Below are 72,089 nucleotides of genomic sequence, written 5' to 3' on the forward strand. Positions count from 1 at the left end.
AACAGGACAGAAATATATATTTAATTCAGTAGGTAAACAGTATAAATTGGTATGCTCACAAGTCAAAATGTGAAATATTAAAAAAGAGTCTAATTTAAATGCATAGCAAGATATGTACGCTTGCACTCGTGCTAAGTTATTACAACGTATATATACATACATATGGATGGATAGATAGATTTATTAGCATTGTTGAGTGTCTGTTAAGGGGGGCATGTCTAATGAGAGGCAAAGTCTCGAGTGAGTCATGACGACCCTCCCCTATATAGTTAATGTTGTGGCATTTTTCAAGTGTGTTTGTTTTAACATTTGTGTTTCACCAATACCAGGATGTAACGGGTTCACATTTGTGCAGCAATGTAAAAATCACTAGTAAAAAATGTATGCATACTAGAATACTTTTTGGGAGTACCGTACACTTGTAAATCAGGCCGTTTGTGCTTCCAAATCAGACTTAAACATACAAATGTCTTGTGAAAGAGGTCTCCGATAGTTTATATATGTTTGTCCAATATTAACTCGACACTGCCAAGTAAACGACTGACATTCTCCGGTGACCTAATAGTGTCCACTACTGGATTTGTGGCTTTTCATCTTACAAAGCACCCAGTGTCACTCTGAAGAAAGTTAGCTGCCATCCCTTCTCTCCAGACCAGTTCTCCAAGGTAGCATGGCAATCTTCGAAAGAAGTTGGAGTTTGGAAAAAAGTGTTTCAATGAATCTGTGTCCTTTTTGCATTACCAGCGAAGTTGGTGGTACCTGACTCAGTAGGGTTATCATTTACCCAGAAAAATACAAGAATTTGCTTGTTTTTCCATTGGACGTACCAAAACTCTTTTTCTTCTACACAGAATCTATAAAAGAAGCATTGGCTAAGTCAATAGGTATCTGTTCTAAAAGACCTAGTGGCATATTTACTAAGGGCTTGCATTGCCTTTGTATGATGCAAGTCATCGCGAGGCAATGCAGGTCCTTAAATGTTATTTACTTAGCCACACAAAGCCGCCTTGCCTGGCCCTGCTTGGTTTAGTAAATCTAAAGTAACGCAAGCAAGTGCATGTCGCTACTTTACATTAACTCGCAGCAGGGAGGTGTTCCCTGGGTGGGGTGTGTGCGTTCCCACCCTTCCACCCATGTTTTTTACACAATCCCAGATTTAGTAAGTCATTACACCTGGGTTTGTGCCAAAATGCTGTCCCTCTCTGACGAAGCAAAGCAAATATAAATATCTTTATTTCTTCTCCTTACTTCCTCTTGCTATGCATGCTGCTTTCTGCAGTGCACATAGAAAGAGGAAAATGCCTCAAAGAATTGTTGTTGTGCAGGAAGGTTACGCTTCCTGCACAAAAACTATCCTGCTCGGAACGCAGGCAGTGTTGCAGCAAGGGTGCCTGCATTAGCACTAGGCTGCCACAAGCACCCAAGGACTAGAAGACAGAAGAAATGTGCTCTATCCTAGTAGATATGGCTAATTTCAGGTGTCCCCCTTTCACACAATGCAACACAGCAAGTTGTCTGGATCTGTAGCAGTGCGTGAGATATTGGTACTATACCCCCAAGACTTTACCAATTAATATTAAATGTGTGTTTGTTTACAGACTCATGTGCCATGATACATGTGCATGCATGAAGATGCATGGCTGGAAATTTTATGATGGACTTTTTATTAAAGAAAAGCAATTCCATGCATGTGCATGTGTAATAACACATGGTAGTCATTTTTAATGTATACTTCTAATATGGCGGTTGGCCCTTTTAGAACATTATTTAAAAAATAAAAAATTAAAACTAAAGTGTGCACAAGCTCAGAAAAAAAGAAGCAAGTGGTCCGATGGACCATTGCAACTGCTGAGCCCTCGTAAAACGACATAAATAGGTGTATATATAAGTAAGTAAATAATATATGAAGCCTAATGGGGCAAATCAGATAGTCAGAGATGTGAGTAAAAGAGAGCATGTGGAACGGCACGCCAACAGGTACGTGAGAGAGCAAGGAAGCACCTGCTCTCATATGGAGTGCTGAATGCAAAATATAAGAATACTTGTCAACTTCAATAGGTTTGGCTTGCATTTTGAGTTCTCAGCCAAACATACTGGCTTTGCCGATATCTGGTCTAATGTTGCTGATGACAATATTATTTATGCACTTTCTCCTGTAAACGGAGGTCCTCAGCCTGTATTTTCCTGAACTAATTGCAAAACCTTTGTTTTAGAACACTTAGTGGGCTTTTAATATCTGATATTTCCCTTCCACACGTAAGACAACAAGAATAAAATATAGATGCAGCCAATAAGAAGCTTTACCTCTAGTTTACAGGCCAGTGGTCTCATTTCATCTTGCATGATAATAGATTACCTGCCAGGCCCTCCGTAGATGCTCCTCAACACTTGAAGTCGATACGAGCAGCACTTGCAGAGTCCCACTTCAGAATCCTGTGCTCCTTGGCAGTTCCTAGGCACACAATAGACTACTGACTAACTACCTTTCCACGGATCTGAGCTCCTATGACCTATCTGAACAATAGCGCTTGCTAGAGCACACCTCAAGGGGTTGAGCTCCATAGCCCTACCAACATCTGTGATCCCAAGGCACTTTATAAACACACAGTAGATCACTTCAGCAAAGACCAGCTCTGCCACCTAAGCTCTCAGGCTTCTCCTGAACAAAGGTATGTGTCATTAGGTGACCAGAGCTTGTGCAAAAGCCTCCTCTCTACCATGTGTTCCTATGCAGTGCCTCACTACTGGTGAGACAAAAATAATTTTCCGGGATGCCTTCTGGGGTCCGGGCTTATTGTCCTACAACAGATGTTAGACAAACACCTGCAAGATTAACTAAAACCCATAAGGTATTCCTACTATATGAGGCGCCCACAGAGCACTGACTCAGGATCCTGTTCTGCTTGGCTGTACTTTAGCAAATGCAGAGAGCACCTGATGAGCCACATGGAAGAGCCTGAGCTTCTACTCCACCTTTGTTCAGAGAAGCCCTGCTTAGCCCTAAGCTCTGACAATTCCAGGCAATTTCACTAAGCAAGCCTGCATCACGCTCCCAAACACAGTTTACCATCCCCAATAAAGTTCATCTTTATAGGTTTCAGAATCATCATAACAGCAATCCTGCATCCCACTACCACAACAGTTAAAGTCCATTACCTTGAAATATAAAACAAACTTGCATCAGCTGTTCAATATATTTAACCCGTTTCCTTCAATAGAATCAGCTATCCAGCAAGCCTGCACACTCCATAAAAAGTACATCACCTCCCCTCAAATGATGATCACCACATGTGGTGTTAAAGGAATATCCCTCCCCGTCTTTTCCATCGCCCACACCTACAGGTTTGCATTCCTGTCCTTTCCCCAGTGCTGGCACACAATGGGCTGCTTAGCATCAACAGAGACACCCTTGCACCATGGTGCAAGGATATTTCCGTTGCATGCAGGATTGTTTTTGTGTAGGAAGGGGCACCTTCCTGCACAAAAACAATCCCGTGAGGCATATTCCTCTTTCTATGTGTGCTGCAGACTGCAGCGCACATAGAAAGAGGAAGTAACAAGGAGAAGTCAATATATTTCTCCTCGTTACGCCTCCCCTGAGAAGGCGGATCTGTTTGGTGCATTCCCAGGTATACCAGTTCTGGTAAATCTGGGAATACCAATAACCATGGGAGTTTTGTGTGAACGCCCATGCTAAAATGTCTTACAATTCCTTCCCAGACTAGAGTAATGCAATGCAGTGATTTGCACTGAGTTGCATTACTCCTGGTTTATGAAGCCACTCCGAGCCAAGCAAAGTGGCCTTGTGTGGCTTCCTAAATCAAATTTTTGAGTTGCGTCGCCCATTGTTATAAGGGTAACGCAAGTGGGTTCATAAATATGGCCCTATGTGTCAGGTCTCCTCTGTAGCTGAAGGGTGAGAGACACTAAGCCCTCTGTTGTGTGGTTGAGAGTGCTGGTTTTGTGGGAGAGTCAGTGATGAGAGGTCCCTGGGTGAGGTGTGCCAGGAGACTTTTGATTGTCCCACCCTCACAACATCCTCTATGCCGAGAATGTACAGAGAAAGAAGACTGTATTTTAGCATTTAAAGACTGACTCCTTTGTTGCCAGCATGGCAGGTGTGGATTCCACCAAGGGCTACCAGGGGCATACTAGTATTACCAGTGTCCTGTTGTTTTCTGCTCCTACCACCTGAAGAGATGAGCGGAAGTGATGTAATTCTTGGAAAGATTACAAGAGAGACAGGGGCAGTCAAAGAGGCAGACAGGGAAAATAAGGAGGTGAATGAGAGAAGGGGACACTGGGACAGTGGGAGGGGGTAGGGTCATAGAACGATGCTGTAAGAGAAAGGTATTGAATGGGCAAATGGGAAGAGAGGCAATACAAATAATGGTGAGAGATGAGGAGAATGAGAAGTTGTCAGGACAAATAGAGAAAGTTATAAAAAAGGCAAAATGTAAATGAGGGGTAGAGAAAGAAACACAGAGAAATGAAGAATAGTAGAGACAGGGACACCCTAAAAGAAAACTGTGATAGAGGAAAGTAGAGAGGAAGGAACAAAGACAAAAGAAATCATGAAAGAGAAAGTGGAGGAAAAACAAGTGTGAATAGAAGGGAAGAGAGGAACGGGAGAGAATAGAGAGAGAAAAGGAGAGCTGGAAAGAGAGGAGGAGGAAATGTGGGAAAGGATGGAGGGAGCAGACAGAAAGAAGTTTAGATAGTGGAAACAGGAAAAATTCAGAAAGAGGAAGGAGGGAAAAACGGAGCCAAAAGTATGGTGAAGCAGAGGACATATGTGGAAGCAAGAAAACCGATAGTAAACAGGATATTGTGAGATTACATGAGGGTTCCATGTATAACCTCAATGTCAGAGCTTTCAAGTTGACAAGTCAAATCTCTCAGTGGAGAGAGGCATTCGAAGGTAAACTATGTGATTAATCCATACGCTGCTAAAATCTGAGAAGATCATGTCAAAGTGTGTCATTCTTAACGTGCAACTTCAGTGATCTGCATGGCCATTTCAGATCACCCTTTTTCTGTTAACAGAGAAGGTGCCGCTGAGTTGAGGAGTCCCTAGAAATGCGATGGATGCTTCTGAGACTCAGGAGGTAGTCTATGTCGTTACCCAAGAGGTGGGGTGCGGGTCTGGTGTTAAGAAACCACATGGGGTACCAATGGGCAGGAGAGATGGGAGTCGCAAATAATATTTGAAGGAGAGAGGGTGGGAGTGGACAAACAAGGAGTGTTCCTGCTTCTTCTTTTCAGAACGGCGTCCGCATTCCTTGCAGACGATCGCTGCGCCATGAATCCTTTCACCTAGTTTCATCATTGCCAATATCACGGCTTGTCTCTCCCTATCTACCAGAGCCGGCGCAATAGAATCAAACATTTTGGCCCTGTTCTCTCTTCCCCGTTTCTGTCCAGAATTGATGCCTTAGAATTGACTGGCATTCAAATAATCCAACGTGTACATATTCTGTATATGGAGCATGTACATCATAGCTATTTGCCAAGTCAAAGATTATTTATCATCGGCTGGATATCGAGATGATGCTAGAAATCTACAGCACTAATCTAATCTAGCGCATTTGAATCAAACACCCATATCTTTGCTCTCAGATATTTGAGGTTTAGACAATCGCCGTTCTTTCTATAATAATTTGGACCTGAATTAATCTATTACTCGTATTGAAGCCTGTGATGTTTTAAGAAATTACCCAATTTTGGGAGACAGATAAATCTTAATATTCCTTGGACTATGATGTTTATACATAATTGATATCAGAACCAGCCAAATGCAGTCCCGACCAGTTTACAGTGCAATAAGACGGTGACCTGATGAAGGCGATAACGCCGAAACGCGCGTAGTCCTATCTACCGCCTTGTTACATCTACTGCCTTGTCTCCATTAATCTATGTCTATTGTTTTGTTTGTACTGTTTTCTATTCCCTAATTGCTGATATTAATTTTTAACTATGATATACTCTGTGGAATCAGAATAAGAGATTTACAATTTATATAATACTTTCAGAAAAAAGAAAAAAACGATCATTAAATAAAATAATATGAATTTTGATTAACTTTGCCTATATTTGGTTTCTGGGGTTTAATTTATAGCCAACCAGTTGGAGTGGCATATTTTAATCCTTTCAGACCTGTAGTTGTTCATGTCAATGGTATGACTGACTAAGCTATAGACCTTTATCTACCTATACCTACTTCTTCTTAGTACAGACTGGAGACAGCAGAACATGAGAAAAGAATCCCTACATTAAAAAAAAACAGGATTGAGACAGAAGAAGGAAAATGCGTGGGGCTATCATCTGCAAGTCACTGGTTTAGATCAATCTTATCCAAGAAAGAGGCATACAGGATAAGGTAAACGTGATTGCAATGACAATGCACACCTGCATGCCAGGCACCTGTACACCAGGGCAACCGGAAGTGGATGTGGTGACCATTAAAAGCCTCAATGATAGGTATTGCCAATTGGCCAACTGGACGGGGTGGAGTACTTGCACAGGGGCACCAGCAGAATTTAACGATTGATGGTGCAGTTTCACAAGCCACTGAATGGAGACCATGGAGAACAGAGATGGGATTATGGAGACCAAGAAAAACGTCTTATTGCACCTAAGACCCACCATGAATTGAGGCTCTATCAAGACTTCTTAGACAAAAAGAAGGAGTTGGGAATGAGGGACCACTATACCTCAAATAAATCCCAGTCTCCCAAACCCAATACTTCCACAGCAAACACACCAATAACCCATCATCACAAAATCATAGGTAGTCCTTATAGCTGGCAGATATTTAAAGTCCCAATGAGGCCATATTTGGTCACACTGTTGCAGGCAAGGATTGTTATTAGAATTCATGCAAGTTTTTGGGAAATAGAGTACATGTAATTATTAAGGTCTGTGCAAAAAGAACTTGATATGGACAGTCCGTAAAATTAGTAGCAGCTGTGCTATCAGATTGGTCCATAATGTGGTCAGCTTGAATATTTCAATTCCAGAATGGGCAATATGTGCTAGCACAGCACTAAATACTCATACAATATTAAGTGTCTAGCGAAACTCATTGTGCATAATGTAAAGGGGCAGGTGGTCTTGGAGCGCTATGGTATCAAACAGTAATCCAAACTCTAGCAGCTTCAGTAGCAAACTCTCTTACAATGTTGGGAAATGCTGATTCCCTGCTCTGAATGGAGAGAATGTGTTGCATCAATGCCTGTCAGTACAAAGCATTAGCAAGAGAGAGCTGGGTGCACTGATTTCGCTAAGATGGAATCAAAATAGTTCCTCACATTTGAAGTTAGTAGTGAAAGGAAACATCAACAAATAAGAACACAATGCCACTGAAATGGTTCTGGGTGAGGCAAACAGTAGAATAGGGAAAAACCATCAAATAAGGAGCAGGGAAGTGAGATAGAAAACAAGGCCCCTTTATGTATTTGTATTGTATTGGAAATAATGGAAATGTATCAACGCTTTGTGCTTGGTTTGCATCACAAAGGTGACTCGTTGGAAGTTATCCCTGAAGTAATGCAAAGTAGTGCTATGAGCTTCTTTGTTCGAGGAGAGGGTGGTACATGGGTGTTCTCTTGCAACCACTGATATTTTGTTATGCAAATCCATAATTACTAACATTGGAACACAAGGATTTGAGTCAAAAAGTACACCTTCTATAGGCAGGTCTACCGTTGGAGAAAGTTTTCTTTTCACCAAACTCTTCCAACTTTCCTTGTGTGCTGCATTATACAGCACACATACAAAGTGGGAATGTGTTTACTATGTCAAAGCATTTTATTTTGTACTAGAAAGGTTCCCTTCCAGTACAAAATTGATGCTTCACATCAGAAGAAGCGCACTTGAACTATGCTGCAAGGGTGTGGCCGTGAGGTCAAGGCAGCCTAAAGGGCATCAGAGCTGGCGGGTGATAAAGCAGTTCCACGTGTTAGCAGATACTGCACTGATCTCTCCTCTCCATTGGATTGAATGCAGCATACAAGCTTTGTTTGTTGCACTAATTTGCATGAAAATTATGTAAATATACCCCAATAGGTCTGTCCACAGAACACTGGAGCAGTCTGTGGCCGAAACCTAAAATTGACAAATTCAAGATGCATCTGGCTAAATGTTTCAAACTTTAAAAAAGCAGCCTCTGCACGGCTTTTGCCAAGCAATTCATGCTATCTCTGTGACCAAGTAACACCAACAGACCTGTGAACATCTTCTCGTTTTTTGTATATTAAATATCAAATCTAGGGGTGGTGTGGTGGTAGAACCTATGAAAATCTCCCACAAAGTTTGTAGTGTTTGGAAAAGTGCTTAATTTGTACACCAAAGAAAAAATTAATTGGGGGGCTAAATTTTTGTTTGCATTATTTTAAGAGTCTTCTGCCAGTAGTGTTGAATTTTATTGGCAAATACCAAGGCTAGCCAGGCTTCAGTACATAGCATGCATCCTTCATCCGATCTTTACACTTCCTATCTCTAAGTTGCACATGCTGATTGTTTTTCATAATTGCTATCTTCCTTTCTCACTGTTTTACTGTAATTTTCTCCCTCTTTTCTTGTATTCCGTTATCTCTCTTGTTCTGTGTGAAAGTCTGAATACACAAATATGTCCCGGTCTCCAAAAAACAAGTGCTATGCCCACTAGAGGGAACTACTGGTGCAGATTAACCACTGGTTTTTCTGGCTTTACACATGAAGGGGTGACAAAGTAAAAAAATATAGGGCCATATTATCAAGCAAGGGCGATACATTATCGCCTCTTTTATCGGCAGGAAACTGCCGCTAAAGCGGCAATAATGAGTTTGATAATATGCCCTTGTGAATTCCCATAGAAGCCCAGGTTCTGGTGTTAACCTGGGCTTCTATGGGAATTTACAAGGGCATATAAGCTTTGTTTGTTGCACTACTTTGCATGAAAACTATGTAAATATACCCCAATAGACAGTCATTCTACGCACCCAACAGGAGACTCCGCTCCGCCGATCTCTCACTGGCCGCTGTCCCAAGCATTCACAGAACAACCTCCGGAGGCCGGTCCTTCTCCTACCGTGCCGCCAAGACATGGATCTCCCTACCCCTCCTCCTCCGGCAGACAGAAGACCCCCAGACCTTCAGGAGACTACTCAAGACCTGGCTCTTCGACCACTAGCTGCGGCCCCCCCCCCCCCAGCGCCTTGGGACCCTCGCGGGTATGTAGTGCGCTTTATAAATTGATTGATTGATTGATTGAAAGATATTTTCAAGCCCAGTATCGCCGCTTTAGCGGCAGTTTCCTGCCGATAAAAGCAGCGATAATGTATCAACCTTGCTTGATAATATGGCTCATAATTATTGCCAAAAATGTTTTACTTAAAAATTGTACTCATAACATGTTAGTGCATGTGAATTCTCACACAAAATCTGCTTTTCCACAAAACTACTTATGGGGGAGTTGCTTTCTGCAATTTTGTAACTTCACCACTTTTATGAAAGTTGCAAAGCGTGCAAAGTTTTGGGAAAAGTCTTCAAGAAGTGGACAGAGGATAACTTTAAACTTGACATTCTTCTAATCAATCCCTTTAGCTCTTACAAAGAACACCTTCTGTTGGATGTGGTTTGTTCGTACATTTATTTGTGATGCACCATTACATTTCCTCACTTTCTATTTGTTGCTGTTGAGTAAACTCTGACATGTTTGGTGGACCTCACCAAGCTAGGTTTTTCTCTGGGTACGGCCACGAGCCTTCAGAAATGAAGTCCCCGCGGTTACCACTTTGCGGCATTTACCCTGTAATGTGATCGTTCATAGTTCATCACTGCACCTACTTCGTATTCCTTTTCCTGATTTCATTTAATTCATGTCATCAAGATTTGATCATTTCCATGCACTGTCAGAAGCTTATGCATTAGTCATGAGCGCAGTTTGTAAGGCTACAGATATTATCTCAAGCACATATTTGTTCTGAACCTGTGAAATGGAACTATATTCATAACAAAATTGTGAAACTATGGCTGTATTGCCAAAAAATCAAATTATCAGAGTTCCAAAATTGCTCCCTAACTGACATAAAGCTTGTCTGAATTACAAAGTATTTTTCATGATCATATAATATATTCAGTGTTGAAACACGGAATTTTCATAGCCGGCCTCTTTCCTTCAAAGCTGATTTATTTAAATATGCAGAGCAGCCTCCTGCAAGCCATATGTCAGCCTGCTATGTTAGTTCTGACATGATGCAACGTGGCAGCGACCAATTTCACATGATGTTTGCCTCGTTCAGAAATATTCAAAGAACGCTCCTGTGCCCTGTGGAAAAATGTGAATTTCTTGCTACATTTCAGCCGGAGTTACTGTGAAGCATGAAGTCCTGTTAAAATATTGCTGCTTACTTGGGCACTCCTGATTTGTTAAAGATAAGTGAACTTGTCTTAGGTTTCCCGATGCTAACAACAACACGCCTCAAACCATCGCAATCAGCATACAATATTGTAATTCATGATATGTTACCATGCTAAGGGTGTTTGTAAGTTTGGAAGAAGCAGTCAGCCTTTCTCTTTTCCAAGCTGATCAAACACTGATTCTATTACTTTTTGATTTACAACAAATGACAGTTACATTCCACAGAAGATACTATCTATATACGCCTATATTTAAGTATATGGACACTTGAAGTGTTGCTAGCCAAAGAACAGAGGCGCAGTGCTTAATTTGTGAATGAATAGGTGCTGGTGATAACTTTTTTTCAGTGCCACTACCAAATGTCAGTGATGCCGCATAACAGGGCTGCGTGCTCTTGATTCCACTTCATACCGCCTTCATACACCACCATACACTCCTGAACTCTTTATCTCACTCTTCTCGGTTCTTTTTCATCCAGCTTGCTGAACTATTCACTGATTTTCAGTAATTTTGTTCCTCCTTTCGCCTTCTTCTTTCTCGCTTTTCTTCTGCATGAAAGTCTGAGGACCACAAATAAACCCAGCCCCCCAAAACGGGTTATGTGGGCCCCTTTAGCAACTAGTGGGTCGAATGAAGCACTGGGTGCAGGTATAGTTATGATGGTAGGCGCACTTAGTTCATTGTATAAGCGCACTGACTGTATAATTGACAAGGAAATAACAATCCTGAAATAATGTACTTGAATTGATTATTGTCTTAGGGTCTGATTTAGATCTTGACGGTCTGGTTTCTCTGTCGGTGACAAATATCCGGTCTGCTGAAATGTAAATCCCATAGGATTTAATGGGATTTATATTTCAGTGCACTCGGTTCTGAATTAGGTCCTTGGAGAAGCTTCCATAGTGATGCCTTCTTATATTATTATGAGAGTGGTTTATTATATCAAACTAAAACAACTGCCACAAGAACCTACACCTTTTATGTTTAAGCTTTTTGTAATGTTTGGCTTTAATTAATGAAATGTCTTATATTGTATATGATATGTTGTACTAAACCAGAAGCAGCCTGTGGGTTGGGTTCCTGCTTGGATTTAAATTTTCACCCAGAAACTTCCACTGTGTTGAGCAACTGGATTCACGGGGAAACTGTGCACTCCTGCATAGTTAGCCCATTATTCCAAATCCTAATGGTAAACTTAGTGGGCACATCATAATTATTAGTTACTGGTCACCATCTGACATGGCTGATGAAAATGTTCCTAGTCACTGTAGTTTTAATTGTTTAAGATGAGGAATACGTTTTGCTTTAAATACTAAATGTATTAACTAAAATATCTCAGACACTTTATTACATTATGGTTCATATGTTGTGCAACCATATTCATAATGTACACACATTGAATGTGGAATTACTGTAATTAAGCTGGTATATTCATGCTATAAAAATACTTTCTGTGAGAAATTGGGTTGTTGGTGGAGGGGGTGAAACCCCACTTAAGCAATAGCCACAAACATTGTCAGTGGGAACCACAAAAAGTCACTTATTTAACCTATGCTTAACCCTTGCAATGCCTAAAGTATTGATACAGCACAAAAACAGTAATAACGTGAAAGCACAACACAAGAAAAATCCACTCCAATGTAGGAAAATAGAATAACATTACATACGTTTTCTGACATCAAAACAACACAAATCCAATCAGTAGAACTGAAGAAATGCAGGTTCCAGGATTAAGGGAAAGTATACCACAAAAAAGTACAAAGCGCCACACTCGGTTACTTGGTGGTGCGAGACCGGATGAAAGTCTCAAGTTCAGGTGGACCTCAATAGATTACAGACCAGATACAGTGGCCAGGTTAGTCTTGCTGAAAAGTTACCTTTTAAAATCCAGTGCGAAGAGCTCCATTTGTGGTGGAGGAGGCTGGGTGGAGCAGGGAAAGGATTGTGGATAGTGGTTGCTGTACCGTGAAGGGCAGGCCAGGTGTCACAGATTGTCGTTGCTGGAACTAATCATTGGTCCTCAACAAAGCTCTTGATGCTGTAGTGCGCGGTGCAGATCTTGCATTGCCTGTCACTGGCTGTCACTGTAGTGCAAGCAGTCGGCTGTTTTGAGTTGCCAGTCAGCGCAGATGCAAGATCTTTGCATGTACCCGGCCCCTCAGTATTCGCGAAGAGCCCAAAACTTTAGAATTTCCCCTTTTCTTTTAGGAAGAGCTCAACGGTTGCCACACCAAGGGTCCAGGACCTGAGGGACACCTTTTGGGGATCAGGAACTCACTCAAGCAAAGGCCAGCAGGGCTCAGACAGGTTCAGTTGTAGGTCCAGGCTGGTCCAGTACCGTTGGTCAGTTACAGAGAGATCTCTGGTGCTTTTTCTGCCAATGTAGCTCAGTCAGCTGACCCATGGAGTCATGTCAGAATAGATTGAAGGTTTCAGGTCCAGTCTTCCTTTTCAGACTGCAGGGCAGGCTCAAGCAGAAGGATAGTCCTCTGGCAGCTGGACAGTCTTTCTTCTTCAGTATCCACAGGTTCAGGGGTGTACTGAAGAGAGAGTCTAAGGGTCCCCTTTTCATAGCTGGTGCCCACTTTCAATAGTAAGAAGCCTCTGCAGCCTTACCCTATTGAAGTGTCTGGAAATTCCTGACTTTCTGTCCTGGTCCCAGTTTGTCTGCAGGCTCAATAGGCTACTGTGAAGTCCTTTGTATGTGAGCTGAGGCAGAGTCTTTGAAGTAAAACAAGGTGACAGATCAAGTCCCCTCATCAAGCCAGGATGGCCCATCCTGCCAACACGCAGACCCTCAATTGTGTGGCTGTTTGGGAGGAATATACAAAGACCAAATGCCAAATACACCTAGTCATGCGACCCAGGATCAGGCTGTAGGCACCAAATGGCTAGGAAAAGAAAATGGCAACTTCTAAATGTGACATTTTGAGAATTATAGCTTAAAATCTTACTTTACCATTAAAGAGGTTTTAAAATACAATTCCTCAGACACCAAACATTACATTCCCACCTGACCCCAAGCACAAATTATCAGTTATTAAATGCGATAAGGCATCCCAATGTTATCCTTTGGAAGAGGCCGTTCTTGCAGTAATGAAAATAATACAATAAACCCTGCCCTCTGGCTTGTTTAGGGCCTATTCTAAGAGGGACCTATCTCTTAAAAAGGAAAATAGAGGCCTGGCAATGTGGTTATATTACCAGATCAAAATCATATTTTTGAACCACACACAGAGGCTGCAATGGTAGGACTCAGACATGTTTTACAGGGCTACTTAAGTGCGTGCCAAAATAGGTGCTGCAGGCCCGCCATTACTGTTTAATTCACAGGCCCAAAGGACTTACAAGTAAATTAAATGTACCAATTGGGTTTAGGACAATTTTACCATGTTTAAAATAGAGAGCACTTCAGCACTGGTTAGGAGTGTCAAAGTGTGCAGAGTCCTAAAGCCAGCATAAACTGGTTCAAGAAACAGAAAGGCAATTGGCAAAAGGTTTGGCGGTGACCCTACAGTGAGGGATAGGTCCAACACTTTCTTTACAGGGCTTAAAAATTTCCCCTAAACTGCCATGTTTTCCAAGAATTTCTCAGAAAACTCAATACAACATATTGCACGACTGTTTGCCTTATCAAATAACTTAGGTCCAGATGTATAAATTACTTGTCACAATAAAACAGTTAGCAATTTGCAACAATTATTTTTTAGATGAGTAAAGAATTACATGGAGCAACATATGCACCAATAGTTCAGTTCATAAAATTCCAATTCAGTGTGGGCGCTGTTCAACATACCTCAAAAATAATAATGAAGTAGGGATCAAACTGAGACTCTCTTGGATTGATGGCCATCAAGGGGATGGTGGCCTGCTAGGGTCATCCATCATTTTCTTTTCAGCAAGAGACTTTCCGTAAAATCAACTGGGCTGCAATAAAAAAAATCATCATTTTAAATGTTTGTTTAAGAGATAGTATTGATCACCTGGACAACAGTCTACTCTTCAACAAAATGTTATTTATATTTAGATAGGAGAATGAACCTTTTCTATTTTACAAATGGGTTAACACTGCAACTCAGGAGTAAGTAATTTTTCAATGTTTTGTGGATTTCAGTCACAAAACATTGATACATCTTATACTAATCCAGTATATAAAACGGGTGCCTACAACACGCCCCTTCCAATTAGCAAAACAGTATGGAGTTGCAACTCCATTTTAGGACTCAGTAAAAGTTTAGTAAAGAAATAATTTTGTTTGGTTAACAGTGATACGGCCTATATACGACAAGAAAATGATTAGTACATGTGACCCTTGATTATTCATGTACACGCATTCAAAATCTTCTGGGAAGGGATTGTCATATTGCATGGGGTTCTCTATATAGGGGACACATGAAATATAGTGCTTCATGCATTCTCTAACTTCTGAATTACAAATACAATCACCTGAATTAGCTACAACATCTCTTGTCTTCCAACCAATGGTGTAGCAAATTAATGGTAATACAGTCAACTTAAATTTTATAGAAGTAACATGATGGAAAATATCTTATATCCTCTAAGCACATTTCCAGACATGTGTTGTGCTTTGCCTCCAAATATCTATTTAGCTTTATACCTTGGTGAGCCTCATTTGAAGTGCTATATCATTTGTTTTCAGCTATGTTTAGTTTTCCACTGTTACTGTGGCCTCATGGCCTCATAGTTAACTCCCAGGAATTGCAGAGGTTACTGTCATAGTATTAGAAATATCTTTTTTCCATCACCTTTATGGGATCTGGCTCCTACCTTTCTTTCCACATTCAATATAAGACACACACACATATATATATATTACCTACTGGCGGTCACCAGTAGGTAGTTAAAGTTAGCAACTAGTTCCAGAGGAATAGCATTTTTTATTTTGCCAATAACTTTGGTGACGTCTGACGAATTGTTTCATGAAATTTCAAAACTAGTAAGACAGTTGGTTCAGCTCGTGTTTTGAAAGTTTTGGGGTGATTCGTCAAGTAGGAGCAGAGAAAAAGGTGGGGGGGGCAAAACGCGTTTTTTGTATGCAAGTTTCCATGGGGATTTTAGGCATGACTACAGCCCAAACCATTGGAGGGAATTGCAACAAATTTGGGAGAGGGGAAGCTTTTGGCCCGGAAAGTGACCTTTCTGTGAATTGTAGCAAATTTGTGCAGTAAGTTTGAGATGTTAATTTAAATCGAAATTTGTATATATATGGTTAAGTGTTGGCAGCCATACTGGGATTCAGCTTCAGCCGAGTTCCAAAATAAACATTAAACGGGGGCCGGGTATTAATACCCTGATTGCCTAGTTCTCTTGGGGGAGGAGTGGTTCTTGCAGGGACCCTGCCTGAGGCAAAAAAGCAATTTTCTTTCCACTGAAGTCACATTGGATGCACAGCTCCCACTGAATTTGTTTTTAAAGAGAAGTGCCTCTGATTGTTTAGCCTGTGGGTGGCATGTCCTGGGGGCATGAGGAATTTAAAAAAGGAGGTGGGCGAACGGGGCCCCAATCCCAAGGCTTATAAAAGCCCGGTGGGATACCATCTGCTTAGGGCACTGCTTTTAAAGTATGAGGATGTGTCCACGAGGTACCTCCCCATGGCCTAGGGACCACCACCATTCAAGGGCAAATCTCAATAAATAACTGTGGGAGGGGCCCATGTGGACCCCCAGCTTGCCTGGGTACTGCCATCTCCCCAGATCAAATTAAGCTAAATGTATGCATGGACCTGCACAGCCTCCCACAGCCATGGGGACACCCACCTGCCCAGGGCTAGGCATTAAATTAATGCTGGGCCTATGCAGCCCCCTCACAGCCCCGGGGTCTGCCACCTACCTAGGACAATTCATTTAAATTAGGAGGGCCTAGACGGACCCCCACAGCCCGGGGGGCCACCATCACCAGGGCTAAATACTACAATGGTGAGGGCTGCATGGCCCCTTCTCGTGGAGTCCAGGATGGCCATAGGGACTGCCACCCCCCAGGGCAGGCTCCTGCGACCTCCTGAGGTTCCTACCCGCAGGAGGTAGCTGTTTGCTTTTGCTTGCTGAGAGCTGAGAGTTGACAGCTTCCACCAAGCAAAAGTAAACACAACTCAATTTTCTGCAAGCAGAAGCTGTCAAACAGCTCCTGGTCGCAGAAAGAGAAGTTTTCATCTGATTCCCCGCTTGTCTAAAGAGATGAAAGCATTGGTCCTGCATGCAGGGAGCTACATTTTTGGCAGCTCCCAAGGAGTAAGAGCAATGCTAGCTCCTGCAAGAGGCAGGAAGCCGGCATGGGATGCTGGGGCCTTCAGGCTCCCCTACGGTCCCTGGAGGAAAAGAGGAAGAATAAAGGTCACTAACGATCACAAAGAGGACAAATATAGGTCAGCAATGAGCACAAAGAAGCAAGATAAAGGTGGCAAACGAGCAGAAAGTTGCAGAATGAATGTCAGCAAGGAGCCGAAAGAGGTAGAGAAAAGGTCAGAAATTATTTATTTATTTATTTATTATTTATTCAGCTTATCACCTTGCAGGCATCCTGGCACTGGTGGCTACATGAGAGGTATGAGAGTGTCAAAAAACAGTGAAATGAGGGTCAAAGGGCCTATATTTATCGACCCCGATATCCCAAGGGCCCTATATTGAAACTATAACTACAAAAAGGAATATCTGGGTCACAAAATAAACAGGTGTGTCCTAAAACAGAGTTATAGGCAAAACTAAGAGACTAGCAGCTAACCAAAAAGAGTAGCCAGAGGCTGAGAATTTCTCATCAGACCACCCAATTGGCGGAGTATCATCACATGAGATTAGATTATGGATCGAGACAACACCCAGCCCATCATGTGACGGTGCAGTTGTGGATACCAAATGTTGTCTCCAACCGGAGGTTTTCTCAATTTTGGTTGCTGATGAGGTGCAGTGCGTGAAAGTGAGTGAAATTAAAATTGATTATCAGAACAAAAATTATGTTTAATAGATATTGTTCTGGTTTCAACATTTAAAACCACGCCTGGTAGTCTGGCAATATGACTACCCAGTTGCGGCAATGTAGCAGAAGGCTCTTCCACCCGCTCTGGCTCTGCGTATGTGCGAGTTTTCAGCGAGGGCAAAGTCGGCAAAGCAGAGGTTTCTCTTGGGTACATGGAAAGAGACTCTTTCGTTGAGGTCTTGGGATCAGGTGATGTGGAGAAATTTGCAGGTATGGGTGAGTAGCTTGAAGGTCACTCTCGTCTCAATGAGGAGCCAGTGGAGATCTTGCAGATGTTGGGTGATGTGTTCATGTCATGGGATGCCAAGGATGAGTCTAGCCAAGGTGTTCTGGATGGCCTGGAGTTTGAGGAGCAGGGATTTGTTGATTCCGACAAAGAGGGCATTTACATAGTCCAGTCTGCTTGTTATGAGTGAGTGGGTGACGGTCTTTCTGGATTCTTGGGGATCCATTTCAAGTTCTTGTGAAGGATGCAGAGGGTGTTGAAGCAGGCGAAGGTGACAGAGTTGATCTGTCGGGTTGAGTATGTTGCTTAGTGAGTATGATGCTTAGGTTTTGGGTGTGGCCGGTGGGTGTGGCCGGTGGGTGTGGGGGGTTTCTAAAGGCAGTGGGCCACCAGCTGATGTCCCATGCTGACGGGGTGGGTTCAAGGATGATGACTTCAGTCTTCTTTGAATTTGGACTGCAACCAGCTGCGGCTCATCCAGGATGTGGCGTATTTCATTCCTTCCTGGAAGCTGAGTCTGGTGGTGTTGGGATCCTTTGTGAGGAAGACGATGAGCCAAGTGTCATCGGCATAGGATACTATGCTGAGTACATGATGTCTGATGATGGCAGCAAGGGGGGCCCTGTAGATGTTGAAGAGCATGGGGCTGAGTGATGATCGTTGGGCTACTCCACAGTTGATCCCTGTGGGTCCGGAAAGGAAGGGCAATAGTCTGCTTCTTTAGGTTTTGCCAGTTAGGAAGGAGCGGAGCTAGTCAAGGACAGTTCCCTGTAAGCTGGCGTGGTGGAGTCTGGTGGTGAGAGTGCTGTGGGAGAGGGTGTCGAAGACTGCAGAGAATCCTAGTAGGATGAGGGCCGCGGTGTTGCCTTGGTCGAGGAGATGGTCTTCTGTGGTGGTGAGGAGGGTGGTCTCGGTGCTGTGCTTGCTGTGTAATCCAGATTAAGAAGGGTCGAGGATAGAGTTCTATTTGATGAAGTTTGTTAGCTGGACGTTGACAATCTTCTCAGTGACTTTGGCCGCAAAGGGGAGGAGAGTGATGGGTCGGCAGTTTTTGAGGTCTCTCGGGTCTGCAGAGGGCTTCTTGAGGAGGGGTTTGACTTCTGTGCATTTCCAGTGGGTGTATGAGTATATATCATATATATTACCTACTGGCGGTCGCCAGTAGGTATATATAGTTAGGATTTTTTCTCTATGGGATTTTTGAAAATTCTATGTCTAATAACTTTGGCGTTTGTGGACGGAATTGGCTGAAATTTTCAGGAAAATGGCATATTTTGTTTCTGAGCAGCCCCTGAAAATTGGGGGGGGGTTCGTCCAGGGGGGGTCGAGAAAAAAGGGGGGTCCCAAAACGTGTTTTTAACATTGAGTTTTCCATAGGGCGGTTGACCTCACTTTTAGCCCGAACGGCTGAATGGATTTGCACGAAACTTGGCAAAATTGTAGGGACTGGTAGCCCGATGTGCCTTTTGTAGGTCTCAATATATGTGCTCCAGTGGATTTTGAGAAATTAACGTTTAAAAAAAGATATATATCTGTAACAGCGGACCGGGCAGCGCTCCAGTTCGCGTACTTTTCGCGCAACGGAGCTTTGTGAAGCGAAGCTGATTGGTTCTCCGGCGTCTGTAAACATTCCAAACAGTCCGTAGCGGCCGCCATCTTGTCTCTCGGTAGGATCGAGAGACAAGAGGAGGCCAAAGCGAAGGGGCAAATGACCATAAGGGGGCATAGTAGATCCTCCCTGACCTCTTAGGTTTGATGTACCATTTTGCCAAGTTTGGTGTAATTCCGTTCAGCCATTCAGGCTGTAGACGTATCTAAATGTCAATAATCGAACGGCTGAATGGATTTGCACGAAACTTGGCAAAATATTAGGGACTGGTAACCCGATGTGCCTTTGCTAGGTCTCAATATATGTGCTCCAGTGGATTTTGAGAAATTAACGTTCAAAAAAAGATATATATCTGTAACAGCGCTCCGCTTCGCGTACTTTTCGCGTTACGGAGCTTTGCGAAGCTGATTGGTTCTCCGGCGTCTGTCAACATTACAAACAGTCCGTAGCGGCCGCCATCTTGTCTCTCGGTAGGATCGAGAGACAAGAGGAGGCCAAAGCGAAGGGGCAAATGACCATAAGGGGGCATAGTAGATCCTTCCTGACCTCTTAGGTTTGATGTACCATTTTGCAAAGTTTGGTGTAATTCCGTTCAGCCATTCAGGCTGTAGACGTATGTAAATGTCCTATGGAAAATTGCATGGGGAAAACACATTTGAAAGTGTTGAAATTTAGAACCAATTAAAATGTTACTTTGGTTTTGTATTTGTGTGTGATAAAAGTTAATTGGTTATGTATATATCTCAAATAAGAGGAAACCACAGCCATTTTGTGATACTACTGTCTGAGGTACATTTGTGAGGAATTTTTGGTGGTGAATTTCTGGTGTTTGATTTACACAGTACTAACACTTCTCCTACTTTTAAAAAGGTGAGTTGTTAATTTGTAAGGGGAACTATGTTGTACACTTGAAGATAATTTGAAAAATGTTTTCTGTTATTTATTTGCAGTCCTTCTGTTATACTAAATACTTGATAAAGTTAGTTTTATATTATGTATTACTAAAAACGATAAATGAAAGTGATTATTTTTTTCTGCAATTTACAGCAAGCAATTTCAAAATAAAATGGCTCACAATGAAGAGACCGTGGCAATTTCTTTTGCATTGTCCACTACATTGATTGAAATTGAGAGCACCAATAATGAAATATTGTCACAAGGAGGAGATGACTTGTATGATTTCATTAGATTGATTGAAATTGACAGCACCAATAATGAAATATTGTCACAAGGAGGAGATGACTTGAATGATTCCACTACATTGATTGAAATTGAGAGCACCAATAATGAAATATTGTCACGAGGAGATGACTTGAATGATTCTACTACATTGATTGAAATTGACAGCACCAATAATGAAATATTGTCACAAGGAGGAGATGACTTGAATGATTCCACTACATTGATTGAAATTGACAGCACCAATAATGAAATATTGTCACAAGGAGGAGATGACTTGAATGATTTTTTTGATCAATCTGTTGATGGCGAATTTATCGAATGTTTGGAGACCATAGAGTTACAAGAATCATCATTGCAGACTTTTAATGAGGAGATTCCAGATGAGATGATTGAAGAGGAAATTGCTGATGAGGACATGTTACTAGTTCTTTCAAATTTAGAAAATTCTGAAGAATAAATTTATATTTAGAAATCAAAAATTGTTTGAGACATTATTCATTTTTATTTTTAATTCATGAGGTTGTAGCGAAGTGATTGTAGTATAAAATGAGACTTATAGTATAGAGTGCAACATTTTTATGTTACATGGTAAGTTTACTCATATTTACTTCCCTTCTCCCACTATATTATCTCCAATGTGTATTTGACATCTCTTCTTCATCTCCGGCCTCCTTTCTCTCACTGTGTGTCTCTGATGCATCTTATCGCTGCTATTTTGTGTAATTACAGAAGAGAGTAAAATAAAATAGTTCGGAACGTGAAAAGGGGGCAAAGTAGAGTACCCCTCACCCCCTAGGCCTTCTCAGGCGGTCCCAAAAGGATCAGTTTCTGCTTTCCTGAGAGATTATGGTATGAGTTCCATATACCACAATAATTTGCATTACAACATGCAAGATATATATCTCCTATTACCAACTTTTGGAGATATTCGCGCTAAGCGCGAATATCTCCAAAAAGTAACACCTGCCCTGAGCAGTTCTTAGCCATGTTATCCAATGGGAGGTGGATAACATGGCTAAGAGCATTAGCTCGGTAATGCATGAATATCGCTGACTTTTTAGCGATATTCATGCATTGCGGCCGTTTTTTATCGCATTTGCGATAAACCTTGATAATAGCAAGGTTTATCTTCGATAATTTCTGACGATGCTTAGCGGTAAAAAATTCGTTGGTAAGCATCGTTAGCGATAAATATCGCTTAACTTTGGTAATATGCACCAACGTCTGTTAACGTTCGATTCGAAGGAAATGAGGAAGTGTTGAAAAACATTGTTTGCGCCATCTTGCCTTTTTTGAAATGCCACACTTTTGTCGTGCACGGCAGCCATTTTAGATGCCTTGACCAGACCCACTCTCTGCACGCTGTCGATTCGTAGCATGGCTCCCCACCCTCGCAAGCATCTTCCCCAGGCACTGGTCACCCCCGCTCTCTGTCTTATGCATGGGCAATAAACCTCCCCCCATCTGCGCTGCTCTTCCCTGAGAATCACACTCTGTGCCCGCCCGACACCTCCCTTTCGCCCTATTCACTACCGCACCCTCTGACACTCCTCTTCCTCTGTGTCCGATTGTCCAGGCTGGTCCCAGGCTATCACCTAGCCATGCAGATGTAGTTTATGGCCCCAGCTGTAAAGAATCACCCCTCTTCAAAGGAGTTACAGTAGATCAAGGCCCCCACCCGATGAGATCCGTCACACCACACGCGTTCCTACTATCTGAAAACCATCCTGTATTGTGATTGGGGAGGGGACCGAGCCTGAAGCGGAAGATTCCAGGGATGACTCTTTGTACATCAAAGTTTTTACAATTATGTGTCACATTAAAAATATATAGCACTCCAACAAAGTAGTAGGAATATAAAACTTTAATAACTTATAAATATATACAACAAAACAAAAACAGTAAAAACATTTAAACAACGAAGAGACCGTGGCAATTTCTTTTGAATTCCTGATGAGGACATGTTACTAGTTCTTTCAAATTATGAAAATTCAGAAGATGTTGCCTGGGGGTGGGTCGTCAGTAGCAGTCTGTTGTGCGAATAGTTCCAAGGCAGCAGAACGCGCTGAAATCTAGATGGCACGAAAGTGATGTCTAGTAAGTTGCCGCCCAGCAAATAACGGCGTGGGGCGCCGCGGGGGTGAGTGAGTCCAGTAGGCACCACAGCTATTCTTACCGGCATTGCAGAATTACTGCTGGGGACAATGCCTGTGCTGTAGCAGGGTCACAGCAGAAACAAAAAGGATTCTGTTGAAGATGTTGTTGGTTTTCAATTTGAAAACAGTTCTGGTGTCAACTGCTATGGTAATGTAGTGGTTAATGTTTTGTTTTCTCTAGAAAATGTAAAAGAGGGGGAGGCAGTCCAAAGTTCCGTTAAAAGGGCAAAGGAAAGGATCGGTGGTTTGAACTATCACTCAAAAAGGGGAGGGGGTGCAACAATTTTTCCTACCGGGTCACACTGTGCTTTCACCGGAACTGAGGTCTGCAGGATTCTAGTAATTCAAAGTGAGGCTGGCGCCAGCATGGGAGCGCCGACGTCCCGCGGATACAGTTTCGTCACTCCACGGGCGATCATGGCAGTCATTCCCCATCGGGGGTCGGAGACTCCCGCGGCTCCTCTAGAATCTTCAAGGTCGTGGAGGACTACGGTGGTGGAGTCAACCAGTGACCGGGCCATTTCTTCATGCTGGGCCCGCTCTTGCCAGGTCGATCGCCATTTTGAGAGTTCGGCAGCTACCGGCGATCGCGGGGTCACATGAGCGGACGGGCTCCACCCTGCCGGGCGAGACGTTGCAGCATCGCCACAGTGGACGAACCCTTTTCGGGGCGCCTGGAGCGCTGAGGGTGCAGCTGGGAAGCCTTCACCTGAGGAGGCGGGAGAGGCCTGTTCGCACCGTCTCTCCCTCCCAGTGCACCCCACGGCGCCCCGCTTGACATTTGTTATGGCCGGTGGCGATGAGGACGGGGGGGGGGTCGGAGGCATGTGCAAGACATCCCCCCCAGTGTTGTTAAAGCCATTTTTGAAGAAAGAAGTGGTGCCTGGCGTGTTGCCGCTGCTATTACGAAGGAGAAAAGAAAAAATGTCCCGTCCGTCTTTGGGCCGGGCTTCCGGTGGATGTCGGCCGGACGCCCCTGGCTCTGGCCCCATGAACGGGTTCCTTGGTTTATCGGCTGCAGCCGGATCCCGTCGGCCTCGGCCCCCCGACCGTTGGTGGCCGGACCGGAAGAGCATGTGGCGGGACTACCTGAAACTCTCAAGGGCCACCGCGGCCGGACTGGGAGAGAGAGAGGGGAGGGTCGAGGAGACATTCCCCCCCCCTGCAACTCTTCAGCGTTGTAAAGGCAATCCCCTGGCCGGGTCCCGCCTTATATGGGCTGCTCCCGGCTGGGCGTAGCCGCAACCCTGCCCCACCTTGGAAGTTTCCAGAGTGGGGGCGGATGTTCTACTGACTTGCATTTTCCCTAGTCTATCGATTTTTTTGGCGTGGCAGGCGGTGGGACAGCGAGGGGTGATTTGGTTTCTCTTACTGTTTTTCTGGTCTCTCACCACTGGCATATTTCTAACGTTTTCTTGTTTCTAGGACATTAATAGGTTTTATCATTACGTTATGTTATCGTTTCTTTGTTCGTTGTTTAATAAAAGTTCATGTTCATCAGTGGCCTACTGATTTTCGTTTTCCTATTCTTTTCTTTCCAGGTTGTTTCATGCTAAAGTTTCTGTTAACAGGATACAGTGATCACTTCGTTATTATTGCATATGTCCTTTTCACTAGGGGTGCTCTCTGGTCGGGCCAGATGACGTATCTCTAGTAAATGGTCCGGGTGAAACAGGTGCATCAATCAGTGGGGAGTAGATAGGCATGACAGATTACAACGGGGGAGAAAGGTCCGCATTACGTACCCTTTCACTATTTGCAAAGATTTTCCTACGTATATTTGCAAACAGGGAATACCTCCAAAAAGAACCAATTCCCAAACAGTCAATGTTTGGGGAAACAATCAATCAATGAGGAACGAAATAGGCACGACGTGTTAAAGGTTTGCGTTACCTACCCTTCACTATCTGCAAAGGGAGAGAGAATATTCCTATTCTTCCTCGTTTGCAGGCAGAGAAGATTTTTAAGAGAACCAACTTCGAACAATTCAATGCTCGATTCAAACAATCAACAAGGGGTACTGTGAACACAAATGAACGCCGCTTATGTACATACACATTGGTATTATCAACAGGTTGTTCCTAATGTTTCTATTTTAGGGAGGTCAAAAAGAGATCCCATTAGTGGCCTACTGATTTTGCTCGATTCCTTTTGTTTTTTTACACGATTTTTCGCTATCTGCAAAGACTAAACAGAGTATTGCGACTCTGTGCTTGTTTGTAAATAGAGAATGAACCAAAGAGAACAATCAATCAAATGGAGAGAGAAGCAGGCACGACGGATTACAACGGGGGCAAAGGCCTGCGTTAACTACCCTTCACTATCTGCAAAGAGAGAGTACTCCTAATAGAAATGAGGGGTGGGGGGCAGCATTCAAAGCAGATCAGTGTGCATAAACACGAAAATGTTTTTACTTACCACGTACTTGACATTCGACAGCTTATGATATTTGCTATTAAAAAACCATTGAAATTCACTGAAAAAACCATAGGTTATAGACCATATATAGTTAGGAATTAGCATTTACAAAACCTTGAAAATTCACTGAAAAAACCATAGGTTATAGACCATATATAGTTAGGAATTAGCATTTAAAAAACCTTATTTTACTCACACAAAACCATTGAAATTCCATATATAGTTAGTTGCACTAACTATATATCGCGCACCCGCAATCCACTGCTGATCATGTCACATATTACATCATTCATGACATGGTCAGTGACATCACTGATGACATCACTGATGACAGCTCAAATGACATCACTGATGACATCACTGATGACGTCTCATTTGACATCATTCTTGTGCTAATACGATAAACCTCTTCAGACTCTAATATAATCTTAGATACACTCAGTGTATACAGACACTCACACACTGCCACTCATCCATGGAGTTACTCACACACCCAGTCAGTCATGCAAAGAAACAATCTCACCTCCATTTCTTCAACTATACAGTTATACACACCTTACTTATTGAAACATATACTAACACATATTTACTCTCTTATACAATCCCTGATACAAGTTCACAATGATCGATACAACCACTCACTCATTCAGTGGCTCTCATGCACAGTTATTTATATATGCCAACTCTCACATGTACTGTGTTTTACATATGTACTTACTATGACATGTAGCATTGAGATATCCATTCACTCATCAATACACTCATGCACACAGTCAACTGCCCATGTAGCTGTTTCCACATGCACTCTTGAACTCATACACCTAGTGAATAAACTGCTCACACATCTATGCACAGAGTCACACACCTTCCAGCCACCCCCACACAAACTCAATCTCCCATAGAAATACTTGGGCAACCAATTAATAACACATATAGCCTCTCGTATAGCTAATGATCAACACATGCAGCAGTTTACATCACAACAGACATAATGATGCACAAATTAAGACAGTTTAGTCACTAACCCATGCATTCAGTGAGACACATTTAATCACTCACTCATACAGTCAGTCACGCACCTACTAAATCCTTCATCCAGACACTTATACATCCACTCATTTTTCAATATGTAAGACATATTTTAACTTTACAGAAACATACAGTCACTGGATGTTGTCATCAGTGATGTCATCTGTGATGTCATTTGAGATGTCATCAGTGATGTCATCAGCGATGTCATTTGAGATGTCATCAGTGATGTCATCAGTGATGTCACTGACCATGTCATGAATGATGTAATATGTGACATGATCAGCAGTGGATTGCGGGTGCGCGATATATAGTTAGTGCAACTAACTATATATGGAATTTCAATGGTTTTGTGTGAGTAAAATAAGGTTTTTTAAATGCTAATTCCTAACTATATATGGTCTATAACCTATGGTTTTTTCAGTGAATATATATATATATATAAAATATATTTTTTATATATATATATATATATATATATATATATATATATATATATGTATGTATATATTACCTACTGGCGGTCGCCAGTAGGTATATATAGTTAGGATTTTTTCTCTATGGGTTTTTTGAAAATTCTATGTCTAATAACTTTGGCGTTTGTGGACGGAATTGGCTGAAATTTTCAGGAAAATGGCACATTTTGTTTCTGAGCAGCCCCTGAAAATTTTGGGGGGGTTCGTCAAGGGGGGGCCGAGAAAAAAGGGGGGTCCCAAAACGCGTTTTTCCCATGTTAATTTCCATAGGGCGGTTGGCCTCACTTTTAGCCCGAACGGCTGAATGGATTTGCACGAAACTTGGCAAAATTGTAGGGACTGGTAGCCCGATGTGCCTTTTGTAGGTCTCAATATATGTGCTGCAGTGGATTTTGAGAAATTAACATTTAAAAAAAGATATATATCTGTAACAGCGGACCGGGCAGCGGCCCAGGACGCGGACTTTTCGCGCAACGGAGCTTTGTGAAGCGAAGCTGATTGGTTCTCCGGCGTCTGTCAACATTCCAAACAGTCCGTAGCGGCCGCCATCTTGTCTCTCGGTAGGATCGAGAGACAAGAGGAGGCCAAAGCGAAGGGGCAAATGACCATAAGGGGGAATAGTAGATCCTCGGTGACCCCCTACGTTTGATGTGGAGGTTTTAAAAGGGCCCCGCGGGGCAAAAAAAAAAATAATAATAATAATCGAACGGCTGAATGGATTTGCACGAAACTTGGCAAAATTGTAGGGACTGGTAGCCCGATGTGCCTTTGCTAGGTCTCAATATATGTGCTCTAGTGGATTTTGAGAAATTAACGTTCAAAAAAAGATATATATCTGTAACAGCGCTCCGCTTCGCGTACTTTTCGCGTTACGGAGGTTTGCGAAGCTGATTGGTTCTCCGGCGTCTGTCAACATTCCAAACAGTCCGTAGCGGCCGCCATCTTGTCTCTCGGTAGGATCGAGAGACAAGAGGAGGCCAAAGCGAAGGGGCAAATGACCATAAGGGGGCATAGTAGATCCTCCCTGACCCCCTAGGTTTGATGTGGAGGCTTTGAAAGGGTCTCGCAGGGCAAAAAAAAAATATACAGTTTTTTTAGTTTTTAGTTTTTTTGCGTGGAGTGCGCCCGGTTCGCGAACCGGGAAGCGGTCTGGGGAGCGTACTTTCTTGAAAATTAGTGAAAAAAGTTAGAGTAAAATAATAATTGTGAGTGATCAGATGTAGGGTAGCTCTGAGAAGAGCTTTTGGGTTTATGGTACATTTAGGTACTTATAAGTAGGTACCAATGCACAGTCTTAAATTCAGAGTGAAAACTCTGTTGCCCTCATCTGAGAAGTGAACTCCATCTGCTCTGTAGATATCTTGCATGTAGTAACGCAAGTTATTGTTGTACAGGGAGCCCATTCCATGGTCTCTCATGTAAGCTGAAACAGATTTGTTTACATGCTTCCTCGATTTCTCAATTTGTGGACAAAATTGGTTCGACCACCTCCATTTCTGTCTTTGGCATATATTTGAATATACCAAGGCAGTCTGAGGAAAAAGTGCCATCAATTGCTCAAAGGTGTCCTTTAAAAGCATTTCCAGACCTACCCCAGTCAAAGTGCCCAAATCATTACCTCAACAGTGCACAATTAACAGGTCAGGTTTTGGCAAATGCATAAAGGTTTTCACCAATGGTATCAATTGGTGACATTTTAATCCTCTGTGGCCAAACCACTTAATTTCCACATCTTGTAAATTGAGGTTAGGTAAATTCCTGTTTTCAGCGTACCTTTGAGCCCAATAGATGTAGCTGTGTCCAACAATCCAGACAGAAAACATGGCGAGAGAAGGTTCTCCTGCAGTCAGATGAAGTGTGGCAATGAAATGGCAGTTGAAAAAATGAGAGTGTAAAATGAAAAAAACTGAGGAGTTTCTGTGTTAATGAAGCAGTAAGAGTGATTGGTGGATTTTGATTGCTGAAAACAGAAAGTTAGTGTGCATGGATGAGTTCGTTGAAAGATGTATTTTGAGTGGCGAAGAAAAAATCATTAAATGAAAGAATGCTCTGGATATGCAGGTGCACTGAGAGTTCAGAGTTCAATTGCAACATTGTTGTGTGAGAGGTCTTGCAAGAGGTGGTTGCTATGCAGAAAAAGCAGAGAGGGGGCAGAGGGGGGAAGGGTTTTGCTTTGAAAAAAAGTGAGGGAAGAGTTTTGATTGGGTGACATGAGAGATCTGTGTGAGGAATTACAGCATTTCTGTGCTTTTGATAGCTGCAGACTCTGGAGTGCATACCTTTTGCTCTGCTGAAGACAAATTGGTGTGTTTCTGAGACTGTTTTGAAACTCAAAGTATTTGCTAAGGTGAGAAAAAATTTCTTTAATTTAGATAGAAAATAGTGTGCTTTAAGGAGAAAATTATGAAGAAAGTTGTGTTTTTCAAATGTTGCTTTGTCTCAAGTGTTTCACAAATAGATTTTGTTTCTTTGAGAAATTGTAATTGGAGAAAATGTGAAGTATTAGTACTGACAGGGCTTTTATGTGCATAGGAGTTGTGGAGTGTTTTCAAATTATGACTTGTAAATCGTTTTTGAGAAAAAGCAATGGTTTTAATATTGATGAGAAGGACATAATGGTGTCTGCTTCTTTATAAGGTAATTGAGAGTCTCTGATGTTATTTTTCCCATTTCAATGTAAGAAGTTTGTCTGTGGAGCAAATTGCTTGTAAATATGCTCCCACCTGTGCATGGCAAATTTAGATTTTGAAAGTTTCCGTTACATAGGCATGTTAAAGGTGACTGAAATATGCTGCAAAGGCAATCAAAAAATGCTTTTATGTGTCTTAAGGACATTTTAAGTCATTTCCCCATGTGCAGTGTTTTCAAATTATGAGTTGAAAATCGTTTTTGAGGTAAAGGAATGTTTTCAAAATTTATGTGCGCCATATGACCCCAAATTTCTTTTTCAGGGGTGCAGCAGGGTGTTCTTGAGACACCCCTGCACCGTCGGAAAAATTCGTAATTTGCGATGAGGTAATTGCTAATCGCAAATTGCACCTTCATTCCTATGGGCCTCCTGCTGCATGGAAATGAATGGGTAATCTTGCTGAAATGCAAAGTCGAATCTGTATTTAAAAGGGTCTGCACCTCTGTACGGGTGTTCGCTATGTGAAGCACGAAAGTTTCACGGGCCGAACTCAAGGCCACCTCTCTCTGAGACAAAAGAGCTCTTATTCTTGCCATGCCGTTGAAATGTGCTCCCAAGGTTGGTATTTGTGGCCAGATTGAAAACTCCCTATGTTCATGTGTGGGAGGAAATAGAACATTTCTGCAGCAAATAACCCGTTCATTTACTGTTACGATAAAATGAATACTTTTAATTAACCCAGAACAATCTTCATTATTGAGCATCAAATAACTACCATTTTCCAAGAACTTGAACGTGGGGATGATAGCAGGAACTGGTGTGCCTTGCAACACGCAAGCCATATTAGGTCGGTGTTTGTTGCATGAACCGTGTAACTGTATGTGCCTACACATTAGTGAATGATCTGGCGTCTCAGTGCATTCCTCTCCATTCAGATAAAGTTCTTGATCATCTTTGAAAATCTGTATGTGTATGGAAGCGACCAGACCTCATGAAGAAAACCACTACCTAAAGGTTAATAACGACCTATTGGTATATATTTCATACAATTTGAAAACTTATATAAAGCAAAAGGCAGCGTTATTAAACCGTGGATAAGGCACGTTGCCAAAGCAGTCAACCTTTTGGATTTATACTGGAAATGTTAAAGGAAGAATTACGGAGTAGGGCCTGTAAATCTTTAATGGACAACGAGTAAAATTACTCCAACCATCATATTCCTCTAACTCCGGGATAGTAGGGGTGTTTAATTTTTTAGAAGTAGCCAATCCAAAGCATTTGGTCTGGGAAATTGTTTCATTCACAAACAACATATGATTTGGGATGAGACATGCACGGTGGAAAGCCTCAGTGCCTTGTACCTGCCAGGTTCGTGAACCCCAAACTGATGTAGATCCTGGATATTTTTACTCTGTGTTACGTTAGCATGGGCTCATTACTGGTTTAAACGCCATTTTTCCTTTTTTGTAACTTCTGCACACGATACTTAGTTGTTGCTTTAGCTTTCAGCCTACCTGCGTCAAGATCTATGCCTGCTTCAAGCAGGCGCAGGGTTTTGATGTAGCTTTGTCCTATCTGATTGTAAATGCGGCACACCGTGGGTGGCAGAGCAGTGGTGCACGTTAACTGGTGCATCCCTGGGGATGTGCTAGTTAATATAAATCTGCCCCTTTACATTTAATTATGTGCAGGGGACACAGAGTAGGTGAGGTTTATCCAAGGTTAAGAAGAGATGAGTCTTGTTCAGTGAAAAATTGGAGATAGGCTTCAGTATATTATATACTTAAGTAGTGTGTTAAGTTTTTGATGACTGTTATTAATTTACTGTTGGGTAATAGTGGTTAATAACATTTTTTATTATATTTTACCACAGATTCAACTGCAGATTATTTCAAGATTTTAGGATGCCTAGCAAAGAAAGAGTAAGAAAGGCTGCAAAACGTCAAAGACAGCAGGACCATGGAATAATGCAGCAGTCCTCTAACAAAAAGATTTGTCAAGTCACCAAGAAAGCACCGGGTAAGAGTCGAAAAACAGTCATAAGAAATATGTGTAGTAAAAAAAATATTACTACAGAAAATGTTTCAGTCCAGAGAAGGAGAAATAATTCAAATGGTAAGGAAAGGCCAATGAGAAATGTTACTGCTAGAGTAAGAGATAACTCTATGCATGAAAGTAGAAGGAAACAAGAGTTTAGGGATATTCGTAAACGAATGTTCCGCAACAGGATAATTGGGAATTTGTTAAAAAATATTAAGAAAGGTCAGCAGAAAGTGGTTTTTTATAAGAGAAAAAAAATAGTTGAGAAAGTTATTGATCAGGCATTTGAAATTAAACGTAAGTTATTTATTTTGACAATCAATAGAATTAGGAAGCTAAACAAGGTAATTTATGATTTCAAAAGAAATAGTAGATGGAAGAGAATAGTTAATCGTAGTAATTTTTGTGAAGTTTTTTCTGGAGAATGGATGCATAGTTCAAGCTCTGAGGCATTTTTTAATGAGGAAAGTTATTTCCAGGATAATGATTTGGTGCATGCAGTTGACCCCAGTGGTCGAGCTTATGAAGTGAAAGATGGTTGTCCAGTTGAACAAGAAAAACTTGTGAGAACAGAGATAGAAGAGGTGTTAGGTAATGAGGTTTTAGGGAGACGTCCTAAGGGTCCTGTGTACACCTGGAAGTGTAGTAGTATTTGCAGTGTACGACAGGATTCCATCAATTTGCTTTGTGATTTTATACGGTCATTTAGTAAGAACAGTTTGAAGCAGAAAATGAAGTTGTTGCGAGAATTAGATCCTTGCAGAGTGAGAGAAGTGATAGGTTTGCATGGTCATTCACTGGCTTGTCTTTCCAGGAGAGTATGCCAGAGTGTTTTTCATCATTTCAGGATGCTAGCAGTGCATCATAATAAAGTGAGGAAATTAGTTAGAATGTTGTATTATGCTAAGAGTCCAGCAATTATGCTCAAACAATTATGCGCTGCTCTTTTGCATGGTTCTGAAATAGATGTGAAGAATATATGTGAAGAAATTGAGTTTTGTTACTTTGGAAGTAAAGAGGAGAATGTTGAAATTGACCAAGAAGAAGAGAGTAATGTGGAAGATAGTGTACAGGTTTCCAGTACAGATAATTTCCAGAGGGAAATTGCGACGTTTGAGGTGAAATCAAGTGAGAGGCCAAATTTCACTTGTGTGTGTTGTCGACGCACTTATTATAAGAATCAGACTAAGTTAGTGGATTTATATGGAAAAAGTGAAAGGGAAAATAATAGTGAATGGAAGGATTTTACAACATACTTGATGGTAGAAAATTGTTTTGATTTGGGATTGGATCAACGTGTGTGTACTTATTGTTGTAACAAATTAAATCAAAACCAGATGCCTGCTAGAGCAGTTCATAATAATCTGGAATTGGTTGAGATTCCTTCTGAATTGAAGGATTTAAATACTTATGAATCTATTTTGATTCAAAGTATCCATCCCTTTCAGGCTATTGTAAGAATGGAGCCAAAGACAGGGAAATTGCCTCCATCAGATTTACAGAGAGGATTAAAGGGAAGAGTTGTTTATTTGCCTCTAGATTTGAAGAAAAACATTAACACAATTGGAGTAGAAAAAGTGGAAGAGGAACCTCTTGTTATCTTAGTTAATGGGGTTCCGACAAAGAATAAGAAAATATGGCAAGATTTAGTAGATGTTAGGAAAGTCAAAAGGGCAACATTGTATTTGAAAAAATATAATAAGTACTATAAAAATGTATATGTTGCAGAAGAGGAAGTAAGTGAGGAAGAGGATAACGATTTGTGTGCTGGTCAAATTGAGAAAGTAGAACCCTGTACTAGTGAAGAAATATATGAACATTATAGTGTTCATCCTTTGCATTCCAAGGAAGTCATGGGGAATGCTATTGAGTTGTTTCAAATGAAACAAGCGAAAGGGAGTCCCATTAGTGTTTGGGAGGAAAGTTTGGAAGCTCGGTGTTTCCCACAGCTTTTTCCAACAGGTCAGGGAGGAAGATATGATGAGCGACCTCATCAAATTCCTGCTTCTGAATACCGGACTTTGCGATTGTATGCAGGAGATCCTAGGTTTCGACAATGCATTCCTTATTTGTTTCATCTCCTGTTTGAAAGCGATCTGTCTGGACTGTCATATGCAGTGAACCACATCTTGAAAAGTGGTATACACATGCAAAACATCTCGGCAAGTGACTTTATGGATAAAGTCAATGTCCAAGACAGTATTTTGGATTCTCACCTGATTAATCTCATGGCGTGTCAGCGTGGTACTAATGAGTACTGGTACCGTCGTCATGGTGATTTAAAATGTATGCTAAGGAACTTAGGAACTCCCACATGGTTCCTCACTTTGAGCTGTGCTGAGTATGGCTGGGAAGACTTACTTGAATTTCTACGAGAGGCAAATGCTAACGTAGAAAACATCGAATTCAAGACACCCGGAGAACTGTGCTCTTTGGATCCAGTCAATGTATGTAGGTACTTCAATCATAGATTTGAAGGTATGATGTCTTTCATCATGAATAAGAAGAATCCACCTCTTGGAGAGGTGTTGGATTTCTTCTGGAGGAAGGAGTACCAAGCAAGAGGTGCTCCTCATATACATATGTTGCTGTGGATCAAGGATGCACCTAACTTTGGAACGGATGCAGACGACTCAGTGATGAGTTTCATAGAACAGTATTCTACGTGTGCTGTTCCAAACGCAAAGGAGAAAAAAAGCCTAAGAGAAAAAGTTCTACGTTTCCAAAGCCATCGATGTGGAAAGTACTGTCGTCGTAAATTCCGGAACAAAGACAAGTTCTACACCAAATGTCGTTTCGGCTTTCCACGATCGGTGATTTCTAAAGGAAGAGTGAACAGTTTGATGTCTTCGCTGCGACATAATGTGATGAAGAAATCACCTAAAAACACATACAATTTGAAGAGGAACGAAGAGTCTAAGTACATTAACGACTACAACCCGGTGATTTTGTCCATGTGGAATGCTAACATGGATATACAGTTTGTGGCTGATAACTGTATGGCTGTGGCTCGGTATGTGACATCTTACATCACCAAAAAAGAGAAGACAGAATTGAAGGATATGTGGGAGGACATTTCCCATGAAAAGAGCCTCAGCAAGAAGTTGTACAGTTTCAGTCTGAAGATGTTGTCGCATCGAGAAATCGGAGCTTACGAATGTTCTGACCGGTTGTCTTCAGCAAGTCTCTATGCCAAGTCCAGGAGTATCGTTTGGGCGAGTGTTGGTCTTGCTGCAACGCGTAATCGAGTTCTGAAACCTGTGCGGGAAATTGAGTATTTGGCGGAAAAGGAGCCAAACAGTACCGACATTTTGAAGAGCAACATGTTGGATACATATTATCCAAATCGAAGCAGTCACCTCGAGAATGTTTGTCTGTATGAGGTTCTGCAAAATTACATATTCAAGAGGAACATCAAAGAAGATACTGAGAAAGGAGTGTATGCTGTAATAGGAAGTGAGGGATGTCTGGTCAAGCAAAGAAAATGCCACTTGATAAACCATCGAAAATTGAGTGGCGAATCTCCTGAAAAAAAGGAGTTTTTCTATTTAGCACTTTTGCAACTTTTTAAGCCTTGGCGTGCAGAAGAGGAACTGCTTGGAGATTTCCTTTGTTACGAAGACTCATTCAATGCTGCCAAGGAGACCATAGAATGTCCTGCTTTTCCCAAATATGTAGAAATGTTGAATGTGGAAATTGAGCAGGAAGCAACGATTGCAGCAGAGATTGCCAGAGACAGTTCTCAGGACAGTCAGAGTTCTGCTTCATTGAGTCAGGATCCACTAGGAGGACCTCTTATCGAAAATGAAGCTGCCACTGCTATGAATGAAGTGGAAAGAGCCATGGCACATGCTCAGGAGGATGCGGTTAACTTAGAAGAGTTGGAAAGACAACTCAACGTTGAGCAGAGGAAAATATATGACGAACTTACCATGCAAATTGATCATGGATTAAGTCATGACAAGAAAGAGTGCTCATGTACGTCGTTGAAGCCTGTCCGACTGTACGTGAGTGGAGAAGCGGGAACTGGAAAAAGTTTCCTTATTAAAGCAATTTCATGTTATTTGCAGGAAAGGACAGAGTCATCGCTGTCTTGTGTTGTCACCGCTCCAACTGGACTGGCAGCACATAACATTAAAGGGATTACTTTACATCGTTTACTGATGCTGCCAGTGGAGCATGACAACAAATTAGAATATCACAAGCTATCTGGAGATGCTTGTTTTGAAGTTTCAAGAGTCTTGAGGAAAATGAAACTTCTTATCATTGACGAAGTAAGCATGGTTTCCAATGTCATGCTTGCCTTTGTGCATTTGAGAATGCAAGAAGTTCTCAAAACAGAGTATGATGTGTTATTTGGTGGCAAACACATCATTGTTTTCGGAGATCTTCTGCAGCTGACACCAGTGAAAGGGCAACCTGTGTTCAAAATGCTCACGCATGAAGATACCAGGAAGTGCTTAGGGAGTATTGGCAACGTCAATATATGGTTAAACTTCAATTATGCTGAACTGCATGAAAATATGCGTCAGGCAAAGGATGAAGTTTACAAGACTATTCTACAAGATGTTAGAATTGGAAAAGTGACCGAGCATGGGAAACAAGCTTTACATGCATGATTACTGACAAATTTATATCCAGACGAAGATGTTGTGCCTGAGAATATTTTTCAGAAAGTTACTGAGAAAAAATCTGGAATATGTTTGATGCCAACTCTTGCAGAATGTGCCAAATTCAACAACAAAATGTTGCATTTAGAAAAGCAAGAGATTGTGAAATTGGAAGCTATTGACAGAGTAGAGCATATGGGATCAACAATTATTTTGTCTGAGAATCTGAAAACAAAATTGGATTCATTAGAGAAGAGTATATCTAAAACTGCGGGTTTTGAAAAGACTCTGAATGTGTGCTTGAACTGCCGTATAATTTTAAGAAGGAATTTACATGTTGAAAGAGGTCTGGTAAATGGATCAATGGGTAATGTTGTTGATTTTGTGAAATACAGAAATAGAGATGGAATTGAATTTTTAAAAATTAAATTTGATGGCATTGAGGAAGTACATCTAATTGCTCGTTGTTCTGCTAGATTTTTGCTTGTAAAAGACTTATATGTTCGTCGTAAGCAGTTTCCTGTTTGCTTGGCATATGCGGTGACAATCCATAAATCGCAAGGTTTAAGTGTAGACTGTGCATTGGTGAATATTGGCAGTTCTGTGTTCAAGGAGGGTATGGCATATGTGGCATTGTCCCGAGTTAGGACTTTATCGGGATTGTACTTGATTGAGTGTGATGTCACAAACATTTGTGCGGATCTAGATTGTGTTAAGGAATACAATAGGTTGAGAAGAGAGTATGCGCCACATTTGCCTCAGTATCCTTTGTTTGAGAAACGTGTGGTAGGCCGGAAACGAAGAAATGTGACCAATACTGGGGAGGTTGTAGCAAAAAGACGAAAAGTCGATGAACCTGAAATTATAAGCAGAAACAAAAAGGATTCTGTTGAAGATGTTGTTGGTTTTCAATTTGAAAACAGTTCTGGTGTCAACTGCTATGCTAATGTAGTGATTAATGTTTTGTTTTCTCTACAAAATGTAAAAGAAGAGATTGTGGTCAATTCTGATCAAAGATTTTGCAGTTTGTTAAATTCTGTGTTAGAGAAATGTAGCACTGATAGAACAAACATAGAAAGTGTGTCTGAAATTCGAAATCTGTTAGACAGATGTTCAGGCCAAACACAATTCTCTCAAAATAGTCAGCAAGATTGTCAGGAGTTTTTAATGTATATGCTTGATGTATTGTATGCTGAAGGTGTAGATGTAGATCATCTGTTTGGGCTTTCTTATCAATGGCAGCATGACTGCGAGAACTGTAGGGTATCAAGTAGTACTAGTGTAGACTCAGAAAGATTTATATATTTAACTTTGCCAGACAGTAAATCAGTCTCTTTTAATAAGCTAGTAAAAGCAGCTGATCACAACATGGAGTGTAGCCAATGTAAATCTGAAATGATGTCCACATTATTTATACGAACATATGGCCAGTATGTCATTTTAATGTTCCAACGATGTAGGCCTGATGGAACAAAATTGACAACTTTAATTAAAAATTTTGTGGCTTCACAGTTGTCAATATCAGGAAGGACTTTTGTAACTGTAGCAATTATATATCATGATGGTTCTTCAATAACATCAGGACATTATACAGCTTATTTAAAGTGTAGAAATGGCTGGTCATTCTGCAATGATTCTGTTTTAATTTTCACAAAAAAATTGCCATATGACCTTAAAAACTCTTACCTGGTGTTTTTAAAACCAAAATTTTAGGGAAAGAATCTCGGGATGTGCTCTGAGGAATTTCAAGAAGTTCTCATGGCTCCTACACTATTTGGCCTTGAAGATAAGTGTAGTACAGAGACATAACTTTTTACCATAACACTGGACGTTATTGAGAAATATGTGCACTTTGAATGAGTTCAGAAAAACTATTTCTTTTTATAAGCTAATTGAAGCAGCGAATCAAAACATGGAGTAGAGGGAATGTAAGTCTGCAATGCTGTCTACTGTTTTACATTGCTTTGTGATTAAAAGTGATGTAGAGAATTAAATAATTGTACTAGTCATAAAGGTAGTGTAAGTCTGCTTCATAGTAAGCAGTATCAGTGTGATAGGAAATGTAGAACATGATTGAGCAAGAAGGGGAAGATATTACTAGTCCAGGATTGTGTAAGTGATCTTCAACATTTTATTTCTGAAAGTTGTGGAAATGCGAAAAGACGGGATTGGCTAACAAGAAATCCAAGAGTTATACATGGCTCTGACAAGATTTGGCCTTGTGGAATCTTGTGGTAGAGAGCAAGAAGTCATTTATTGTATGTAACATGTTTTTGAAAACGATGGAGGTTTTCTTTCAGAAAGTGGCGGGTTGAAAGTAATAACAGCACAACAGAGTGTAAGCTGTTCATAGGACATCCTTGGCCGTCATGGAAAGTAAGTTAACTTTAAGGAGTTCTGAATTCTGATTTCTAATGTTGTATGGGTTTTTTAAACACAATCATTTTGATTGTGTTTTTTTTTCCCCGCTGTTATATGATGAATACCTTCAAGTCACTGTTTTAGTGAAATTTGATACATTCTGAGAACAGCAAAAATAAACCATTTAACATGTATAATTAATTCTGTTCTGTTTGCATTTATGATGTACATGTAGAACTGTGTAGGAGGCATGGAGAAGGTGAGGCTTCTGTAAGTGTCAAAGTTGTTGCATACAGTGCTCATATTCTACGTAGTCTTTTATATTTCATTACTTTCACTGTTTCTGACTGATCTAAAAATTTTTTTTTAAAAAGAACAGTAAGTATAAGGGAAGGAAACAGACAGTTATGTTAAAAGAAACACAGCTATAGGGAATAAACTAGGGATACTGTTACCCGCAATCCTCTGCTGATGATGTCACTGAGCATGTCATGAATGATGTAATATGTGACATCATCAGCAGTGGATTACGGGTAATAGTATCTCTAGTTTACTCCCTTATAGCTGTCTTTCTTTTAACATAAGTGTCTGTTTCCTTCCCTTATACTTACTGTTCTTTTTTTTAAAAAAAAAAATTGGGTTCGCTTCCGGTTCGCGTACCGGGGAGCGAACTGGGAAGCGAACTAAGAGAAATAGAGGTTGGCACAGTTGCAAATATTGTACCAATTTTTTAATAACGGGGAGGTAGTTCTGAAAAGAACTTTTTTTTAAATTGTTTTTGTTGTTTTATATTTTTTTATTATTTTTCTGAACATTTTTTTACTTTTTTTGAATTTTTCTGAACAGTTTTATATTTTTTTTGTTTTTTTTTCGGAGGGGGCAACGAAAACGATTCATTGTAAAGGGCTCAACAGGAGCAAGAAAACAAAAAAAAAGAATTTATTGTTTGGGGAGTTTCGGACAAATATGAGCATGATTGTCAATAGCTCTGTTGATCAGAGTGATGCTACTTTCTGCGTAGCAAATGAATCCACTGCAATGTACGCAGACTTGTTTTACTTCACGAAATCTCGTTTGTATATTTGGCACCATCTCCCTGCCCTCTGGTCCCGTTACTTCCGGTACAACAGATCTTCTGGCCATAATAGGGAGATTATCTAGGTCGTCCTGTTCCTCTTCTTCCTCTTCTTGCTGAATTATAACTTTAGCAGGTGGTCCACTCTTCCTTGGATGTGGTGGAGGTGGTGGGGAAGCACCAGCTGAAGCTAGTAAAGAAGCCATTGCTCACTGGTAACAAAGGGTCTTTCTCTCACAATGATGAAAGTCAGAGTGAGGAAAGAAGGAGGGATTTTCACCATTTGGGAAAAAAAATAGTTCTCAACCAATGAAAAGTGTTCATTTTAGATCATATGACCTAGTCTTACATCATTAGGAAACCGAAAGTGAAATGAACCAATGAAAAGTGTTATTACCAAGTCACATGACCTGCTGTGTGAATGTTACGCGCTTTGCAGGGCCTCCCGGTTTGCTTCCAGAAACCTGTGCTTTGCGACTCGGTAAGCGTACGAGTTCGCTAACGTAGCACGTCATATGACGTATCACGCGACAACGCGAAACGTCATGCGGACGGGAGGCGTCACGATGTTGTTTTCTAACGCGGCAGTTGCGGTAAAGAAACGTTTACCGGCTCGCGGTCTATTTCGCGGCATCAAGGTCAGCTAACGGGAAGCTTCCCGATTCGCGAAGCGGGAACGAAGAAAAAAAAATATTAAAAAAAAAGTTATTAATAAACATATAAAATATATTTTTGGATTTAAAGAAGAATACATTTTACAGCTACAGATATTAGCTGTTAAAAAACCAATGAAATTCACTGAAAAAACCATAGGTTATAGACCATATATAGTTAGGAATTAGCATTTACAAAACCTTGAAAATTCACTGAAAAAACCATAGGTTATAGACCATATATAGTTAGGAATTAGCATTTAAAAAACCTTATTTTACTCACACAAAACCATTGAAATTCCATATATAGTTAGTTGCACTAACTATATATCGCGCACCCACAATCCACTGCTGATCATGTCACATATTACATCATTCATGACATGGTCAGTGACATCACTGATGACATGACTGATGACATCTCAAATGACATCACTGATGACATCACTGATGACATCTCAAATGACATCACTGATGACATCACTGATGACATCTCAAATGACATCACTGATGACATCTCAAATGACATCACTGATGACATCACTGATGACATCTCATTTGACATTACTGATTACATCACTGATGACATCATTCATGTGATAATACGATGAACCTCTTCAGACTCTAATATAACCTTAGATACACTCAGTGTAAACAGACACTCATAGACTGTCACTCATCTATGGAGTTACTCAGACACTTAGTCAGTAATGCAAAGAATCAATCACACCTCCATTTCCTCAACTATACAGTTATACACACCTTACTTATTCAAACATATACTAAAACATATTTACTCACTTATACAATCCTGGATACAAGTTCACAATGATCCATACAGCCACTCACACATTCACTGGCTCTTATGCACAGTTATTTATATATGTCAACTCTCACATGTACTGTATTTTACATATGTACTTACTTTAACATGTAGCACTGAGATATCCATTCACTCACCAATACACTCATGCACACAGTCAACTGCCCATACAGCTGTTTCCACATGCACTTTTGAACCCATACATCTAGTCAATCAACTGCTCACACATCTATGCAGAGAGTCATACACCTCCCAGCCACCCACACACACACTCAGTCTCCCATACAAATGCTTGGGCAACCAATCAATAACCCATATAGTTAATCATATAGCTACTGATCAACACATGCAGCAGTTTACAGAACAACAGACATAATGATGCACAAATTAAGACAGTTTAGTCACTAACCCATGCACTCAGTGAGACACATTTAATCAGTCACTCATACAGTCAGTCATGCCCCTACTAAATCCTTCATCAAAATACTTATACATCCACTCATTCTTCAATATGTAAGACATATTTTAACTTTACAGAATTATACAGTCACTGGATGTAGTCATCAGTGATGTCATCAGTGATGTCATTTGAGATGTCATCAGTGATGTCATCAGTGATGTCATTTGAGATGTCATCAGTGATGTCATCAGTGATGTCACTGACCATGTCATGAATGATGTAATATGTGACATGATCAGCAGTGGATTGCGGGTGCGCGATATATAGTTAGTGCAACTAACTATATATGGAATTTCAATGGTTTTGTGTGAGTAAAATAAGGTTTTTTAAATGCTAATTCCTAACTATATATGGTCTATAACCTATGGTTTTTTCAGTGAATTTTCAAGGTTTTGTAAATGCTAATTCCTAACTATATATGGTCTATAACCTATGGTTTTTTCAGTGAATATATATATATATATTCACTGAAAAAACCATAGGTTATAGACCATATATAGTTAGGAATTAGCATTTACAAAACCTTGAAAATTCACTGAAAAAACCATAGGTTATAGACCATATATAGTTAGACATCAGTGATGTCATCAGTGATGTCACTGACCATGTCATGAATGATGTAATATGTGACATGATCAGCAGTGGATTGCGGGTGCGCGATATATAGTTAGTGCAACTAACTATATATGGAATTTCAATGGTTTTGTGTGAGTAAAATAAGGTTTTTTAAATGCTAATTCCTAACTATATATGGTCTATAACCTATGGTTTTTTCAGTGAATTTTCAAGGTTTTGTAAATGCTAATTCCTAACTATATATGGTCTATAACCTATGGTTTTTTCAGTGAATATATATATATATTCACTGAAAAAACCATAGGTTATAGACCATATATAGTTAGGAATTAGCATTTACAAAACCTTGAAAATTCACTGAAAAAACCATAGGTTATAGACCATATATAGTTAGGAATTAGCATTTAAAAAACCTTATTTTACTCACACAAAACCATTGAAATTCCATATATAGTTAGTTGCACTAACTATATATCGCGCACCCGCAATCCACTGCTGATCATGTCACATATTACATCATTCATGACATGGTCAGTGACATCACTGATGACATCACTGATGACATCTCAAATGACATCACTGATGACATCACTGATGACAACATCCAGTGACTGTATGTTTCTGTAAAGTTAAAATATGTCTTACATATTGAAGAATGAGTGGATGTATAAGTGTCTGGATGAAGGATTTAGTAGGTGCGTGACTGACTGTATGAGTGAGTGATTAAATGTGTCTCACTGAATGCATGGGTTAGTGACTAAACTGTCTTAATTTGTGCATCATTATGTCTGTTGTTCTGTAAACTGCTGCATGTGTTGATCATTAGCTATACGAGAGGCTATATGTGTTATTAATTGGTTGCCCAAGTATTTCTATGGGAGATTGAGTTTGTGTGGGGGTGGCTGGAAGGTGTGTGACTCTATGCATAGATGTGTGAGCAGTTTATTCACTAGGTGTATGAGTTCAAGAGTGCATGTGGAAACAGCTACATGGGCAGTTGACTGTGTGCATGAGTGAATGGATATCTCAATGCTACATGTCATAGTAAGTACATATGTAAAACACAGTACATGTGAGAGTTGGCATATATAAATAACTGTGCATGAGAGCCACTGAATGAGTGAGTGGTTGTATCGATCATTGTGAACTTGTATCAGGGATTGTATAAGAGAGTAAATATGTGTTAGTATATGTTTCAATAAGTAAGGTGTGTTTAACTGTATAGTTGAAGAAATGGAGGTGAGATTGTTTCTTTGCATGACTGACTGGGTGTGTGAGTAACTCCATGGATGAGTGGCAGTGTGTGAGTGTCTGTATACACTGAGTGTATCTAAGGTTATATTAGAGTCTGAAGAGGTTTATCGTATTAGCACAAGAATGATGTCAAATGAGATGTCATCAGTGATGTCATCAGTGATGTCATTTGAGATGTCATCAGTGATGTCATCAGTGATGTCACTGACCATGTCATGAATGATGTAATATGTGACATGATCAGCAGTGGATTGCGGGTGCGCGATATATAGTTAGTGCAACTAACTATATATGGAATTTCAATGGTTTTGTGTGAGTAAAATAAGGTTTTTTAAATGCTAATTCCTAACTATATATGGTCTATAACCTATGGTTTTTCAGTGAATTTTCAAGGTTTTCTAAATGCTAATTCCTAACTATATATGGTCTATAACCTATGGTTTTTTCAGTGAATTTCAATGGTTTTTTAATAGCAAATATCATAAGCTGTCGAATGTCAAGTACGTGGTAAGTGAAAACATTTTCGTGTTTATGCACACTGATCTGCTTTGAATGGTGCCCCCCCCCCTCATTTCTATTAGGAGTACTCTCTCTTTGCAGATAGTGAAAGGTAGTTAAAGCAGGCCTTTGCCCCCGTTGTAATCCGTCGTGCCTGCTTCTCTCTCCATTTGATTGATTGTTATCCAAGTATTTACTGTTTTAGAATTAGTTCTCTTTGGTTCATTCTCTATTTACAAACAAACACAGAGTCGCAATACTCTGTTTAGTCTTTGCAGATAACGAAAAATCGTGTAAAAAAAAAGAAAAGGAATCGAGCAAAATCAGTAGGCCACTAATGGGATCTCTTTTTGACCTCGCTAAAATAGAAACATTAGGAACAACCCCTCATGACAAATACAAAACTAGTGAGATGAACTGAACTCCACACAATGATGGCTGCAAAACAGCTCGGCTCCGCCACCCACCCCGCCCAAAATAACGATAAAGAACGGCTGCCATGATTGGATGCGGAATGACCACGACGGAGCTACGAAATGGTGCTGCTCTCATGCTAACCCCAGCTTCAGTCTGAAACATCCAGAAACACTGTAGACTACCAATTCGATCAGTTCCGGTAGCGCTCCAATGTAACCCGGTAGAGAAGAACTAGCCCTCCCCTATTTGACTGATGGTTCTTGTTGCCTGTCCCTTCTGTTGTCATTTAACAGAACTATTTAGCCTGCTGAAAGGGGTTGTGTTCCGACCGCTGGTTGGTGGAGACATTTTGACTATATTCTGTACCTGCGTTGTCGCGTAATGCGTCATATGACGCGCCGCGTTAGCGCATCCGGAAGTCATCCGGGGCGCGCAACGCGTAACGTAAGCATAACAAGTCATGTGACTTGTTAATAAAACTTTTCATTGGTTCATTTTACTTTTCTTATTGTAATGATGAAAGGCTTGGTCATATGACCTAAAAATTACGCTTTTCATTACTTCTGAACATTATTTTTTCTTAAATATATGTTATAATGTTCCAGGCTAATGTACTTTCCCGGAAATTTTACAACTGTCCTGCAAGTAAAATATATTCTTTTTTTGAGAAAAAGAGCGTTTCTTCGTCCCATGACGGAGCCGTTGAGCAAAAGAGGGTCGACCTGCTGTCTTAGTCGCCGATACGCCTGAATATGAGATTCTTATCGATCACTTTATGTTGCAGGAATAGAAAACACAACAGCCCTTGACCATTTATCTTTACTGCGTTCCTTCGTATTATACCTTTTACCCTTCATGTAATTGGTCTGCTTTATTTCACTTGCCTTTTAATGATTCTAAAACAGTCACTATTATTAAAAACTTTACCAATGTATATACTACTACCATGTTTTCTTTTAAAAACCTTTATTGTGAAAATTTCATTATACAAATACGAGCCTATAACCACGTGGGCCTGCCACAGAGCAAACTGTAATCGTATATGATGAATAGACATTTACACTGTAGAGGAACGTAACGGGCGGGCCATTAGGTTGCAAGAACTAAGGTGTCTAACAGTTACGGAATCGGTGGACGTACATTTTATAATTAAAATACGACAGGGCCAGTTACAATAAAATTATCTAGATATACATTTGCGGGCAAGTACCATGGGTGACGTTAATTCGAACTTTCAACAGTACAGTAATCAATAACACATCAGAACTTAATATCAATAGGGATGTCGAAATAGTCAATCAATTCTCGTCCCCGCCCGCCATGTGCTTCAAAACTGCATACGTATCTCGTGATTTCAAGGTTCTGCAACCAGTACACAACAAGGAGTTACGAGTCCCATTTATTCCGGCGCCATTTTGGGCGAGGACGGGCAGTTTCAGGATATAGTCAAAATGTCTCTACCAACCATCGACTATGATGATGTTCATATGCTGTATTTATTAGAGTAACACTCATCTGTCCACATGAAATTAATTTGCCACAATCTAAACATGTCATTTTAATCTTTCCAAAGTTCTTCTAAATATTTGGGACCGTTTCCCTTGCCTCTGAAGCTCTCAGTGCCACTTCTTTGATGAATGTACTAGCAGGTCAGGGGTTCTCCTCCAAATCTCTCTTTTATGCAGCACTATAATTAATTGGTGCCACCTCTCCATATGACGATGCATGGTATAGTTACCACAACTATATATTTTTTCGGTTCCTCTGGAGAGTTCATTGTGGCAGATGAAGCGTGTAACGTACCGGGCATTTACCTTTTTTTGCATGTACAGGAAAGGAAAAAAAAATCGAGCGTCCGAGTTCTAAGGTGTCCCAGGGCCATTTTAGTGGACCAGGCCCAAATCCAAAGAACAGGCCGCCATTTTGAGAGTCCTCTTGCAGCCGCCTGTCGCTGTAGCATCAAGAGCAGCCGAAACTCAGCTGAATGGCAACTGAAACGGTAAAGGGGCGCCCCACTACAGCAGACGAGCCTCCACCTAGGAAGGCCCATTCACGCCGGCTCCCCCCCCTTCGGGCACCCCACGCCGTTATTCGGAGCAGTATTCTAGGATGGCCACACCAGTGCGGCAACTTGCTAGACATCACCTCGGTGGTAACCGAATCTCAACGCCTTGTGGTGTCTTCTATTCAAAAAACATTGTTATGCTGCCTTCGACCTATTCGCCGCAAGTGCGCACACAACTCAACTGCATAGCTTGCTAGACACCACCTCGGTGCCATCCGGATCTTGGAATGTCAGCACCTTTTGGTGTCTTCTCTTCAGAAAATATTGTTGCGCTGCCTTTGGCCCCATTCGCACATCAGTCCGCTACTGACGCCATCTCACAGGCTAATGGGGCGCCCCACGCCGACTTTCAGCATTGTAGAATGACCACACCAGTACAGCAACTTGCTAGACATCACCTCGGTGCCATCCGGATCTCGGCGCCCCACTGCAGATGAAGTGCCTCTCAACTATGAAACCACCACGGTGACATCCGGATCTTGGCGCGTTGTGCTGCCTTCGGCCTATTCGCACATCGGTCCGCTACTGACACCATCTCACAGGCTAATGGGGCGACCCACGCCGAGTTTCAGCATTGTAGGATGACCACACCAGTACAGCAACTTGCTAGACATCACCTCGGTGCCATCCGAATCTTGGCATCTCAACGCCTAGTGGTATCTTCCATACAAAAAATATTGTTACGCTGCCTTTGGCCCCATTCGCACATCAGTCCGCAACTTAGACATCACCTCGGTGCCATCCGGATCTTGGCATCTCAGCGCCTTGTGGTGTCAGTCAGAAAATATTGTTGCGCTGCCTTTGGCCCCATTCGCACATCGGTCCGCTACTGACGCCATCTCACAGGCCAACGGGGCGCCCCACGCCGACTTTCAACATTGTAGGATGGCCACAGAAGTGCGACAACTTACTAGACACCACCTCGGTGCCATCCGGATCTTGGCGCGTTGTGCTGCCTTCGGCCTATTCGCACATCGGTCCGCTACTGACGCCATCTCACAGGCCAACGGGGCGCCCCACGCCGATTTTCAGCATTGTTGGATGGCCACACCAGTGCGGCAACTTACTAGACACCACCTCGGTGCCATCCGGATCTTGGCGCGTTGTGCTGCCTTCGGCCTATTCGCACATCGGTCCGCTACTGACGCAAACTCACAGGCCAACGGGGCGCCCCACGCCGACTTTCAGCATTGTAGGATGGCCACACCAGTGCTGCAACTTGCTGGACACCACCTCGGTGCCATCCGGATCTTGGCGCGTTGTATTGCCTTCGGCCTATTCGCACATCGGTCCGCTACTGACGCCGCCTCACGTACCAACGTATTTTCTCCGCATTTTATACCCTATGCCGCATAACAGGTCATGTGACTTGTTTATAAAACTTTTCATTGGTTCATTTTACTTTTGGTTTCCTAATGATGGAAGGCTTGATCATATGACCTAAAAACAACACTTTTCATTGGATGAAAACTTTTTTTTTTTCCCAAACGATGAAAGCCCCACCTTGTTTCTGGATGTTTCAGACTAAACTGGCGTCAGCATGAGAGCACCACCATCTCGTAGCTCCGTCGTGGTCATTCCGCGAGCAATCATGGCAGCCGCTCCCCACCAGAAGCCTGCAGGAGTCGGGGCCCCCAAAACTTTTGATGAATTCTCAAGGCGGAGGGGACGCTTTCGAGAATGGGGTCCAAGACCTAGCAGACAAGCGTCCGATTTCCAAGGTGTCCCAGGGCCATTTCAGTGGACCAGGCCCAAAAAGGAAAGAGCCTGCCGCCATTTTGAGAGTCCTGTGACAGCCGCCTATCGCTGCACCGCAAGAGTGGGCGCAACTCAGCTGAATTGCGGCTTTTGACACAGTGGACCAAAAACGGATGGAATGGCAACTGAAACGGTAAAGGGGCGCCCCACTACAACAGATGACACTCCACCTGGAGAGGCCCGTTCACGCCGCCTCCCCCGGGGCGCCCCACGCCGTTATTCGGAGCAGCATTGTAGGATACCAAAACCAGTGCGGCAACTTACTGGACATCACCTTGGTGCCATCGTTCTGCTGCCTTGGAACTATTCGCACAACAGTTTGCTACTGATGACCCACCCCCCGCGACGCCCCACGCCGTTATTTGCTGGGTGGCAACTTACTAGACATCACTTTCGTGTCATCTAGATTTCGGCGCGTTCTGCTGCCTTGGAATGTAATGTATAGGCATTTATATAGCGCACTACTTACCCGTAGGGTCCCAAGGCGCTTCGACCGCTGCGAAACCCTTCCTGGCTTCCCTGAGAGATGGTCCCTTAATGGGTATCTCCAGGGTGAGACCAGGCATCCCCGGCGGTCTGGTGGGGCCGTTAGTGAAGATGAGGCAAGCTAATGCCCAGAGTTGCCGAGTGTGATCGCTGATCAGAGTGGGCACCGAGGCGAGAGAATTATCGAGTCCGCTGACCCTGGTCCAGAAACCTGCCGCGCCGGTAATCGAACCCTGGTCCCGGGCCGTCCTCTGCTCTCGGGTCTGCCGCCTCTAACCAGTGAGCCACACTACTTCACTATTCGCACAACAGTTTGCTACTGATGACCCACCCCCCGCGACGCCCCACGCCGGAAATCTGGACGTTGTGCTGCGTTGGGACTATTCGCACAGCCGACCGCTACTTCGTTGTTTTTCCCTAAAAATGTTTATATGTTATTACTATTTTTGTTTTCTTGTATATATTTATAAATTATTAAAGTTTTATAATCTTACTACTTTGTCGGAGTGCTATATATTTTTAATGTGACACATAATTGTAAAAACTTTGATGTACAAAGAGTCATCCCTGGAATCTTCCGCTTCACGCTCGGTCCCCTCCCCAATCACAATACAGGATGGTTTTCAGATAATAGCAACGCTTCTGCTGTGACGCATCTCATCGAGTGTGGGCCTTGATCTACTATAACTCCTTTGAAGAGGGGTGATTCTTTACAGCTGTGGCCATAAACTACATCTGCAGGGCTAGCTGATAGCCTAGGACCGGCCTGGACAATCGGACACAGAGGAAAAGGAGTGTCAGAGGGTGCGGTAGTGAATAGGGCGAAAGGGAGGTGTCGGGCGGGCACAGGGAGTGATTCTCAGGGAAGAGAGCGGGGGTGACCACTGCCTGGGTGAGATGCTTGCGAGGGTGGGGAGCCATGCTAAGGATCGACAGCGTGCACAGAGTGGGTCTGGTCAAGGCATCTAAAATGGCTGCCGTGCACGACAAAAGTGTGGCATTTGAAAAAAGACAAGATGGCGCAGATAATGTTTTTCAACACTTCCTGATTTCCTTCGAATCGAACGTTAACAGACGTTGGGGCATATTACCAAAGTTAAGCGATATTTATCCCTAACGATGCATTGCAAAGATTTTTTTACCGTCAGAAATTATCGCAGATAAACCTTGCTATTATCAAGGTTTATCGCAAATACGATAAAAAACGACCGCAATGCATTAATATCGCTGAAAACTCAGCGATATTCATGCATTACCGAGCTAATGCTCTTAGCCATGTTATCCACCTCCCATTGGATAACATGGCTAAGAACTGCTCAGGGCAGCTGTTACTTTTTGGAGATATTCGCGCTTATCTCGAATATTTCCAAAAGTTGATAATAGGAGATAGCGATGTTAGCGACTGTTTCCAGTCGCTAACATCTTGGCATGCCCACTTTGCATGTCATTAGTGATAAATATCACTCACATGCAAAGTGGGGCCCAAGATGGTCGCTATCTCCTACTAGCCGTCGCTAACTGGTGTTAGCAACAGCTAGGTAATACAGATATAATTTTATCTCCGCGAAGCGGAGCGCTGTTACAGATATATATCTTGTTTTTGAACGTTAATTTCTCAAAATGCACTGAAGCACATATATTGAGACCTAGCAAAGGCACATCGGGCTACCAGTCCCTAATATTTTACCAAGTTTCGTGCAAATCCATTCAGCCGTTCGATTATTATTATTATTTTTTTTTTTTGCCCCGCGGGGCCCTTTTAAAACCTCCACATCAAACCTAGGGGGTCAGCGACGATCTACTATGCCCCCTTATGGTCATTTGCCCCTTCGCTTTGACCTCCTCTTGTCTCTCGATCCTACCGAGAGACAAGATGGCGGCCGCTACGTACTGTTTGGAATGTTTACAGACACCGGAGAGCCAATCAGCTTCGCTTCGCAAAGCTCCGTAACGCGAAAAGTACGCGAAGCGGTGCGCTGTTACAGATATATATCTTTTTTTGAACGTTAATTTCTCAAAATCCACTGAAGCACATATATTGAGACCTAGCAAAGGCACATCGGGCTACCAGTCCCTACAATTTTGCCAAGTTTCGTGCAAATCCATTCAGCCGTTCGATTATTATTATTTTTTTTTTTTTTTGCCCCGCGGGGCCCTTTTAAAACCTCCACATCAAACCTAGGGGGTCAGCGAGGATCTACTATTCCCCCTTATGGTCATTTGCCCCTTCGCTTTGGCCTCCTCTTGTCTCTCGATCCTACCGAGAGACAAGATGGCGGCCGCTACGGACTGTTTGGAATGTTGACAGACGCCGGAGAACCAATCAGCTTCGCTTCACAAAGCTCCGTTGCGCGAAAAGTACGCGTCCTGGAGCGCTGCCCGGTCCGCTGTTACAGATATATATCTTTTTTTAAACGTTAATTTCTCAAAATACACTGTAGCACATATATTGAGACCTACAAAAGGCACATCGGGCTACCAGTCCCTACAATTTTGCCAAGTTTTGTGCAAATCCATTCAGCCGTTCGGGCTAAAAGTGAGGCCAACCGCCCTATGGAAAACTCAATGTTAAAAACACGTTTTGGGACCCCCCTTTTTTCTCGACCCCCCCTGGACGAACCCCCCCCCCCCAATTTTCAGGGGCTGCTCAGAAACAAAATGTGGCATTTTCCTGAAAATTTCAGCCAATTCCATCCACAAACGCCAAAGTTATTAGACATAGAATTTTCAAAAAACCCATAGAGAAAAAATCCTAACTATATATACCTACTGGCGACCGCCAGTAGGTAATATATATATATATATATATATATAACCTACTGGCGGTCGCAGTAGGTAGTTATAGTTAGGACCTATTATCCATAGGAAAATCGCAACATTCTATTTCGAATAACTTTGGCGTCGATTGATGAATCTTCTTGTAATTTTCCAAACTTTTGGCCAGCTTAGTTCTGCTCCTTCCCTGAAAGATTGGGGGTGATTGGTGAAGCAGAGGCCGAGAAAAAAGGAGGGTCCCAAAACGTGTTTTCCCCATGCAATTTCCCATAGGACCTTTAGTCAGCTACGGCTGACGGAATTACACCAAATTTGGCAGAGAGGTTGTCCTTAGATCCGACTTACTTGTGCCTTTCGCTTATCTGGTGTCAATGTGTTCAGTAGTTTCAGAGAAAATGACGGTTAAAGTCATTTATATGTCTATGGGCGCGGTGTATCCGCAGATTGTACGAGGATTGGCATGGTAGCATAAGCGCACCGTCCCGATCACGCACTCAATTCTAATTGGCTGTCAAGCGGTTGTAAACATTCGAAACCAGGAACTGTTGGCAGCCATTTTGTGCCTCGGTAGAAGCAAGGCTGCGGAAGTCAGTGAAATATGTGTGCAAAAGATGAACAGGGGCTGGGTAGAAACACTCTGAGCCCCTAGGCCTGCTCAGGGGGTCTCATTAGGACCCGTCGGGCAAAAAAGTAAGGAATTTTTTTTTTTACAAAAAAAAACATGGGATGTGAGTAGGATCCGCGTATTTCACCGCTGAAAAAAACGAAGCATGGTGGCTAAGATGCAGTGTTGAAAAACAGAAAGGAAATGATTGTTTGTTTGACAACATTCTATACTGAAAACTAGGGTGCATGTTTCTGTTTTTTAAAAGCATGATTCTTATTGGTTATCAGAACGTGATTGAAAATTAAATTACGTAGGATAAGGTAGTATATTGAGAAATCGAGCACACTTGCTGTTTTTTTTACCAACATTGTGTGATGAATTTTTGCATTCTTCGGGAGACAGTTTTGCTTTTTTGCATGTGTAGATGCTAATTTGTAAATGGAAATGTAATCTGCTTTGGATTTTGGAAGTGAGAACAGATTTCACTGCTCTGTCTTTCAAAATGCAAACTATGTGTGCTATGGGAGGGCGGGAGTCGTGAGAGTCACGCTCTGTCAAAGCAAACAGCAGTATACCGGGGATAGGCACCCCGGGACACTGCAGGAGCCGGTCGTAGTAGTTTTCAGGGCCCTCGAGGACGCACCAACACCGTGTGATTCACGGTGTCGAATGCAACCGACAAATCTAGGAGAACAAGAATCGCCCTGCCTCCTCCGTCCAATACCCTCTGAATCCACTCTGAAGCCGAAATCGAAGCCGACTCAGTTGAATGCCTTGGATGAAACCCATGCTGCGTAGGGTCCAATAGGCTATTGGTCTCTAAATAGTTGGTCAGAGTCTAATTGACCGCCTTTTCCAGGACCTTAGATGCAAAGGGTAAGCCCAAATGGCTTTCTGCCTGTTACCATAGTAACAGTTCATGGAACACTTACGTGAGCACAGAGGTTAGAAGTTCACCACACTATGGGGTCCATATCGGTCATTGGGATCGCCCGCCATAAGGGCGGGGGTCCCATGGGGGGTACTAGCGGGGCAATCCTGCATTTTCAGCATTGTGGTGGGCGGTGCTCTCAGTACCGCCCGCCACAATGCTAAAAATGCACAAATGCATTTGCAGTACCCAAGCGGCAGGCACCTCGCAGTGCCTGCCGCTTTGTTAAGGCAAATGCAGGTGGGTACCACAGGTACCCCCCCATGTGCAGCCCTCACCTGTCCTTTACTCCAGGGGCCTGCAGGGGGCCCCCGAAGCGAAGACAGATGCCGCCACGGAAAGGCATTGATTTAAGCTTATCCTAATATGGCTGGTGGTGTCTGATAGAGACGGCCACCATATAACCCCTTGTCCGCCCCGGCCGCAAGGCGACTGGGGCGGAAAAGTGGCGGACGGTTTTTCCGTCTGCCGCGGTCCCCCCGCCATAGTAATATGGTGGGGGGAAATGGGTGGCGGGCGGGCAGGGATGTTGGGCGGAACGCCACAGCCCCCATGGCGGTGGCGATCCGCCCAACATCGTAATGGGCCCCTATGTTGCTAATGGCGTTGTACATTTTATTCTTTTGAATTGGAACCGTAAGTTGTAGCTATACACTCTAGTAAAGATCTGGTGAAGAACTAGCCTCAGAATTATACTTCAAATTATAAATATAATTTCTATTGTGGACTGCTACCCCCACAAAAAAAAGACGTATGTACTTTTTAAATTATTTTTTATTAAAACAATAAATAACTGGAAGTATAACTAAATGATAACAGTACAATAAATAACTAGAACCATAACTTTAACCAAACAATATAACAAACAACATATAATATGGACTCCACTAGAAGTACTGTAGTTAATCTGCAAAACAAAAAAGAAAATTAGTGTTTAAAATTTGATCGATGTGACTAAATGAGGTCAAACTTTATAAGTCAAAGTAGCATTTGATGATATTTACTATTTTTTGAATGTGTGCAGTGTACCTGATAGATTTCACTTATCTTATAGGCTTGCATTCAAATGGAGTCTGTATAGAAGTGCCTACTGCGTCATATTTATATTACAGATGAACAGGTCTTTAAAATATTTCCGAGATGAGACAGAATTAGGTGAGGGATCAAGTCATTTTGCAGGATAATATTTTTTAGAGCTTATTTACAAAACTCTTGTGCCACTTTTTTGTTACTTTTCTCATGTTGAAAGTGACGCAAAAGTGGCGCAAGGGGTTTGCAAATAAGCTCTTTTATTTCTAATGCATTTCATTAGAAATAAAGAGTACTGGTGAGGAACTGCAAGTATGTGGAAGCACTTGCAGACTAAGAATCGGTCAACTTTGGAAGGGAAGAGTTAAGGAGATTGAGATCCGCACCAGTATACTTCCGAGTAACAGAGCGCATTACAAAACCCTTAAAATAAAATAAAATTGAGAGAGGCTCCTTCTGCTTCATGAGAAGGCCCAAGTACCAGTGGAGCAACACCGTCAACCTCTACTGCACAGCCTAATATTCGTCCCCAATTTGGAACCATTTAAGAGAAAAAGTAAGAAGGTTGGGAGCTTTGTATGCCATCCTAATACTTAATAATCCATTAGTTATACAGAGATCCACCCTGTATCAGACCCATCCTTACAAGTGTGAATTGGACATTATCTGCCAACAAAAACCCCCCAAGTACTTATATCTGTTACTTTTTAGCTTCGTTGACTAGTCATTTTGAGAGTATTTACCTTAACGTTATCTGTTCAACATTTGTGAATCTCTATGGCTTCAGACAACTAGTTGATGCCATATTTGAGACATTGGTGTAATCAGCTGGAACAGGAGGATATACTTTCTTCAACCTCGGCAATTTGCTGCTGACTTATGTAACATTCTGCAAACTGAAAAAAGAGTTAAAAATGTATATGTTGTATATATGTCCAAGATTAATTTTAATGTACATAAAAACATTTGTTCTCAATAGGATTGGGGTTTGAAAGCAATCATCAGAGGTTATATTTGGCAAGCAAAATAGGAAATAGCATTGCATTATACAAATGTTAAGCCGAGATTGGTCACTCACTTCATTTACAAATTCCTGGCCTTGATCTGAAAGAACCCTTTTTGAACTTCCATGATCTAGAAATTGAGAAATAAACATCAAGAAAAATTGAAAGACACGTCTTCAAATAAAAAAAATTAAAACAACATTTTCACTTTGTATTTGAAGTGCAGGCTGAAAATGTGTAACAAATATTTAAATGAGAAACATATGGGTTTCAGAAACAAACGTCTATAAGACTATCACAATGGAGATTTATATTTTTATAAAAATATTTGTAGAAGCAAGAAAAATTATAACTCATTCATTGTTCAATTTGCAATGACATATTTGGCCAATAAAATTGGCAGGACAAATTTTTTCGTTTTGTCGATATCAGAATGACAACTAATTCTATAAAAATATGACAACAGCACAGTTATCTGTCTGCAAACACATGAAATTCACAAATGCTTATCTCAGAATGCTTTTCTATCATGAAATGTTGAAGTCCAACCTGATAACTCCTTCGTGGAGAAGTGTGGCTCAGGGGTTAGAGGCGGCAGAATCGGAAGCTGAGATCGGTCCTGGACCAGGGTTCGATTCCCCGCCTCGGCGGGTCTCGGGCTCAAAATTCCACGGACTTGACAATTCTCGCTCCGGTGCCTACTCGATTCACAGGTTCACACTCTGCGACTCTGGGCAATAGCTTGCTTAATCTCCACTACGGCCCCTCGCGGCGGGATGCCTGGCTTTCACCTTGTGGATACCCTGCTGGGGTTATCTCACAGGGGAATACCAGGACGGGTTCCCAAGGCAAGCGCCTTGATGCCTTCGGGTGATACGTGCGCTATATAAATCGCAATACATTTACATTAGGTCCTTTGCAATTTTCGACTGAAATGTAGAGCAGTCAGTGGATCTGGTATGTCGAGTGGTTGACCACCATCTGGTATAGTCCATTGGCAGGAATAAACAGCAGTGGTTGGGTGGGATGTGTGTGACTGTTGAAAGATGTGTAAATAGTTGATTTAGTAGGTATATGAGGTTAAGACTGTTTGTGGAAACAATTGTTTGGGTGAGTGCATCTCTTTTAGGGTGTGGTGATGAGTAAATACATTTCTCAATGATGTATGTCCAACAAACTAAAAATTTAAAAGGCTCTTGCTCCCTATCTCCGTGATATGTTTTTGGCTGTGCGAAACAGTGGCTCCCTCCCCAGAGATCAACGTCTTGCGACTATTGTGGTGATCCACAAGGAGGGTAAACCACAGGATCGCTGCTCGTCTTATAGACCTATTTTGCTCTTAAATGCGGACCCCAAGATCCTCGCCAAACTGCATGCTAATCGTTTGATTACGGTCATTGGCGACCTGATTCATCCGGATGAATCGGGTTTTATCCCGCACCGTAACACGGCATTGAATCTGTGACGTTTGCATGGTGTTCTCGCGAGGGCCCCGACGCTGCGTGAACCGGCCATCTTGGCGTCCTTGGACGCCACGATGGCCTTTGATACAATCGAATGGTCTTATCTTTGGGCGGTACTCGCCAAATTTGGATTTGGCGCTGGTTTTATTGGTTGGGTCAAAGTCCTGTATGAAACGCCACTGACACAGGTGGTGGTTAATAGCCGTGTCTCCGTACCTTTTACTCTTGGGAGGGGCACGCAGCAGGGTTGTCTGTTGTCCCCGCTCCTCTTTGCTTTGGCGTTGGAGCCACTCGCCGCTTGGCTACGGTGGGAACCTTCGCTGAAAGGTATACGCTGGACGCCGGAATTCGAAGATCGCATTTCCTTATACACGGATGATATTTTATTATACCTTACATCTCCCCAAAAATCGCTCAATGTATTGTTTGACGTACTTAACTCTTTCGGGAAGAACTCGGGCCTTATCATTAATTGGTCGAAATCCTACATTCATGTACTTGCGGGGGATGTCCCTCGTTTGCCGCGGGGCTGTCCCATCCAGTTGTCGCAGTCTGGCTTTAAGTACTTGGATGTGTTTATCTCGTTGGATCCGGCGGTTCGCTATGAACGTAATTTACTCCCCCGACTCCAAAGGTTGCGCTCCGATGTAGCGCGCTGGCGTAAATTACCGTTATCTCCCCTAGGGCGTGCGGCCCTTTTTAAAATGTTGTCCTTACCGCGGTTCCTATACGCACTTCAGAATAGTTTTGATGTCATCCCGTTGAAATATTTTCGGGAAGTAGAATCGTTTCAGAGGCAATTAATATGGGACGGACGTTCACGCATCGCTCTTCCAAAATTGACACTTCCCTGGTATGATGGCGGTATAGCGCTCCCGGATATTCGTAGGTATTATTGGGCCTCCCACCTTGCCAACATCAACCACGGGATGTATGGCCCGGCTTTGAATCCAGCATTTGAAATGGATAAGTGGCTGCTACCGGGTGGTGATTACTACAGGGCGCTTTATTCGGGACCATCCCGTTCACAACTCTCGGGACCTACCGCTATAACCGTGCGGTAGCATAGGGCAACGGCGGCTATGGGCTGGAGTGATAAATTAACTGGTCAAGTCAAGTTTGAATTTGTATAGCGCACTACTCTCCCAGAGGGTCTCAAGGCGCTTGAGGGAGGGGGAGAGCTTTACTTATCAAATATCCAAGTTTTTAGTTGTTTCCTGAAGGAGAGGTGGTTCTGTGTGAGGCTGAGGTGGGTGGGGAGGGAATTCCAGGTCTTGGCCGCTAAGTAGGAGAAGGATCTTCCTCCCATGGTGGATCTTTGGATGCGTGGAATTGCGGCCAGGGCTTGATTGGACGATCGAAGTTGGCGGGTGGGGGTGTAGAAGGACAGGCGCGTGTTGAGGTATTCGGGTCCTAGGTCGTAGAGGGCTTTGTGTGCGTGGGTGAGGAGGCGAAACGTTATTCTTTTGTTGACTGGGAGCCAGTGGAGGTCTCTCAAGTGACCGTAAATGTGATCTTGGCGGGGGATGTCTAGGATGAGTCTGGCTGAGGCGTTTTGGATGCGTTGTAGTTTTTTCTGTAGTTTGGCTGTGGTTCCGGCGCAGAGGGTGTTTCCGTAGTCTAGTCGGCTTGTGACCAGTGCATGGGTGACAGTCTTTCTTGTTTCTGTGGGGATCCAACGGAAGATTTTGTTGAGCATACGGAGGATGTTGAAGCATGAAGATGAGACGGCGTTGACTTGTCTGGTCATTGAGAGGGAGGAGTTCATGATGAAGCCCAGGTTACGTGCGTGGTCTGTTGGTATGGGTGCGGTTCCCAGGGCGGTGGCCCCCATGATTCGTCCCAGGCGGAGGGGGATGATCCTAAGATGAGAACTTCCATTTTGTCTGAGTTAAGTTTTAAGCGGCTGTTCTTCATCCACTCGGTTACTTCTTTCATCCCTTCGTGTAGGTTGGTTTTGGCGGTGTTTGGGTCTTTGGTGAGGGATAGGATCAGCTGAGTGTCGTCTGCGTAGGAGATAATGTTGAGGTTGTGTTGGCGCGCAATGGATGCGAGGGGACTCATGTATACATTGAAGAGGGTGAGGCTGAGTGAGGAGCCTTGGGGTACGCCGCAGATGACTTCGGTGGCCTCTGATCTAAAAGGGGGAGGCGGACTCTCTGAGTTCTTCTGGCGAGGAACGAGATTATCCAGTCCAATGCTTTTCCTTGTATTCCGACGTCGCTGAGGCGTTGCATGAGGGTGCTATGACAGACCGCGTCGAAGGCTGCGGAGAGTTCAAGTAGGATGAGGGCCGTAGTTTCTCCGTTGTCTAGTAGAGTTCGAATGTCGTCTGTTGCTGCGATGAGGGCGTTCTCGGTGCTGTGTTTGGCTCGAAAGCCGGACTGTGAAGGGTCGAGGGATTTGTTGGATTCGAGGAAGGCGGCGAGTTGACTGTTGACGGCTTTCTCAATGACTTTGGCAGGGAAAGGGAGGAGCAAAATGGGGCGGTAGTTCTTGAGTTCAGAAGAAGAAGAACTGGTGCCACTCCGCTCTATGCCTCTGCGAAGTTGGGGGGCCTATGGCAGACGAAGGGATTTGATAAAAGGGACACGATCGGTATTAGTAAAGTGCGTGATCTCTGGGTTAAAGAAGGGGTGAAGACCTTCTCGGATCTGCAAACAGAGTATAAGCTGAGTGACAGGGAAAAATTTCGTTATGTCCAGGTGCGCCACGCTCTGAACTCTGTGTTGCCAGTGGGTAGTGATATTCAAGATTCCTCCCCCCTCGAAGATCGTATAATAGACGGTTATGTGCCAGGCAGTACTATCTGGCTGTTCTATAAGAAAATGATTAATGACCGATCGAGTCTGCTTGATCGCCTTCGTGTAGCCTGGATTGCTGATGGTATTGAACTGGATGATGAGGACTGGCAGTCCGCGATCTCCTCTCCCAAGGAGGTGGCGATTCCGGCCCGCCTCCGTCTGGTCCAACTCAAGATCCTCCACAGAATCTATGTCACCGGTTCCCGTCTGATCCATATGGGCTATTCCACGGATGGCATGTGTAGGCGTGGGTGTGGTCTCCTCGGCACCTATTTCCATATCATATGGGAATGCCCTGAGGTGGTGCGATTTTGGAAACGTATACATGAGGTGATGGATGAAGTAACAGGTGTTGTGATGATGCCGGAAGCCCGACAATGTTTATTAAATGTGTGGGGTCCGAATGATTATGACGTGTCACAGCTTCGGTGGGTGACTCTGGCCAATATGGTTGCGAAGAGGGATATTGCACAGTTGTGGGGGTCCCGAGGCCGCCTACAGTGACTGCTTGGAAGGAGAGTCTGGACTGGTGCATGTTCAGAGAGAAGACAGTGTATATGGCAAGAGGCAGGCCCAAAAAATGGGGGAAGATTTGGAACCCGTGGAACTCATACCGTGGAGATATCTGTACGCCCCCACTCACTGCTATTCCTAATCCTTCCCAGTCGCCCTGACCTACATTCCTTCTAGCTGTGGTATATTGTGCTGTTCATATGCAATTCTACCTTTGGCGCCCTCCTCTCATCTGTATTCAAAGAATCTTTTCTCCTGTGATTATGTATCTCCCGTCCTCCTTGAGCGCGGACCTAATGGCTGTATTATTACTGTATTGCCTTGATTGTATGTTTGATGTGTTGTTTCCTTTTGTTTTATATAATAAAAAGTAACAAAAAAAAATAAAAATTAAAAGGCAGTGTTTGTGACAATTGTTGTATATAAGTATACATAAGACTCAGTGATTGTATGTGTGAGATATGGATAACTGTATAGTTGTAATAGTGATTTTATAACACACTAAGTATGAGTCACTATCTATATGAATAAATAAAGTAGTGTTTGTGTAACTGAGTAGCTTAGAAAATATAAGTATGATCAATTATTTGCATCAGTGAGAATGTCTGCATAAGTGAATAGGATATGTGCTGGTTTGTAATGTTGATGTAGGTGTATAAGTATATTTAATAGTGTTCTATTGATCTTTGTTAGCATGTATGAGTGAATCTATAGTAACGTGTTTAGATGTGTGTGTATATCTAGGAATCACTGAGTGGATTTTTAGAAATTTGTACTGGTGTGTCAATGGTTTAAAATATGGTACTTCATATTTTATAATGAGTGTTGACAGGTTATGCTACTGTATGATGAGGTGTATCAGTTTGTCACATTGATGATGTCATCAGTGCTGTCATCAGTGATGTCATTTGAGATGTCATCAGTGATGTCATTAGTGATGTCACTGACCATGTCATGAATGATGTAATATGCAACATCATCAGCAGTGGATTGCGTGCGCGTGAGTTATAGTTAGTACAACTAACTACAACGGGGGAATTTCAATGGTTTTGTAAGAGTGAAATGTCCCACTAACTATAATGCCCCTGAAACCAGTCGTTTTTTCAGTGAATTTCTGAGGTTTTTTAAATGCTAATTCCTAACTATAACAACTCTGAAACCTGTTTTTTTCTGTGAATTTCAAATGTTTGTTTTTTAAATGCTAATTCCTAACTATAACATGTCTGAAACCTATGTTTTTTTCAGTCAATTTTAAAGGTTTTTTATAAATGACAATTTTTAAATATATTTATTCTAATATTTATTTTGTTATACCGATTTACACATTTTTTTTAAAGCTATATATGTTTAGATATTTAATTTTTTTGATTACATTACATTGTGTGGCCCCCCTTCTTTTTATTTTTTTGCGGCCCTGGACCCCATCCCCTAGAGTCTGACCCGCAAATCGAAATGTATACAATGTTTTTAATAGGAATAGGATTCCTATGGAAGGAAATACAAGTTACTTGTAAGTGTGCTTGGGACTACTTTTAAGGGTCACTGCTGGGCTAAAAGATGCAGCACAGGTTTCTCTCCTGATAACAAATGAATAAATCGGAATTTGTTCTTCGGATGACTTAAGGTGAATATTTTAAAGTTCCAAAACTACACACTTAGAAGAATTTGCAACTGAAACCAGTCAATGTTAGCCTATGAAAGGAAATGCTCTTAGCAGGTAAATAGTGTTTTTATTACTATTTCTTACTCTGGGGTGGTTCCTGAATCCAGCACTGCTGCATCACCTCTAAATAGTTGAAAGAATGCAAATTACCAAAGACGCGTGGAAGCCCACTATCTTTTTTTTTTAATATCGCTAGAATGCGCAGATCATACGCGCACCACCCGATTTTACCCCCACAAAAAAAATTGGGGCCAAGGGGGACCTTGTGGAACCACCTGAGCATATCTAGAGGGTAAGGGTGTGTCTACCCTCCTCCTTTTCATGTTTTAAACTCACATTTCACACGCTTCTTCAGCCTCCCTTCTTCCAAGGCATAAAATGGCTGCCAACAGTTTCAAGTTTCAAATGTTGACAAGCACTTGACAGCCAATTAGCATTCAGCATGTGATCAGAAGGCTGCGCTTATGGTACAATGACAATGAGCGGAGTATCAGTACTCAAATTTTTTTATGAGAATGGGGGCGCTAGGCCCCCCTCCTGCAGTCAATTCCAGGCAATGAGGTCCCTACCCCGGGGGCATGCTTAATTATATATTAATATTTTATGGAGAAGGGCTGCATAGCCCCCCTACTGGGGCCACTTCAAGGCCCCAGGGACCCCATTCCCCGGGGACGGCCTTTTAAAAAAAATGTATTATGGCCGTCACCATTGGGGATGGTACGAGGGTCTTCAATTCCCCCACTGTCCCACCAGCTCCCCGCCTCCTGCGGGAGCCGGTGTTCTATTGACATCCGAAGTCCTTCTGTGTATGTGCCACCTAGGAGTTGCCTTCACTTTCCGCATGCACGTTTGTGGTAGCGCCTCCGTGTTAATATTACGTATGCGCACAATACGTCCTGCCTTCTGGCTATGTACCCTAACGTATTTCATTTTATTTGTGCATGCTCAATTACAACATGCCCAAACACAGCTCTCACACCCAGTGACATCATGCTCAACCAAACATCCTTCTTCAAAGCATTTATAACCTGCCAACATTCTCTAACTTTTCCTATTCCACAGTCACAGCCATTGATAGTGTTCGTATCCACTTCTTCATAGGTGAGCACTTTTTTTATAAGAATAATTAAATTAATCAATCTGAATGATCTTTAACACCTTGACTGCGGTGCCATAGCCGCGCCCTGTGCTGGACATTCCAATACAGGGCGCGGTCGTGACGGAACCGTTCCATCATCAGCACAGCTCAGCCGTGACTGATGACGGAACGGTTTTGTCATCAGCATCGAAGGGGTTAAATACCACGTAAATGCAAATTTTTGTTCGGTTTGACAATGTTCTTTTTAAGCATGCTTTCATACTTTTTTATATCGTTAAAGTTGACTTCGTAACTTTTGTTCCTGAGCGAATCACTTAATCCTGCCGCCTTCAATTTTGTAAGTAGTGCGCCACGTGCTGCTTCCTCCCCATGCAGTGCACATGTAATCGATTGGCCAATGTTGTATTTTAGCATGCTCTCCATGTTTTTTAATAACATTAAACTTGATTTCTTATCCTTTGTTCTGTGCAAATCAGTTAATAATGCCACTTTTCTTTAATTTGCCAAGCACCACGTGGCCGTTCCAGCGGCAGTGTGCCACATGCACTTCAACTTAATGTGATGTCGTTTTTCACGTGTAAGTAGTGCATCACGTGCCCCATGCATTGCAAAACTAATGTTTTCGGCAATGTGTGCTAAGTACTGTTCAAATTAATGCGATGTAGTTTCTTGTGTAAGTAGTGCGTTACGTGCCCCATGCAGTGCAAAAGTAAATGTTTTCGGCAATAGAGTATTTTAGCACGATTTCCAGCTCTTTTACCTCAAATATCTTACCTTGATAGGCGATGTTTCCAGGCAAATCACTTAATCCTGCTGCCTTTAACTTTGTAAGTAGTGCGCCACGTGCTGCTTCTTCCTCATGCAATGCACATGTAATCAATTGACCAATGTTGAATTTTAGCACGCTCTTCATGTTTTTTAATAACGTTAAACTTGATTTGCTATGCTTAGTTCTGTGCAAATCACTTAATCCTGCCACGTTTCTTTAATTTGCCAAGCACCACATGGCCGTTCCCGCGGCAGTGTGCCACATGCACTTCAACTTAATGCGATGTAGTTTTTCACGTGTAAGTAGTGCATCACGTGCCCCATGCATTGCAAAACTAATGTTTTCGGCAATAGTGTATTTTAGCACGGTTTCCAGGACTTATACCGCCAATATCTTACCTTGGCAGGCAATGTTTCTAGGCAAATCACTTAATCTTGCTGCCTTTAATTTTGTAACTAGTGCACCACGTGCTGCTTCCTCCCCATGTACTTCACCTGTAATCGATTGACCCATGATGTATTTTACAACGCTCTCCAAGTTTTTTAATAACCTTAAACTTGGTTTGTCCCCTGTTCCATCTCATTATACAGATATCTCAACCATGAGATGTACTTGTCACCACAAGCTGTTTATTCCTGCCCATGCACTATACCAGATGGTGGTTAACCACTCGACATACCAGATCCACTGACTGCTCTCCATATGCTATCAGATCAAGGCCAGGAGTTGTAAATGAAGTGAGTGACCAATCTCGGCCTAACATTTGTATAATGCAATGCTATTTCCTATTTTGCTTGCCAAATATAACCTCTGATGATTGCTTTTCAACCCCAATCCTATTGAGAACAAATGTTTTTATGTACATTAAAATTAATCTTGGACATATGTACAACATATACATTTTTAACTCTTTTTTCAGTTTGCAGAATGTTACATAAATCAGCAGCAAATTGCCGAGGTTGAAAAAAAGTATATCCTCCTCTTCCAGCTGATTACACCGATGTCTCAAACATGGCATTTGCTAGCTGTCTGAACCAAGGAGATTCACACATTTTTAACAGAAAATGTTTAGGTAAATACTCTCAATATGAGTAGTCAACGAAGTTAAAAAGTAACAGATATAAGTACTTGAGGGGTTTTTGGTATCAGATCATCTCCAATTCCCACTTGTATGGATGAGTCTGATACAGGGTGGATCTCTGTATAACTAATGGATGATTAGCTATTAGGATGACATACAAAGCTCCCAACCTTCTTACTTTTTCTCTTAAAGGGTTCCAAATTGTAGATGAATATAAGGCTATGCAGTAGAGGTTGATGGTGTTGCTCCACTGGTACTTGGGCCTTCTCATGAAGCAGAAGGAGCCTCTCTCAATATCCTTAACTCTTCCCTTCCAAAGTTGACCAGATTCTTAGTCTGTAAGTCCTTCCGCATACTTGCAGTTCCACACCAGTACTCTTTATTGGGGTCTCCTCTTGAAAGCAGTCCTGCATATCCGGGAAGTAATAAACCAAAGCGGAGTTCTAAGTTGTGAACTCTGTTGGCCACAGTCTTTACACAAGGTAAGCAGAGTGGCCTAGATATTCAATACTTCCAATTAAATGCATTAGAAATAAAAGAGCTTATTTACAAACTACTTGCGCCACTTTTGCGTCACTTTCAACATGAGAAAAGTAGTGCAAAAGTGGCACAAGAGTTTTGTAAATAAGCCCTAGAAAATATTGTCCTGCTTAATGACTTCATCTCTCACCTAATTATGTCTCATCTGTGAATCATTTTAAAGACCTGTTTATCTGTAATATAAATATGGTGGACTAGGCACTTTTATACAAACACCGTTTGAATGCAAGCCCATAACATATGTGAAATCTATCAGGTACACTACACACATTAAAAAAATAGAAAAAATTGTCAAGTGTTACTTTGACTTATAAAGTTTGACCTCATTTAGTCACATCGATCTAATTTTAAACACTAATTTTCTTTTTTGTTTTGCAGAATAACTACACTACTTCTATTGGAGTCCATAATATATGCTGTTTCTTATATTGTTTTGCTAAAGTTATGGTTCTAGTTATTTATTGTATTGTTATCATTTAGTTATACTAGTTATTTATTGTTTTAATAAAAGTTAATTAAAAAATTACATTCGTCTTTTTTTTTTGTGGGAGTAGCAGTCCACAATAGAAATGATATTTATAATTTGAAGTATAATTCTGAGGCTAGTTCTTAACCAGATCTTTACCAGAGGGTATAGCTACAATTTACGGTTCCAATTCAAAAGAAAAAAAAGTACAACGCCATTAGCAACATAGTGTGGAGAACTTCTAACCTCTGTGCTCAAGTAAGTGTTCCATGAACTGATATTATAGTAACAGGCAGAAAGCCGTTTGGGGGTAGGGTTAAAAGTTACTGGCAGTACAGAAATGATTATATTTACCCTGAAACCTCTACATGACAGAAAGGAAACCAAAGTAAAACAAAACACTGTGTACCAGTTTTACAACCTCCTTGCACCACTTTCGCATCCAACCCCACCCTACAAAATTACAAGTCTGTGAGCCTCAATAACCCCCCTCAAGCTTCGGGAATCACCACCCCGAGGAATTTGTGGATTACGGGAGGTAGACTGCGTTGCCCTCCGCCTGGTGCCCTCGAGGGTGCTGGAAACTACTACGATCGTTTCCTGCTGTGTCCCGGGGTGCCAACGGAGCGGGACTCTCACGACTCCTGCCCTCCCGAGGCAAACACAGTTTGCATTTTGAAAGACTGAGGTGTGAAATCTGTTCTCACTTTCAAAATCCAAAGCAGATTGCATTTCCATATACAAATTAGCATCTACCCATGCAAAAAAGCAATACTGGCTCCAGAAGAACGCAAAAGTTCATCACACAATGTTGCAAACAAAAATAGCAAGCGTGCTCGACTTCTCAATATACTACCTTATCTTACATAATGTTATTTTCAATCACGTTCTGATAACCAATAAGAATCATGCTTTTAAAAATCAAATACATGCACCCTAGTTTTTTGTGTAGAATGTTGTCAAACAACCAATCATTTCTTTTCTGTTTTAATTTCACTTTTCCCACAAACTCCCTTTGTCTATTCAAACATATGCCAAAGGCAGAAATGGAACTAGTCCAATCTATTTTGTCCACAGATTGAGAAAGCTAGGAAAAAATGTGAATAAATCTGTTTCTACTTTTCTCCGGGACTATAGAATGGTGTCCATATACCACAAAAATCTGCGTTTCAATATGCATGGCATCTATAGGAGAGATGCTGTATATTTTACAGATGAAGGGAAGAGAGTCTTTTTCATGAACTTTAGACTCTGCATCGGTACTTACTCGTAAGTACTAAAATCTTGTAATAAACACATGGGCTCTTTTTAGAGCCACCCAACATCTATACACATAAGCTTGATGTATATCTCAAAAATACAGCTACTTCTTTTTTTGGCGGCGAAATGCGCGGATCCTGTGCGCATCCTGCCCCCTTTTTACACGTTCCATACATATTTCAATTACTTCCTCAGTCCTTCGTTCCGACTTGTGCCTTTCGCTTATCTGGTGTCAATGTGTTCAGTAGTTTCAGAGAAAATTACGGTTAAAGTCATTTATAGATCTATGGGCGCGGTGGATCCGCGGATTGTGCGAGGATTGGCATGGTAGCATAAGCGCACCGTCTTAATCACGCGATCAATTCTAATTGGCTGTCAAGCGGTTGTAAATATTCGAAACCAAGAACTGTTATCAGTCATTTTGTGCCTCGGTAGAAGCGAGGCTGCAGAAGTCAGTGAAATATGTGTGCAAAACATGAACAGGGGCAGGGTAGAAACACCGTGAACCCCTATGCCTGCTATGGGGTTCTCATAAGGACCCATAGGACAAAAAAAGTAAGGACATTTGTTATCTTACAAAAAAAGTCGCGGGATGCGCGTAGGATCTGGGTATTTCGTCGCTGGAAAAAACGAAGCATGGTGGATAAGATGCAGTGTTGAAAAAACAGAAAAGAAATGATTGGTTGTTTGACATTTTTTACTGAAAACTAGGGTGCATGTTTCTGTTTTTTAAAAGCATCATTTTTATTGGTTATCAGAACGTGATTGAAAATTACATTACGTAGGATAAGGTAGCATATTGAGAAATCGAGCACACTTGCTGTTTTTTTAGCAATTTTTGCGTTCTTCGGGAGACCGTTTTGCTTTTTTGCATGGGTAGTTGCTAATTTGTAAATGGAAATGTAATCTGCTATGGATTTTGAAAGTGAGAACAGATTTCACTGCTCTGTCTTTCAAAATGCAAACTATGTTTGCTATGGGAGGGTGAGAGTAATGAGAGTCACGCTCTGTCAAAGCAAACAGCAGTATACCGAGGGTAGGCACCCTGCAGGAGCCAGTCGTAGTACTTTTCAGGGCCATCGAGGACGCACCAACACCGTGTGATTCACGGTGTTGAATGCAGCCGACAATTCTAGGAGAACAAGAATCGCGCTGCCTCCTCCGTCCACTACCCTCTGAATCCCCTCTAAAGCTGCAATCAAAGCCTACTCAGTTGAATGCCTTGGGCGAAACCCATGCTGCGTAGGGTCCAATAGGCTATTGGTCTCTAAATAGATGGTCAGAGTCTTATTGACCGCCTTTTCCAGGACCTTAGCTGGAAAGGGTAAGCCTGAGATGGAACGGTAGTTTTTGTATTCTGTGGGGTCAGCTCTAGTCTTCTTTAGGATTGGCTTTATGCATGCTGTTTTCCAGGCCGTGGGGTATGTTGCGGATACGAACATTTGGTTGATCAGGGAGGTAAGTATCTCACTGATCTTTCCAGCGGCCAAGCGCATAATAGCCGGGGGCTGGGATCATTGGGTGAGCCAGATTTTATTGATTGCAGTAGCTTAGTGACTTCATCAGCCGAAAGTAGTTTAAAACTCGTTAGCATAGAGTGCACTGTCTCTGTACCAGAGGGTGATAGGCTGTTCTCACTTATAAGGTTTACTGACTTGGCCAGCTCATCGTATACCACTTGTACCTTATTTTGAAAGAAGGTAGCAAGTTGATTACAGAAATCCTGGTAAAGCTTGAATGTATTTCCCTGCTGTGGCGTGGCTAGAAAGGTGACCGATTTAAAAAGTTCTCTGGGCAAATTTCCCGCCACTTGAATTTTATCTGTAAAGTATGCCCTTTTGGCTTCTAAAATGGGCTCTTTGTCCAGCTTCAGGGCCCCATTGTAGGCCTCTTTACTGCTTTTGCTATACTCTACTCTCCAGAGACGCTCAAACCTTCTACACTTCACTTTTAATCCTTTAAGTTTGGGTCCATACCAGGGTGTTACCAGTTGGCGCCTTTTGGCCACTGGCGTTTGTTCTGGAGTGACACAATCGGCCGCCCTCTGTATCCACTCATTGAACTGTGAGGTTGCTGCCTCATTATCCTTTTCTAAAACTGGAGGGGAGTGGTTTAGTGTCTCTTCTAGAGCCTTGCCCTTTACCTTGTTCCAACGTCAGAACGTAACCTTGGATGCTTTAAAAGGGGGGCGGTGTTTAGATTCCACCCCTCTTACCTTGAAATAAAATGCCCTGTGGTCTGTCCAATGAAGTGACTCCACTCTGGCCAGTGTAATCTCCGGGTTATTAGAGAAAAGCCTGTCTAAGGTATGACCCGCCTGGTGTGATTAGGTTCTGTCACCATTTGGCTAAGTCTATAAGCTGTCATATGGTCTAAAAGTCTAGCTGTCTCAACATTTGTAATAAGCTCCAGTTGTAAGTTAAAATCCCAATATAGTAACAGTTCATGGAACACTTATGTGAGCATAGAGGTTAGAAGTTAATCACACTATGTTGCTAATGGCAATGTACTTTTAAAACTTTTGAATTGGAACCGTAAGTTGTAGCTATACACTCTGGTAAAGATCTGGTGAAGAGTTAGCCTCAGAATTATACTTCAAATTATAAATATCATTTCTATTGAGGACTGCTACCCCCACAAAAAAAGACATATGTACTTATTTAATTAACTTTTATTAAAACAATAAATAACTGGAAATATAACTAAATGATAACAATACAATAAATAACTAGAACCATAACTTTAACAAAACAATATAACAAACAACATATAATATGGACTCCAATAGAAGTACTGTACTACCTGATAGATTTCACTTATCTTATAGGCTTGCATTCAAACAGTGTTTGTATAGAAGTGCCTACTGCGTCAAATTGATATTACAGATGAACAGGTCTTTAAAATGATTCAGAGATGAGACAGAATTAGGTGAGAGATCAAGTCATTTTGCAGGACAATATTTTTTAGAGCTTATTTACAAAACTCTTGTGCCACTTTTGTGTTACTTTTCTCATGTTGAAAGTGACACAAAAGTGGGGCAAGGGGTTTGTAAATAAGCTCTTTTATTTCTAATGCATTTAATTGGAGGTATTGTATATCTAGGACGCTCTGCTTACCTTGTGTAAACACTGTGGTCAACAGAGTTCACAACTTGAACTCCGCTTTGGCTGGTTACTTGCCCTATATGCAAGACTGCTTTCAAGAGGAGACCGCAATAAGGAGTACTGGTGTGGAACTGCAAGTATGCGGAAGCACTTGCAGACTAAGAATCCGGTCAACTTTGGAAGGGAAGAGTTAAGGAGATTGAGAGAGGCTCCTTCAGCTTCATGAGAAGGCCCTAGTATCAGTGGAGCAACACCGTCAACCTCTACTGCATAGCCTTATATTCGTCCCCAATTTGGAACCCTTTAAGAGAAAAAGTAAGAAGGTTGGGAGCTTTGTATGCCATCCTAATACCTAGTCATCCATTAGTTATACAGAGATCCACCCTGTATCAAACCCATCCTTACAAGTGTTAATTGGACATTATCTGCCATCAAAATCCCCTCAAGTACTTATATCTGTTACTTTTTAACTGCGTCGACTAGTCATATTGAGAGTATTTACCTTACGTTATCCTTAAAAAATGTCTGAATCTCTATGGCTACTAGTTCATGACATATTTGAGACATCGGTGTAATCAGCTGGAACAGGAGGATATACTTTCTTCAACCTCGGCAATTTGCTGCTGACTTATGTAACATCTGTAAACTGAAAAAAGAGTTAAAAATGTATATGTTGTACATATGTCCAGGATTAATTTTAATATACATAAAAACATTTGTTCTCAATAGGATTGGGGTTGAAAAGCAATGATCAGAGGTTATATTTAGCAAGCAAAATAGGAAATAGCATTGCATTTATTCAAATGTTAGGCCGAGATTGGTCACTCACTTCTTTTACAAACTCCTGGCCTTGATCTGATAGAACCCTTTTTGGACTTCCATGATCTAGAAATTGAGAAATAAACATCAAGAAAAATTGAAAGACACGTCTTCAAATAAAAAAATTCAAAACAACAATTTCACTTTGTATTTGAAGTTCAGGCTGAAAATGTATAACAAATATTTAAATGAGAAACATATGGGTTTCAGAAACAAACGTCTATAAGACTATCCCAATGGAGATTTATATTTTTATAAAAATATTTGTAGAAGCAAGAAAAATTATAACTCATACATTTTTTTATTTGAAATGACATATTTGGCAAATAAAATCGGCAGGACTCGCTCATTTTTTCGTTTTGTCGATATCAGAATGACAACTAATTCGATCAAAATATGACAACAGCACAGTTATCTGTCTGCAAACACATGAAATTCACAAATGCTTATCTCAGAATGCTTTTCTATCATGAAATGTTGAAGTCAAACCTGATAACTCCATTCGGTCCATTGCAATTTTCGGCTGATAGCACATGGAGAGCAGTCAGAGGATCTGGTATGTCGAGTGGTTGACCACCATCTGGTATAGTGCATTGGCAGTAATAATCGGTTTATGGTAACCAATACGTTCCATGGTTGAGATCTCTGTATTATGACATAGAACAGGGTACAAATCAAGTTTAACATTATTATTAAAAAAACTTGGAGAGCGTGCTAAAATACAACATTGGCCAATCGAATATATGTGCAATGCATGGGGAGGAAGCAGCACATGGCGCACTACTTTAAAAAATTAAAGGCGGCAGGATTAAGTGATTTGTCCAGAAACATCGCCTACCAAGGCAAGATATTGGAGGTATAAGAGCTGGAAACCGCGCTAAAATACACTATTGCAGAAAACATTACTTTTGCAATGCATGGGGCACGTGACGCATTACTTACACGAGAAAAACTACATCGCATTAAGTTGAACAGCACATAGCACACTGCTGCGGGAACGGCCGCGTGGCACTTGGCAAATGAAAGAAACGTGGAAGGATTAAGGGACATATGTATCAAGCCAATTTTCATTTGCAAACGCTGCGAATCACAAAAATCAGCGTTTGCGAATGAAAATTCGCTATTTCCAATGTATGAAGCAAAAGTTCCTTGCTAAATGAGAAATCGCAATAAATGCGATTCCTTATTTTGCAAGCATCAAAATTCTACGAATTTCCTACCAATTTCTCATTTTGCGATTTCTCAGTGTGCAAAATTCGCAAACGGGAAATCGCAAATCAAGAAATCCCAAAGCAATGTATGAAAAAATCGCAAATTGCGAATTCCCAAAATTCGCAATTTACAGATTCGCAATTACCACCAAGTAGGAGCAGGTGGTAACCAGGTGCAAACTATTTAAGGAGTACCAGAATGCAACAGATTGTTTTCCACAATGGCTGGGCTGTACGTGATAGCCAGGAGGATGCAACTCAGAGCTGCTGCACAGAGGAGGAGACGCCAGGAGAGGATATTCAGTACGCGCATTATAATCTACCAGTGCACTGAGGAGGACATCTACACACACTACAGACTTGATGAAGAGAGTATCCATGATTTAATTGAGGAACTCAAACCCTTCCTTGAACACCCCACACGCAGGACACATTCCATCCACACTCACATCCAGGTCCTGTGCTCACTACACCTCTTGGCATCAGGTAGTTTCCAGGGGGTGATAGCCTCAGCAGGAGGGGTGTCACAAAGTGCACTATCATGCTTTTTCCATGCGTTCCTTAATGCCATGGTACAGAGGATGCTACACCACATTCACTTCCTAAGCACCCCACAGGCACTAGACCAGACCAAGCAGGACTTCTACCAAATAGCCCAATTCCCCCACGTCATAGGATGCATAGATGGGACACATGTTGCAATATCCTCTCCCTCCCAGAATGAGTACGTGTTCAGGAATCGCAAATGCTACCATTCA

The sequence above is a fragment of the Lissotriton helveticus genome, chromosome 8, assembly GCF_964261635.1.
Source record: "Lissotriton helveticus chromosome 8, aLisHel1.1, whole genome shotgun sequence".
Lineage (NCBI taxonomy): Eukaryota > Metazoa > Chordata > Amphibia > Caudata > Salamandridae > Lissotriton > Lissotriton helveticus.